Source organism: Cupressus sempervirens, chromosome 2, assembly GCF_028749045.1.
Source record: "Cupressus sempervirens isolate cs-2001-9-10 chromosome 2, ASM2874904v1, whole genome shotgun sequence".
Lineage (NCBI taxonomy): Eukaryota > Viridiplantae > Streptophyta > Pinopsida > Cupressales > Cupressaceae > Cupressus > Cupressus sempervirens.
Window position 1 is genome coordinate 265,055,328 of NC_143119.1, and position 72,089 is coordinate 265,127,416.

A 72,089-nucleotide genomic window follows, 5' to 3' on the forward strand; every position below is an offset into this window, starting at 1 on the left:
CTCTTATACCTATAAGGTGGTAAGAAAGACTACATTGGTTTTCAAAAGGGCTCAGGAAGCTCTCTCCCAATTTCAATGGGGGGAGTATTAGAGGTAGATAAGGATCAACAAAAAAAGAGAAAGACAAATGAGGGAGTTGGAGGAGGTAAATCTTAAGCTTGCCCAAGTACAAAAATTTGAAGTGCAAGAGCCTCCAAGGAGGAGGTTTTCCAATTTTAGACAAGGTAGCACTCCCCAACCCCCTATTTCAAGCTGCCTTGAACCTCAATCTATAATTTATACATCTCTATATGCCAAGGTGGCTAGTGGTCCCCCTTTCCCAAAATATGTCACCTCAATTTTTAGGGGAACCCCTCCATTGGATGAGCCTTCTGTTGTTTCCTCTCTAACTCCCTACAAGAGAAATTTGGGTTAGTCATGAGCCCCTAGACCTATCTCTACTCCTCTATTTCAAGATGGATTTTTTGTATGGACTCCTGATGGTCCAAATAGGGAATTTTGGAAGAGTGAGTCTAAGCCCACAAAGCTATAATGGGAGGAGTTGTAGCCTGCTGAGGAGGCAAAAGAGGTAGTGATTGAGGAGAAGGAAGAGGATCCAATCCTCTTATTTTAAGATCTTCCCTCCTTTGTTGAGGAGGAATAAGAAGAAGAAAAAGATGTTCCTTCTTTTGAGGAACAAGTCATGGTTTTTGAGCCTTTGAAAGAAGATGAGGATCTACTACAAGTTGAGAAAAAAGAGAACCATTTTCAATAGCAAACAATCCTCCATGATTTGGTGGATGGAAAAAAGAGTCTCAAGGATAGCTCTATCCTTGAGGAAGAACATACTGACCTGCATGAGGTTTCCCCTCAACCTATGCATGTTATTCTAACTATAATGGAGTAGATTGATGATGATGATGACCTTGTGGATGAGTTGGATGCTATTTTCTCTTTCATTAATGTTGAATCATCATCCCCTATCTATGAATAGCATGTTCTTCATCAATAGAAAGTGGAAATTCACACCATATCAATAGTTGTTGAGCAGGTGGATCATGAGCATTATGAGAAAGATGTGGAGATTAGTTCTTTAGAGGAGGAGGAGCCATTTCCAAACCAATTAGAGACTACCATTGTAGAGCACAACCAAGTGGTCAAGATGATTCCTTTGGCCCTGCAGAATCAAGAGGATACCCCATAAGGCATCTAGCTTTGCAAAAAATTAGCAAGTTTCCCCTAGTCATGCTTACTCATGAGCATGAGGATGAAGATAAAAAAGAAGAGCAAGCATGTTTTGATCAAGTTTGTAATGTCCTAGTGCTAGAGAGCTTCATTTTTTTCAGCATTGGTAAGGATGTATTTCATGCAACAATATGTTTGTTATGTTTACTGTCATTTTTAGCTACCCTCATATATGGGAGAAGAAATCAACTAGTGAGGAAAGGGAGCTACTTTAGTGAACTAGTCAATGGGTTTATTTAACTTTTCATATATGTAAAATAATGTATATAGTTATAATAGTTTGCTTTCTATTGTTTCCAATTTTCCAAGAAGTGTAGGGTGCATATGGTGTTGTTCCTTTAGAATGACCAATTTTGAAGAGGGTAGATCTTTATGTTTCTTATGACTCTATAGCCCAATGGATGATAAAGGTCATTGTTCATATGCATAGCATGCTTGCATTCCCCCTAATTCACTAGAATTGTTAGCTATTTTTGCCCTCCTGCCAAAGCTAAGAGATTTGAATTTGGACACATATAATGTTCACATATTTGAATTATTCAAATATTAGGGCACGTAAAAATACCTATCTTGAAAACCTTAAGTTTTATCTTATTTCCTAAGTGATCATACGTTGCAATATTCTAGTGGACCCATATCTTGGTCATCATCTAATCTTCCATGATCTACAACTATCACTTTGTCACTTCCTAGAAGTGCATGGACTGTAATGCCCTGCCTAGAGATCATTGGAACAAGGACTCAATACAAGCCAAGATATTTATTTTTACAAGTATGAATGCACATGAAAACATCATAAAGGAATCACAAAGATCGCAAAAAAAGACTTCACCAACAACCCTAACAACCAAAAAATCTCCAAATACCACAACTAAACTGACACAACCAAACTGAAGAATGAAAACTAAAGATGACATCAAAACAAAAAATCTCTAATCTATTGAAGCATGGAACCACTAGCATTCCTTAAGGGTAATCAAAAGTCCAAATTGTGTTCTTTGAAAAATAGTAGAGATGCCCCCTATTTTCACACAAGGAAACACAATTGATAGATTTTCATGTGAAGATGTACTCCTTTGCACAAGAATTTACAACAAGCCATGCGAGGATCTGCCCAATTGTGTGAGGACTTTATTGGACCAATAGCTAAAACACCCCAAACTAGTGTTGGGTTTTGTGTGAGGATGCACTATAAGCCATGTGAGGAAACCCAACACACCACCTGAGGTTTTGCATTCTCACGCGAGAAAGTGTAATTTTGTATGAGGATAAAAACAAAAAAAGTAGAAAACATAAAGATAAAAAAGCTTAAAAATAAATTTCCTCCACACTAGGGAGTACAAGATCCACAAATTGAGGCATAGATAGTCGAATGCCATAATTGCAAGAAGGAACTAAATCCTACCAACTGAAACATAGTAGTAAAAGAACTTACTGAAATCAAAATCATAGTATACAGAACCAACATCACAATGTACAAGAATAAAAAACTCATGTGTGGTTCCTCCCAACCATAATAGCATCATGAGACCTCAAAGGTCCTAGCCATCCTCATGCATAACATCCCAAACTATTGACTAGATCATCAAAGCTGTCTTATGAGGACATCACTACTAAAATGTACTACATCATAAGAATAAGAAAATTTAACATGCTAAAGTAAAGCATTAGATATTCCAATAAATCAAACTCATCATCTAACCATATGATAAACATCATAATATAGGAATGTCTCAAATAAACTAACATCATCTAAACATGATATCCAAGAATTCCAATGAAAGTATAAATCACAAGAAAGCATACTCTGGAACCTGAAGTACCAAGTGAAAATATCTAGCAATCGTCACACTAGAATAATAGACCATCTCCCTACACCGGTCCCTAGTAGTAGTATAAGTAGCTATGCCTCCCAAACATGTGGAACCCATAGGTAAACTCCCACCGTGTTGATGGTGATAATGATCCAACCACAAACACATATAAAGAAAATGTCCATGGCTAACACTCATGCTAAACAATAATGAAGATTGAAACCAAGATCATGAGACAATGTAAGTACTATAGGTCCTGGTCAAACACTCAATGGGTTACTATGTAGGAGCTGACATCATGGAGAGTCACTTGGCATTGAAAAGTCCAAGCTCAGATTGCATAGTTCAAATCCTCAATGGAAGGCTCTTGCATTGTGTCCTCAAACTTAATCCAATGCTCACACATAACAAATGCCCTCAAACTAAATTGGGTGCTCACTTAACATTTTATTATTTTAAGTTTTATTATCATGCATATTTTATTTAGTTATCACTTGATTAAAACTTCTGTATGCAAATGCACTAGACATGGACACCAAGCTATAGAGATAAAAGTCCCCTCCATATTCTACCCTACCCTACCCATGCTCATCCAATGATGAGTTCTTGTAGGCATGCATATTCCCAACCCAACCCTAAATAATCATAACTCCATCAAAGTACAAATGAGGGATTGGGCCTTGTAAGTCACCCAAAAATGTACATGCACATAGTCATGTGTGGCACACCACCATCAAAAAGATCATAACAAAAGGACTGGATGAGAACACAAGAAAAATATCACTCAACCAAAAACAAACTCAAGAGGATGTATTCTACACAAATCCCAAGAACAATAAAACCATACATCATGAACTCACTCAATTGGCCTCAATTCGATAGTATGGATTCTTCAAAAATCCCAATGGTGCAACAAGACCAAACATCATGAACTTACTCAACTGGCCTTAATTCAAGAGTATGGATTCTACACGAATCCTAGTGTCCACAAAATAACAACAAGAGTCCAAAATAAACAATAACACCATGTATAAAATCACTTAACTAAACACAAAGTCAAGAGTACAAATGTAACACACATCCCAATGCAACATAAAAGTGCAACAATGGTCTGAATGACATCTTACTAATAACACAAGTCAACAACCAACATCCTACCAAGAAAAGTACAAAAAATTAGGTGGCACACAAATTGAGGTGAAAATCCTTATAACTCAAAAACTTCAATATTAAAATCCATTTGGTCTTAGGGCACAAAAGCCACGAAATACAATAAAATTTGGGTTTGGAGTTTGTATGCAAAAATGGCCAACATAATGGTACAAAACTCCAAACCCTCATCCCAAAAAATAGGGAAATGCTCATACCCACCCAACCAGATAGAGCTAGCATAGAAAAATGGAGGGGCACAATAGTTCTCAGTCTCCTGAAAAACAACTACAAAAAATGGAAGTAGAAATGAAGCTAAAACAATAAAATGCGAGAGCCCTACCTTATAGCCAAAAGCGAAAAATGGGAATTTGAATCATAAAATAAAAATCATGCAGAAGTAGCTGAAAATTGCAGCAATCCAAGGTCTCCCCAAGTTGGATCCAACGAGATTGATCTTCTGATGATCTCATGCCTATAGCTCCCACAACCAATAGAACAGTAATTCCTCATGAAGAGGATTTTGGGTTTTACTCTCAAACTTTCTAATTCAAAAGTGAGAAGTGAGAAATTAAATTCCTTTTTGGATACTTATTCACTTTTGGAGTGAATAACGGATTAGGGAAAATAACCAGGAGAACTAGTTAAATCTCGAATCAACCCAAACGAAAATAGGTTATTCCAAGTAATTGGAATTCATATATGGAAAAGCTGCCAAAAATTAAAATAAAATAAAATAAAGCCTAGAAACCTCCAAAATCATAAAATTTTCTTAACAAGCTTTGCAGCAATGTGAACCTCTAAATGCATAGACACATTCACATGTCTAGTCACATAAAGAAAATGAGTCTAGATTTATCAAATCACAAGAAGGTTTAATTTAAAAATTTAAATAAGATATGCTGACCATATAGGGATGACATTCGTAAATATGAATAGCTAAATCACTAACTCCATATGCCACTACTAGGGATATAAATCCTACACATTAAAATACATGATCAAGTGCAATTGTATTTAATAACTTAGCCAAAGCAATAAATGCATTAAATCACCAAATTTAACCATTTATTAAGTTATACTAAAATAATCTATTTACATCACTCATGCTCACATAGAGCATAATGAAGCAAGAATAAAGTAAATAACCATAGCATTAAATCCATCACATAACATAATCAGAGATATGCCCAAATACCTGATAACTAGATATCATCATAAAACATACTATCATCTCAAAATGGCATCATCATGCAAATATGATCAATTGAACAACATTGTAGTCTAACATCTATGATACTAAAATCAAAGTTTAACATCTGACCCTGAGGTCATCTCAAACATAAAATATAACATGAGTAACAAGTATCTATTAGATCAAAATATAACAAGGTAAATATCCGCAAGACATAACCAATGAATCCAATATGGACAATCCATTTCTAATTATTTAAGCATTTAATAATGGTTGTATAAACAACATGAAAAGACACTTAAAACACATAAGAAAACATAGTCATAAACATGACTAACCACTACTACAGGAACCTAGTCCAGTGTAGCAGGATAATAATACATAGTGAAATCTCTACACACATCTCAGGGTAATCACAGAACAACATCATGAAACCACATCAATCCTGGTAATCACTAGGAAAAACCTTAGTGAAACCATCTCACACATCATAATCTCTTAAATCAGCCATAAGCATAATCAAAGCAACTAATACAGTAACATAAATCAAACCACCTCATGGGTGTAGACCACTCATGCTCCCAATCATGATCACTCACCAAGTAAGATCATTAAGGTTGCATCCATTAGGATGGCTTACATAAATCAAATGGGAGAGGCACTACATGGACTTTATTTTATGCAACAAAGTGACAATGTGTTACATGTACTAGATGGGCCTCTCTCTTTCTTTATGACTGGTCAAGGTGTTGGATGGGTTAAAACTACCAAGATTTCATTTGTGCCTTACGAGGGTGGGCCAATTTCTTCAGTGTATCTTACTCACTATTAGATTGAAGATCATCCATGGCTATCACTTTGTCACTTTGCAAAGATGCACAAATTTTATTTCATGTGACAAAGTGAGAGGTTGACATGTGTACACAACTGACCCAATTTAGAGGAAAACAACAATAGTTATTGTAGTTAGGGTTGTGGTTTCATGAAGCGGTCATGGTTAAGGTTTAAAAGGTGGAAAAGGTTGGATGACAAGGCTATAAAACTCATAAAGACTTTGTGGGGTGGAAAAAGGAAATAATGTTATTGGTCTACATGATGCATTCTGGTTGTTGGACCCATTTGATTGCTGATTTTGATCTTTTGTTGAGCCATGAAGGAAAGAAGTTAGTTTTCTTTGCACAATCTGATCTCCATGATTGATCTCAACCACTCTTGAATGAATGTAGGGCTAGAAAAAATGCAAATGACATCTCTCCACCATCTAGGTTATCCATTTTCATGATTATGCATTAAATGACACTATTTCTATCATTTCAAGGTTTCTTCTAGGTCAGGGTTTGATGATTTTCATGCCTCTGCAAGTGTACCAAATCAAATCCATTGATCAGATCACCCTTAATTGTTCTCTAAGGATTTAATGACAGTGGTTGGATTAGTAACTTTTAGTTGAATCCATCTCAGTTATGCTTGAACTATAAAAGAAAATTTTGTAACCCTTCTTCGGGTCTGGTTGACTCTTCTTTGTTTCTTTTGCATTGCTCTAGTGTGCTTATTGTAAATCCCCTTTGCCTTTGAACTTCATGAAATTTTTCCTTATCTCTTTTAGCCATTGATGTACTATGTAGGACTCATTTTCCCTTCATCAATGTAGTGTGGTTCTATTTAATTTGCATGATTGTATCTCTTTTGGCCTATGAATGATCTATAGTGAAACTCTCTTTCTTTGTGTCATTTATTTGGTTATCTAATTTGCATGTGATTGCTAAATTAAAACAAGTCTAAATCTGTATATTTTTGGTGTCATGATAGTTTAACTATGCATTTATGGGTAGAGACTGGGTTGAACACTCTATTTTGGTGCATCATCTCCTTGGGATAGATTAAGTAGATGTTTCATGCATGATTTATTCCCCTTTTCCTCTCCAAGTGTAGCTTAGGTGCATCCTAATAGCAAAGGAAGTTGGCCTTCTTTAGAGACTTAACCTCATTGTCAAAGTCTCATAACTTGGAGGTTGACAGGCATGGTGTACATGATGTCCATGTGCATACCTAGTCCCTAACAAAGGATGGAGTGGGATATAAGCTAAACCCATTTAAGGAAATAAAAGAGAAGTTATCTAATAATGCCATAATATTTTTCATTGATGCAAAGAAGTTCCTATAGGGTATGAGACATGAGCATTTGTGCTTTGATATAGTTCCAAAAGCTAGTTAAGAAGAAGTAGAAGATATACTCAAAGTTACAAGTTTTTTGGATGATTTTTAGGATATCATATTCAATAATATACCTAATGGATTACCACTTGGTAAGGAAGATCAATCATCAAGTGGACTTGATTCTAGGAGCCATTTTCCCAAATAAGGCAACACACAGAGTGATACCAATAGAAAGTGGAGAGTTGAACAAGTAAGTACATGAGTTATCATAGAAAGGGTTGATTTGAGAGTTTGAGTCCATGTGCTATACCAACAATATTAGCACCAAATAATAATGGATTATATAGAATTTGTATAGATTATAGGGTTAATAAGATCATAATCAAGTAAAGATTTCCATCTCTGAGAATGGATGATATTATGGATTGTTTAAATGGAGTTGTGTATTTCACAAAGATAGATCTAAATAATGGATATCACCAGATTTAGATTAGAGAAGAAGGTGAATGGAAGAAAATATTCAAGTAAAAAGAAAGATTCTATTAGTAGTTAGTCATGTCTATTGGGCTAACCAATGCACCAAGCACTTTTATGTAACTTATGAATGAGGCACTAAAATTCATGGGCAAGTTTGTCATTGTTTACCTAGATGATATTTTAATCTTTTGTAAGACATTGGAGGAAAATATCATGCATATTTGTAGGGTGTTCATCAAGTTAGGAGAAGAGTTCTTCTAATTAATTTAAAGAAGTGCAATTTCATTCAAAGAAGGATTTAGTGTATTTGGGATTTGTAGTTCCATCAGAAGGTCTAAAATAACATCTAGAGAAAGTATAGGCTATCCTTGAATAACCTACTTTGTGGAGTGCTATAAAGGTAAGATATCTTCATGGTTTGGATACCTTTTACAGAAAGTTTATCAGGAGTTTTAGCAGTGTCTATGGACCCTTGATTGAAATAATGAGAGGGGTTAGGAAGGAGTTTAAGTGAACTATAAGAGAAGATAAGAGTTTTAATTTATTAAAATAAAAAGTTACACAATATCCTATTTTAGTACTTCCATATTTTAATAAGGTGTTTCAGGTAGACTGTGATGCTAGTGGTACTACAAAAGGAGCTATTTTTAGCCAAGAAGGTAGACTTGTTTTATCATTATCATACTTGATCACATACTAAATCAATTACATATACAAAGGTAATTATCTTCTTCATTGTTAGATTGACTTCTACTGCTTGATTGAATTTCCTTTATAATTATCTACATTTCAATTTCAAGGTTGGTTCCTCAATTTAAGGTTGGACCAAGGCAAGTCCTCATCCAATAAAATAAAACCCATTTTTCTTGTGTAGGAACAAATTATTGAAATTATGACTTTAGATCTTAAAACTACTAGTTGAGGGCTTTCAAATTATCTTGGGTCAACTTTTTTATAGTGTCCAGGAAACATGTACATCAACTCACAAACCTATCATTAGATGTCATCCAAATTAACCTATGCCTAAAGATCTAAGATTTTTAGAGTTTTTTGGTCTGATCATGGATCTATAATCAAATTCTTGGTCATTGTTTTAGATCCTTGATTTTCAAAATAGAAAATCACACTCCCTTGCATATTTTAAGGGTAGATTTCTACTTTGCCTTTCATCTCTTGTCATAGACCTATTTTCATATTTTAATTGGGTTGATGACATGTACATATTTCTTCTAGATCTATTTTACCCTTGCTATTTAATTAATTGGTTCAATTTACATTCACTTTGCATGTTTAAAATTAATAAAAAATAAATAAATAAGGACTTTCTTACATTTTTATTTAGTATAATTTAGGTTTAGTATTGGTTTCCCTCCATCTTATTTGGGTTTTGCTAATTTAACTTGAGTTATATTGAGAGTTATGTTAATAAGCCCCTCTTTCTCTTTTGTCAAATGACTTAGGGTGAAATTGTTTACCTAATGAATTCATCTAATCTAGTTTACATTGTTAAATTTATTGATGCCATTTTCTCCCCAAATATTTATAGTATTATTCACTTTGATCTTCTTTTTTCCCTTTAAGTTTTTCATTCTTACACAATTTGTGGCTATTTTTTTGTATTGTAACCAAGACTTACCTAAACTTGGAAGAAATCTAACTATCCATTCCTAAATTTTGATTATTATAACTCTTATAAAATGCACTTGATATAGCAACCCAATTTCATGATTTGCACTCTATTTTTAATCTATATTCTTCTTCTTCAAAAACTATATCTTTATCTCTAAAATATGAATATTTAGTTAGGTGTGAGACAATCTCACTTAATAACTTGCAATTGGTTATTTTCCTACATTTTTTTATACCCAGGAACAATCAATTTAGAGCAATTTCTAACCCATATAAAAACAACTGATTGGGATAATGATTCCAAAACTTGCCAATGTTGAGGTGCAACAAGTATTTTTGATTTCCAAATTCTAATCAAGTCAGAACACTATTCCCAAATTGCACATTTATGTTGATAACTCTTCCAACCAAACAATTATATTATTATCATAATTATCCATAACCCTTTAAAATCATAGATCCTATTGGCTATTCATTGTCCTACAACTATGCTCAACTACTAGTCTATTGATTATTTAAGAAGAATAGATATTTTTTCCACTATCCTTTTGAATTAAACTTATATATAAGAGGTTGAACTTAATTAATTAAATCATTGAGTTCTCAAATTGGAGATAAAAGTTGTGGCTCTTGGTCTTCCATAGTTGGATTCTAATGAAGAGGTGGTTTTTAAATGAGTGGATTTTTAAATTGTAATCCTAGACCCTTGTAATGCCTATCCCAACTTGACTTTTCTGATTGTAGTGTTGGATTCTTTTAGGGTAGTTTTTTTATTATATTTTATGATTATCAATGCTTGGTTACCCGATTAGATTAGTTGTATTTCATATATAGTTTATATACATATACATATACATATACATATATATAAAGATGTTGAGTTACTTAGTGCCAATTATTTCAGTATTGAATGATGTTAGTTAGATGAATGATTTTTATGCAGTTTTTATGGATACTTACCCCATACTTGCATGTGTATGGTGTATGTGTATGTTTTCTTTATGTTTGACATTTCTGATGTGGTTAAGGAAGGGAGTCGTAGTCACCTGCTAGTTGGGATCTACACGATGAATCACTTACGTCCATTATCTATTTAGTTTAGAATATTGTGTTTGTACATGCATGGATTTTATACAGATTGTAGGTATTGGGTATCGACTTCCCTGAATTGCCAGGATGACTGTAACCTATCACAATATTTCAATGGTATAAGGTGGGAAGATAACTCTTGAGTCCAAATTCTAAACCTTGAGCCAATTATCCTAGAAAATATGACAAGTACCCGAGTTAGTTTCACCTTTCCAAATTCATCAAGTGATGTGAATTCGTGATTCTAACCCTTAAGTTTGATTCTATTCTTTGTCTTTAGTTAAGTTGTCATTTTTGGTTTTGTGGGTATGTGATGATTTTTTGTTATAATTAAATCAAATTAAAAGATAATTTAATGATTTAATTTAATGGAAATTTTATAAAGAAATTTGATATCTAATCATATTTAATTAATTGAAGAATTAATTAAATAAAAGAATTAAATTTAAAGATCTTATTAAAGTTCTATTTTGACATATTTATATTTATTAATGATAATTATTTAGGAGTTTCATTTTCATAATAAACTCTAAATAATGTTATTAATTAAGTTAATAAATATATTATTAAAAACATCCCGTGAATTTATTTAAATAAAAGAATTTAATTTAAAGATAAAGTTATAGTTCTAAATTTTTGTGTTTAATATTTATTTAATTTAATAATAATAGGAGTTTTATTTTTATTAGTAAACTCTAAATAATATTGTTAGTTGAATTAATAAATGTATTATTAAAGCGTCATGATTTAATAAGAGAGAGAAAATATAATTTAATAAAATTTATTTTAAATTAAATTGCATAAAGCGTATGCATGAAATCAAAATAATAAATTAAATTAAAGAGAGAAAGCAAATTAATTTAATAAAAATATTTTTAAATTTCTTAAAGCGTGCATGAAAATGTAAAAGATAAGTAAATAATGAGTTAAAGAGTTGTGATCAACAAGTCCTCGGGGCTCGCACAATCAATGCCCCGAATTTAGGGGAGAACTCGTTACCAACAATTTATAGTTCATTTTTTTTATTATCTAGGTTTTGGAGAAGCAATTTTAGGAAAGGAAGTTTTCTGAGGAAAGAGGTTTTCTCACGTTCTTTGTGCCATTGTGTGTTTGTGGGTTAGCATCAAATTCAAGGGTATGTGCAAGATCATGGTCAACCAAACTATGTTCTTAAGTGGCAATAAAAAATTAGAAAATCAGTGTTATGTCAACTTAATGTGCAATTTTCTACCTGATATTAACTTTATATCAAAAAGTTGAGAGAAAATAATCTCTAATAAATTGAATCTAGTTTCTAAACTACTAGGACTTATCACAAAAAAATAAAATTTGATTGGTCAAAATTTTGAATTTTTATGCAATATTACAAAAAATTTAGAGCAAAAATAAGAAGTAGACTTATGTCTGACCACCTTAATCAAAATCAAATGATAATATTTTTTAATAATATTCTATATATAAGTAGTAGACTCATGCCTGGATGTGACACATATTTTTGGGTATTTTTATTCTAGATAAATAATAATTAATTAATTTTTCACTTTAGTATTTTTGGAATAAAAAATCTCTCGTGTCTAACCACCTTAACTAATTCAAAACTCTGCAAAACTCAATTTTTCATTTTTTTCCCTTATAGTAGAAGAAACATAGAATGTGATGCATCTTTTGGATTTAAAAAATGTTCTACCATAATTTGAAAGTTATAGTTGTTTTTTAAGTAGTGTGTTAGTCAACACTTTATATGTGACTCCATTAGAAAATAAGTAATAATTACTCACTAAACTCATAATTTGACAAACCTTACATTTATGGAAAGATAAGAACATTCTTAAGAAACCTTTTTCATTTTATCAAATTTTGGTGAAAAAAAAGTCGTCAGCTACATGTTTGGAGCAAAAATCACATAAAAATAGACCAAAAGCACATTTTTAGGATGTTTTTAAAGTTGACTATATAGGTTTGGTATCAAAAGATATACTAGACCTTATAAAGATATTAATTGTTTTCATTTAGTAACAAGGTGGGTAGGAAAAAAGTTGGAATAGATTTTGAAATGGTTTGAGATATTTCAAAACTATAGATTTTTTAGATCACCACTTTTTGGCACACCATGATCTTGCACATACCTTCAAGTAGAATCTAATGTTTAAATTCACAATAGTTTCAATTTTCCAATCTTCTGTCTAATTTGTATTTGGATAGATCCTTTCTTAGATAATTATTGATTTGCTTGATTTCTTTAATGAAACCTTGTTGTAAATCTAAGTTTGATTTCGTTTCAAAGTTATTAGTGTTTGAGGAATGAATTTTTTTGAAAACCCTCGTGTTGGTAAATTTTAATCAGTTGGATTTTTGTTTAAAATTGAAATTTAGAATGTAAATTTGATTGGTTTATCTGAGTTTCCCTATCAGAGTAGATTTGCACTATATATATATATATATATATATATATATATATATATATATATAGAATTACCATGTAAATATATTATTAAATATATTAAAAATTTGATGGTGGCTATTGTTTTGTTTTTAAAAAATTTATGTAATAAAAAATAAAATAAAAATATATTGTTGGGTGGGTGGGGGCCACCAACCTACCAACCCCCTTTTCTCCTCCCCTTCTTACCTTGATTGCCAGCGGCAATAAGGCCATCGACAGTAGGCCTGCTGACGGTGGTAGCAGGGTTGCCGTGACAATATTGCCTTTAAAGCCAGCAAGCTATAAACGCTAGTTTAAATTTTTTTTTGTTTTTAGAAAAAATAAATTTTATTATTAATTTTTAATATATGTTAAGTTATATTTTATGATATTAAATTTATATTGAATATTATTAATTATGAACTATTAAATATTAATTATATTATTATCATGTTTAATAGTTATTATTTTAGTATTAGATTAATAATTATGTTATTAATAATTTAATATAAGTTATTAATAAATAAATAATTATGATCTTTGATAATTTAATAATTATTATTTATTTTAATAATTTATTTTAAATTAAAAATATAATTGTTAAAATGTATTTGGGAAGAAAATTTGATAATAGTAATTAGGGAATAAGGGTTATTTTAGTAAAACGAGTTTTTCTTGACGAAAATTTTTTATATGAAAATGAGTTTATTTCTGGGGATATTTTATTATTCGGAAACCTATAAACCTTGATACTTTGAAAAGACAAGAGCTAAAAACCTAATTGTATATTGAACCCTATGTTTGTTTGATAACAAATTAAATTATGAAACTATGTTTAAACAACTTTAGATTAAATAGTTGAATTGTCTAGAATTCTAGTGAACTCGAAAAACCTTAGTGAATCTCGGTATTAGAGAAACAAAAATTGAAACCCAGATTGAGCTCAAAAAATATTATGAACTGATATACTTGATAACGAAACTAAAAAACTTGAAAACCTATAAGTGAAAAGGGAACTGGTGAGTGTTCAAAATCTATACATTGTGAAAGTAACTTTTTTATGTACTCTTTTTATGATGTGTGATTTTATTATTGGGTGTTGGGTTGACTTAACTTTGATTAGTTAGGTTGTATTGCCAGAGGCTTGGGAGTTTTGTCTATAATGTCATGATGATGCATTATATACAATCTTTTATACTCAACCATGGTAATGTGTTTGGTATGCTCTATGATGTGTGTTGATCTATTGATTGTTATTGCTTGCCGATGTTCTTTTGTGAAACTGAGGTGAATGGTGTGACCTATCTACTATAAACTTTGAGTCTTCGATCGATGATTTTTGGATTGCTTTCTAGTTGCTTTTATAGGACTGAGGTGTTTGTATGATTTGTTCTTAGTGGTGTCATGTTATGACATGTATTGGTTTATGTATACTTGATTTTGAGATCAATTCTATTGGGATGATCGTATTGGTGGAGCCTATGGTTATGATTAGTGATTTTTGGTACTTGTCAGTTGCTTATTTAAGAATTGATGTATGGTATGTAGTCTTTTGTGATCTTTTTACTTTACTGAGCTTAGGCTAGGTTATCTATATGTCATGTTGGGAAGTGGCTTGCAATGGAGGCCGAAGCCCTAAAGAGGATGACGGGTAACCCATTGTAGGTTATTTAATAAGTGATAACATTTCATTAAACGGGTTTAAAATGAATTAACAAGATATTGGTACCACAGAAAGTCACTAAGGGGCTAAAGGATTAAAAGACTAGCCGGGTAACCTTAGAGCTGACTCATTAGTATGCCTTGTTAGTACGAAAGGATACTAGTGCCACATAGAGTCACTAGGGGGCCGAAGGATTAAAAGATTAGCTAGGTAAGCCTAGGTTGGTTCATGCGATGACACTTGCCCACATGCATAGTAGATTTCCTACATGTCTGTGTTGCCTCTGGGATTAGTTGATACTTGTGTTTTGGTACACTTTGAGATAGTTTTCATTCAGGTGATTCCTTGAACCTAGATGTTGGTTTTTTATTTTTGAGTTTGTTAACCTATTTGGGACTTGAGACTATCTCCTCAATGCGATGGAAGTGGGCCATTTAGGTTCCATGAGGTCGAGTGGTAGTGCTTTTTCTTATACCATTGAGATTTGACTGTCAGATGCCACTATTGGATGTGTTTGTGCAGATGTTATTTTCTATTTGTTCTTGTATTTCTATGATTGATGGTTGTACTATTGTATTGCATTTGATTTCATAAGATCTAAAGAGATGATGTAATTTATTTCATGACGTATATTATTTCAACCTTTCATACCCTATGACCTGTACAGTGGATGATTGTGCATTCTATTTATTGCCAAGTGGCATCATGTATAATTGTATATTATTTAAATGGATTCATACTTATATATTATTATTTGATGTGGATTTATTATATATTAGATTTATTATTAATTAAACTTAAATGTAATTCAACGTCATGGGACCTTTAAGAATTGTTATCTGTTTTATGGTATGTGTTTATGTGAATGTTAATTGCTTCCACTATGTTATAACTGTTGCTGTTAAGTTATTATATTTAACTTTTTAAAAAAAGTTCAACAAACTTAATAAAATTTTAGGTTAACTTCTTTTGGATCACATGGTGGGGTGTTACAACCCCTATAGACGATTGCTAGAGTGGTTGCTAAAAAAGAGTTGATATTAGCCTCATGATTGTGCTAACCAAAACTTGTGTTGGTCTCACATTCAAGTATTTTCTACCTAATTTTTGGATGCAAATGTAAAATAATTGCATTTTAAAAATTGAAGATTCAAATCTAAATAAAAAGAGAACTACTATTTAATCATAGATAAAAAAGCATAAATACATATCATTTTTTCCTTTTAAAATATTAAATGACAACAAAAAATCTTCAGTTTAACCATTTCTAAAAGAGGCACATCAATAAAGAAAATTGAAAAACCATTTGAACCATCCAACTAAAAAAAAAAATTATTTTTTTGGAGATTATTCATTTACAAAGCCATTTGAATGACACAACATAAAATGTGATACAATTATGTTTTGGTGAAGATTATTCACCCGCAAAGTTTTTTTCCCACTACATGATGCATAGCATAAGTATGAAGCCTGGTTAAGAGTAAAAACTGCTGGGTATCTACTATTTTGTTAAATTTGAATAAGGCGTTGTTATGAGCTCATCCTTATAATATAGTAATCTTGTACTCAATAAAACTTGATACAACAAAGATCTACGGACAACAAAGACTTAAATTTTGAACAATCAATTAAGACACCCATGTCAATCAATTCATTGTTCCAGTTGTACCAATCCTCCCACTCGAAAGCCTGAAATAATGAAGCAAAATCAATATTTTTTATTATCATCTACGAAGCCGGGAAATACAATCGTTTCTTAAAATACTGATAAAAACAAATCAGTTAAGAATGCATGGGACCCTGCTAAGGAAGACAGGGGTAGAAATCCACTCATGCAATCTGCTTCAGACAACACATAAACTATTAAAAAATGAGATCTCAAAAGTACTCAACAAGAAATAAAATATGGTAAAAGAGACTGATTCACAAGGCCATCAAAGCTAAATCTGACTTTGCTGTTTCTTCACGCAGATGAGTAACTGTTTGGGAAACTAATATTGTAAGCACTCTCTTACTTTACTTTACTTGCCTCATAATCTCCTCAATCCCAACTTTTTACTTTATCTTCACACTACATTAATAACAATACCCCATTTGCCTTCTCCCCTACATAATGTGGTGGGAAAATCATGTCCTTTCATTGAGCTTCTACATGAATATGTATTGTTATCTCCCTTCATTGGGTGTGCTCTGCAAGCCCATTATTATTATCACTACCTTTATCCTTTCTTGCACCATTTGGTTTTGTAGAGCAGATGCGGGGATATTGAGCATACCTAGGAATAATACAAGTATTTATTCTGCAGAAGAGAAAGTGTGTTTTGTGGATCATGGGGAGATGGTGGCTGTTAATGTTGATAGCTTTGGAGCAATGGGAGATGGGTCCTCTGATGATACTCAGGTTTAATCATTTTCATTTTCATTCTTCTTCTTCTTGCAGCTTCTCTTTTTTAAATGGGTGTCTTTATTCAGTCTTTGTTTTAATGGAATGAATGGGTCAGGCTTTTGTGAGTGCTTGGAAAACAGCTTGCTCTATTTCGAATTCAGTGTTTCTTGTACCTGAAGGAAAGTGTTACCTGGTTAAGCCCACTAAGTTCAGGGGCCCTTGCGAGAATGGTGGCATCATCATCCATGTAAATATTCATTCCCACTCTCTCTCTATTCTTTATAAACTTTAGAAAAGTGTGGAATCAGTATTAAAATTGAAATAGTAGATAGTAGAAGATTGGGAGTTAATAACAAGAGGTAGATTAATAATGGTTGATTTTTATGGAGAATGAATTGAAGTTGTCTTTTTAAAATAGATGGCTGCAGGGTCAAACCTCATTTATTCATCTTTACTGGTTAAAATCAAATATTTTTATTAACTGAACTTTAACAAATTCGATTTTTATCTTGATATAATGTGAGCTGATTGTAGTTTTAATATCTCGTTTTAGGAGATTGTTTTATTGCTGAAAAATTTTGTAGAGTATATTTGAAATCTAAGTTTTGCAAATTATAAGATTAATGAAAATATCAAAATCAAAATAGATGGATATAAGATATTTTATAAATAAATAAACAAACAAACATTTTATATGTTAGATTGAAATAAATATTTTTATACTTATTTTTAAAAAAGATAGTTTTAACTGAAGTGTACTTGTTGTCATCTATATTACTTATGGATATTTTATAAAATTGTGATATAAAAATAATGAAACTCATGTACATATTATATATTCAAATTTAATTGTTCATAAAATTCTTTGTAAATCTATTTTTTAAGTTAAAATTACAATTTTCAGTACAAATAAATGTCATGTGAATGATTCATTTCAATGGTCATATATGAATACTAAAACTATGGGTCAATGTGTTTGAGTGTAAAACTAGACAGTTTATTCTATGATGAAATGAAGTGAATATTGATAAATGATTCATTTTATAGTGCCTCAAACACTGCTCATAAAATATGGATCAATGAATTGGAAACTACAAAACTAAAATGTTCGAGTAGCAATGCAACTAAAGAGAAGACTTCATGAATGACAAATACAATATGTTATCACAAACATAATATTCTATATTTTAACAGAAAGTAGAATAAGTAAACTATTGATTCTACTTAGAAGTTGGCAAAAGTTGTCAAGTTCAACAAGGACATAATGGAAGAATGACCTCCTCTTTTAATACTCTGCAAGAAAAGCTGGAATACAGAAGACCAAAAAAGGAAGTGTGAAGAAACCTAGTTAATTACTACCCAACAGGCAAAAGAGAGACTTGGTATGACTAAAGAGGGATGCGGTTCAATACTCTATACATCAACCCACAAAATCTTCCTTTTTGGACAATCTTAAAGATCTCAATGAGAAATGAAAGGAAGTTGAGCTTGCTTTGATTTAGCTTTCTATTTATTGTTCGTGAACTATGGTTAGCTTAGTTGGACACCCTTAAACATCACATACTAAAGAAAAAATTAAGTTTGAAACAAAGTAAGTCAGCTTTTACTATTTAGCACTTTTAATTTGGAAATCAAATTTTAGTATGTGATATTTAAGTAGTTCCTAATTCAATACCTTAAGAACTGTTATACTATATGATGTATGTTTTTTTCATTAGATTTGTATCCTTTTCGAATCAAACTTAATGAAAACATATATCACATAATTTACTTAAAAAAATACATCGACTTTCTTGGTTGGTCTGAAAATTTGGTATGATTTGAGAAATGTACAGATAGCAGGGACATTGGTAGCTCCAGATGATCCATCAACATGGGATCCACAAAGTCCACGACAATGGCTTCTATTTTCTGATTTAAATGGAGCAACTTTTCAAGGAGGCGGCATTATTGATGGGTCTGGCCATAATTGGTGGGCACAGTCTTGTAAGGTCAATAAATCAAATGTAAGAAATAATTCTAACCAATCTTTATGTAGCTATTTTTTATTATATTTTATATTTTAAAAAAAATCTAATGATTTTTTTTTGAAATTTGCAGCATTTGATCTTCATGATCTCTTGTATATTTTGTGATCGAAAATAACAAGATTTTTGAAAAAAATTCGTGAATCTGAAAAAAATCATATTTGACTTTGTTTTTTTCTTTCTAATGCGAACGCCCCTTATATATTCGCCATGTTATTGTCCAATAATTGCATTGATGGGTGACTGAATCATGTTTCATTTTTCACTTTGTGTTACAGCCATGCCGATCTGCTCCAACGGTATAACCTCTCTCAAGACACAAGCTTGTATTTCATTCAGCAATGAAATTTATGTGATGATGGAAATCTGACTGTCCAATCGAAACAAACAGGCAATGACAATTGATTCAAGCTTGAATGTGAGGATAACGAATTTGAGGTTTCAGAACAGCCAGCAAATGCACATTGTTATCGCTCGTTCTACTGGAGTTGAAGCGTCCAATTTGCAGGTTGTTGCTCCGCAAAATAGTCCAAATACTGATGGAATTCATATCACGGGGTCCCAGAATGTGTTAGTTGAAGGATGTTCTATTGCTACGGGTAAGTAATGAGGGGGGGAAGGAAATTCATTTTATCATGGTTATGGGATATGTCATTCCTCATATTTCATATATCATATATTTTTCTAAATCTGTAAAATATATCATTAACGTTTTCAGATTTCTATCTTTATAAAAATAGAGCAGTCAAAGAACATTTTATCATTTTGTATCAATTATGTAGGCAAGTTTAAATACAGTTTCTAACTTTTAACTTCTGGCTCATATGAATCACATTGACAATTATATCTAATTATTAATATGATATCAAAGGATTAAAGGGTGTATGTTTAATCAAAGTTATCAAGGTGTATGTTTGAATCCTGATCAATAATATATTGTTCATCTTATTCCTTATATTATATATCCGGGAGTTCGAATCTTGGTGAATACCATAATCAAGAAATACACCACCATCTCTCGAATCATAAGGGCAAAGTTAAACACCATGAAGCTTTAACTTGCTTAGGTGGTTCATCCAAAATCACATTGATAGATGGACCCACTTATTAATGTGATATCAAGGTATTAAAGGGGATGAATTTCACCAAACTCATTGGTAACATAATTCTCATCTGAACTCCTATATCATACCTTTGGGACTTTGAATCTTGGCTATTAGAGTTGTGATAACAAGAAACACACCATTTCCCTCACCAATTATAAGGGTATGCTTAAATAACACACTCTAGGCTTTGACTTGCTTGGGTGGCTCATCTAGAATTACATTGATAGATGTATCCACTTATTAATGTGATGCAGAGAAATTGATTGAGACCCATTTCACCAAAGTCAATGGGAACAAGATTCTCATCTTTTATCTTCTATCATACTTTCTTGAGTTTGAGTCTTGGTAAATAACATAATTAAAAACATATCATCAACCTTACCAAGTATAAGGACATGGTTAAACAACCCACTCTAAGCTTTGACTTGGTTAGGTTACTAATCTCTAAGTCATATCGGTATATGAACCTTCTTATCAACGTGATTCAAGAAGAGACACCTCAGGAAACAAATTGCATACACCTAGTAATTTATTTAGCTTGAAGCATGCTTTTTAGATATATCAAAGATTATAGTATGTATTTTATTAAAGGAGGTAGAAAAAGGGTCTTGAACCCGAGAACAACAAGAAAACAAAATGTCTTACCTACTCTAGACCATTACAACCAAGTAGTAGAAAATACGATCTCTAACACAAATTGCTAGAGACCCACCTTAGAACAGAACTTAATAAAAAATCAATAAGGTACTACTAGTAAGAAAGTCTGACTTATCAACCAAAACTTTTCTGATAATCAGAAAAGATATTTGAGTCTTATAGTGTCGACAATTAATATAATCCAGATTAAACATAACAGAGTAAGAAAGTCTAACTTATTAGTCAAAAAATTGCTATAATCAAAAAAGATATCTAAGTCTTATAGTACTGACAATTAATATAATCTAGATTAAACATAACAATATTTAAACTATGTCCCAAAATTACAAGCAAGATCACAGTAATCCATAAAAGCAAGTAAATTAAAGTATTGATCATTAAAAAAAACAAATAAGAAAAGCCAAGGCCTAGAGAAGTTAGGCTTGATTAATGTTCTCCCAATCCTTGACCAGGTACCTAAGATCCTCTTTCCAGTTGTGAACATTGTCTGCACTCTTCCTCATCATTTATTTCTAGACCCTACATATAGTCGAAATGCCCACTCCAAATGTTGTCAAACTTATTGTTCAGAGATGGCACTTTTTTAGTGAGGACCTTGATTTGTTCTTCCAAGTCAGTTTTTACCTTTTTAACATTACTATCCTCAGTAGTAGTTCTATATTGGTCAAAGCTTTAATTTGTTCCTTAGAAGGGTTGTCAACCTTGGGAATATCAACATTAGGCCCAATCACAACTTCAATATAGGCTTCCTAGATCTCTCATTCAACCTCCTATGACTCTTCACCATCCGCTTTTGCTTCAAATTCCTCCTTAGTAGCACAATTCTTAGCTTTCTCCAGAGTTTCTTCAATATCACTTTCATAGGTATTGTCATCATGTTTATCCTGGGCATCATCCCTACTAAATTCCTTGTAATTATTACCATTTTTAAACCTCAACCTTCCTGATCTCCTTTACCCATAGCTAGACTCAATGTGATATCCCTCAGTCCTCACCTTCTTTTCTCCTTCTTCCCCATTAGACCCTTATGTGTCTTGTTTACCCACTTCAAAAATCTCCCTAAGTATTTTTCTTTTCTTTGGTTTGCTAGCTAGGATAGTTTTAGTAGACACATTTTTGTGTTTAGATAAGGCTTCTTCTAGGGTTTGGATTTCCCCCTTAGGTTTTTTTCATTTTTTCTTGGGATTCCTAGTTTCTCTAGTCATAGCAGGAGGAATGCCCAAGAGATTTTCCTGTTCAATTTCTTCAATAACAACTAAGTTCTCAGGAGGCTCTAGAGGGCTCTCTTTACCAGTAAGACACTTACCAAGACTTAGGTGATGAGAGAACACATGGTGGTACAATAAAAATATCAAGCCCTAGTGTATGGGAGAATTATCCTCATTTTTAATACTATTAACTAGAGTAGAATACAATAAAAAAGGGATATCAATCTTTTTACCATGTCTTAGCATATTAAGAAGAGGGAAGTAGTAACCACAGTAAGTGGTAAACTGTCCTTCCAAGATAAAGTAATGCATAACCCATAGGCAAATAATGGAAAAGGGGCTAGGGAGCTCGATCATACCCATTTTTGGATTTAATCTTGATAGGCTTCTCCATGTCCTTGAAAAACTTATGCTTGAATTTGTTGTAGTCAACCATCCCCTTCCTTTTGACCTTCTCCCCTTTGCATTGTAGACCCGTCACCTCGCCAATCAACTAGGGAGTCATGAAAAACTTAATACTACCAATGGTGACCTCACCTCTATACCAGGGGTTGGAAAACTTAGCAAAGAGCATTGAATTATGGGCCTTCATTGTGTCAATGTAATTTCTCATACCCATCCTCACAAACTAATTCCATATTTCCCCATTCTGCAATAGTTTCTCACAACTTCTTGGCTCAACCCTCTTTGAAGGACCCCCCATAATGTAAGCCTTATCAAAAGCCTAATTTTCCTTAAGAATATAAGTATTAAACCTCACTATTCCCTGATTGAAAATGTCTTTTTGCATTATAAATTTCCTCATTAATCCTCATAAGGAAACTAGACAATTTAAGTGTAAGATAATAGAGATTCAATGAGTAGTTTCACAAGTGTTCGTAATGATTTTCTTTCCAAGTGCTTATAATAAAGATAGTACTTGTAACACAAGCTTCCACTTTTATCTAGAAACCCTCAACTTTAAAACTAGAAACTTTCAAGCCCTTGAGATGATAGGGGTTATTATTATAAGTTAAGCCACAATCCCCACTCTATAAATAGGGGATATACTTTTGGTGATTCATTGAGATATTCTTAGCTTTGGAAGTGATAGCAATATTATGTGTCAATATCATAACTTTATAAACCAAAAATTTCATGATTAATATGTGAAAGGTGAATTCTCTAAATTTAGTAAGCCAAACTTTATAGACATAAGTAGTTAGAGAAAAATCTTTATCACCAAATTTTCCACTCAAAACTTTATTGGAATTTCCCATGAATATCCATACACAAAAAAGATTTAGAACCAAAGTCAAGAAAGAGAACCAGTGTTCCTTTTAACTATACTATTGATGGTAGAAGACTACTCTTTTCCATCATAGCTCCTCTTGGAATTAAGCATTCTTTTCTCATTTGAGACAATTGTTTTTAACTCCTCTGGGCATTCAGAATCAGAAATGTTTCTCCAATTTTGAAAATTTAGATGCTAATTAGCCATATAGTCAGCAACTTTATTTCCTTCTTTTAATGTATGGTGGATTCTAACTTGGTGAAAATATTGGAGGCATCTTTAACAGTCACCCATGAGACTCTGAGTGTGTTAAGGGAAAATTTCCTTTAGAAGAATATCAACAATGACTTTTGAGTCCCTTTCCATTTCTATATTAAAAACTCTATAATCCTTTAATAATTTTACTCCATATCAGATAGCAACTCCCTCAACATATTTCTTAGAGTTAATTCCAAGGTTCTTAGCAAATCCCATAAAGGGTAACTTTTATATGTCTTATGATACCACCAATCCTTGATATACTTGGGTTTCCTTTAGAGCATCCAACCACATTACACTTTATCCATTCATCCTCTAGAGGTTTCCATTTACATTACTTTTTTGAACCAGATACTATTCCAATTCAAGTTTATTAAGCTTTGTGTAATATTCCATTTTTGTTTGATTCCTAGGCCCATCAATCCAAGATAGAAAAATCCCTTAGGGAAGCTCGAATTATTGATACTTTTCTTGATTATTCTCTTAGTAAGGGAAAAAATAGGAAGAATTTCCTTCCAAATAACCTAGGCCACAATAGGAAGAATAAGAAGCCAAAGGTTTTTCAGAACTAGGTGGAGCCAAGAGGCTTTAAACTCTATTGAAGAATGAGAAGTTTGATTCAACTAGGCATCACTGTGTTGACCTTGGTCTCCTGCAAAACAAGGGTGGACATAGTTCTATGGTGAATGAGTGGTGAATGAATAACTAGTTAATAGTTTCAACATCTTCTTGCATAAATCATAGCTATTAGCAAAAACAAACTCTCTTTTATTGAGATTATCTAATGTCACGATCTTTTTTATGATAAATCGCCCACCAAAAGAAATTAATCCTAGGGGGGAGGTTAGGGATCCAGACCTCTTTCTAGATTTAGGTATCTTCTTCCACTAGATCAATTGGGGCATGAGGAGACTTGACCAAGAAAAGGCCATTATTGTTATGTTTCCAAATCCAATTTCCCTCCTATATACCATTAAATAGAGAAGGGTCTGGAAGCTAACCTTTTAGAGTGATCACTTCCTCTCTTCTTATACCACCAATCCTCCTTACCCCACTTTGTCTTAACCATTCAATCTTTCCATTTCTCCAAACAATGTAGTTTTCCACTTTAATGCTGATAGTTGTCGTGAGCCAATTCTTAAGGTCTTGGTTGACAAAAAAATCTTAAAGTGAGGTGTTAGTAGCCCAAGAATCAACCTAGAAAAGAGTATTTCTTCCATTACCAATAATTTCCTTGCTTTCTTTCTTGACTATCCCTTTTGATTTTATTAAGTTCTTCCACAAAGCAATGTACCATTAACGAGCAGTCGTTAAGAGGAAGCTTGAGGGACCATTAGCTATGAATTTAGCTCTGATGATCTTCATCCATTCTTTTGAACCTTCTAAAACCGACCAACCCTACTTTGCAATTAAGGCTTTATTCATTTTTCTGAAATTTCTTACCCTCAGCCCCCCTTCCTTCTTAGGTTTACAAACTTGATTTTAGTTAATGCAAACCATTTTTCTTATATCTTCCATTCCAAACCAAAGGAAGATATTTTGGATCATTTCAAGGGCATATTCCACCTTAGTAGACATCCAAGATAATTTCATAAAGTAAATTGGGATACTTTGGAGACATGCTTTAAGTGGAAGAAGTTTCTCTCCTAGACTTAGAAGTTTACCCTTCCACCCAACTAACTTCTTTGGAATTTCTCAATGATGTTATTCTAATAAGAATGACAAGGTTTAAATGTTGAAAGAGGAAGACCAAGATAAGTATTAGGCATAGCAACAATTCTATAGGCAAATAGTCTTGAAATTCTTGACTGGACCTCTCTACTAGTGTTAAAGAAGAATAGTTTACGTTTTTGAGAATTTATATATTGTTTCAAAGTAGTAGCATAATTATTGACCAAGGTTTTCCAAGCCTTAGCTTCTAAGATCAAAGCTTCTCTAAAAAGCATCGTGTCATCCACAAAGTGTTGATGGGTGGAGTGGGGAAGTCTAGAGGCCACTTTGACGCTCAAGATATCATTAGCATGGAAAATTTTAGAAAGGTCTTTTCCAAGAACTTCATATACCTGGATAAAAAGATAAGGAGAAAGGGGGTCTCCTTGCTGCAACCCCTTCCCTCTAGAAAAGAACCCAGTGGGTTTTCCACTAACCTAGACAACATATTTAGTATAGGTCACACAACTCATGATCATTTTATGAAACTTTCCTCTAAACCCAAATTTAGTCAGAACCTTGTCTAAGAAGGACTATTTAACTCTGTCATAAACTTTAGAGATGTCTGATTTGAGTGCCATCATTGCCTTATTATTACCATTCATTGAATGTATAAGTTCATGATTAGTTATAACTGTATCCATAATGTTTTTGCCTCCAACAAACCCTTTATGGTTTTTAGATACCAATTCATCCAACACAGGTTTCGTTCTATTCACCATGACTTCAGCAATAATCTTGTAAGTAGTTTTGCACAGGCTTATAGGCTAGTGGTCATTCACTGAGGACAACTCTCTTGATTTAAGAATTAGGGAAATATAAGTCTTATTGGATAACTCTACCATAACCCCTATTCTAAAGAAATGGAAAACAGCCTTTAAAACATCTTCTCCAACAATATCACAATATTCTTGGAACAAAAAAGGAGGAAACCTATCTGGACCCAGGGACTTGAAAGCATGGAAAGAAAAAGAAGCATCTCTAACTTCTTCTTTATTAACCCAAGTAGTCAACAAACCATTATCTTTATCAGTCAGAGATAGGGGGGTACACCTAAGGAGATAGTTGTGGTCATCCATTCCTTGATCATTAGGCCCATTCTGAAAGAAGAAGTTTTATAACTTTAGTAATGATTTCCTCGTCCTTTTCCTCCTCCCTATTGGAGAAAATTAGGGATCTGAAATTATTTCTACTTCTATGTGTCAAATTAGTTTATGAAAGATTACAATATGTTGTTTAAGCCAATCATGCTTAAACAATTGAACTAGTAGAGGATCTTTGGTGGATGATGTAACAAAGCAACATATCATTAATCTCCCAATCATACTAAATCAATTACATTGCAATCTTTTGATATCTTATACTAATATAAAATTAATATGGTTTAAAGAGCGACTTAATTAAGTCAAAACTTACCTACCTATTAATGGGATTTTAAGTTCAAAGTATGTTATTTAAAACCAAAAATCTAATTATCCCAAATCGATTGACCTAATAAAGGAACTTTAGTGGACAACCCAATAAAATAACACATCATCAATCATCACTAATACTCAATCAACCACACTACAATATGCCTTTGTCTATAAAAACCCTTCAATCCTTCTATAATTTTTTCTATAGAAAAAACAATCACTAACTAAAACTAGAAGAATATCATCAACCAAATATCAACTTTAAACGATTTTATATACATTCTAATCTTTTTTTTTAATATTATTTTTATTATTAAATGTTACCACTTTGATTTATAAATAATTATAAAGTTTAAAATAGAAATTTAAAAATATGTTCAAAGTTCCAAACCATTGTCCTACCTCTTAGTGCCAAAATAAAAGTAAAAGACAATTCAACATAAATTTCTGAAGTATACCAACCAAGAAAAAAAACTTCTAAACTTTTGGAATTTACAATTATCTATTTTTCATTTCACTTGATTGCTTTGTTCAGGAGATGACTGCATTTCAATCGTCTCAGGAAGTGGCAACATCAAAATCAAAGAAGTTATGTGTGGACCAGGGCATGGCATTAGGTATTTATTTAAATTCAAAGAACCCATAATATTATCTTATCCCAAAAAAAAAAAACCGTCTTTAATAGATTTTTTTGTGAAGCAGCATAGGAAGCATTGGAAAGGATAACAGTGCAGGATATGTATCAGGAGTATTGGTGGAGGATACAACACTTACAGGCACCACCAATGGCCTCCGCATTAAAACATGGCAGGTTATAATATGTCATCTTCCATTGTTATATCTTAATGCTTCTAATCAACAAATATATATTTTTTTCTACTTATTCTCACTTCTTATATGATGTGCAATTTCTTCTCAACTTCATATGTGAATGATTTTATTGCTTTGTACAGGGCGGTTCAGGATTCGTACATGGAATTCGCTTCCGAAATATTCTGATGAACAGTGTTGCCAATCCCATTATCATCAATCAATTTTACTGCGACTCATCAACCCCATGTAAAAATCAGGTATAGAAATCACAATCTATAAAAAGTTTCTCTATTTTAAAGTATTTTTTTGATTAAATATTATATAGAAATCATATTTTATAATCTTTATATTGGTTCTTATGAAGCCAAAATGTATTAAACACCTAAAAATGATTTTTTTCAAATTGTTTTGTTATTTTCGATTACAAAATATGTAAATCATAAAGATCAAATGTTGAATTTCAGTAAAATTTATCATAGTGTTTTCAATTTTTTGAGTTTTGATGAGGGTGCATTTTGTCTTGAACTTAGCCGCATCCCCTTATGAAATATGGGTTCTTGTAAACTTTTATTTATGAAACATGAGTCTGTTTTATTCATTCTTATGAAAGATGAGTTCCCTCATGTAATATGGGTCTGCTCTATTCATTCTGATAAGAAATGGGTTCTTGTGAAGGGCTACTCACTAAACATAGGTCAACGAGTTTGACTTGTAAACTACACAGTTGAATATTGACAGTAATATCACAATTTGATTTGATCATGAAATTATTTATCTTTTTTAGCTCTTTCTGATCTTAAGTATAAATTATAGTAATTGTTCCTTCTCAACTCTTTTTCATGATAAGTAACATAATGTAATCTTGATCATTTTTTCTTTTAGCTCTTTCTTATTATGATGATGGATTATGTACGCATTATAATCATGATAATAGATTATAAAATATGATCCTAAACATTAATAAAATATTCTCCCACCTTCAATCAATAAATTTGAAATTTCTATCATCTTTTACTTTATTATATTAAATTATATCCTTTTGTCTTTTAACTCTTTCTTATCTTAAGATCACAGTCTGTAATGTTGATGATAGAATACACAGTGAGATCTTAACATTCCAGTGGAAAAAATAATTTTATAGATATCATGACAATAAATATGGGTTATAATCTTCACTATAAATCATAAAAGTGATTCTAAACGTTCTAATCTAAAGATGATAATAATGAATATTATAGGTTGTGGCAAATCTCATATTATTATTAATTGATATGGAATTGGCAGACATTTGCTGTACGAGTGAGTGAAGTGATGTACGAGAACGTGAAAGGCACGTCGACGACTCAGCATGCAATGCAATTTGCATGCAGTGATAGCATTGCATGTGATAATATCTTTCTGTCCAACGTTGACATTCGAAGAGATAGCGGAGATAGTGCAGATTTATACTGCAACAATGCCATTGGCTATGGAATTGGCTCCGTTAATCCCTCTGCAGATTGCTTGTTCTCTCAAACCCAAGATGACCAACACATCCATTCCATCTTAGATTGCTCTGCACTCTCTTGTTTCCTCTGATTCAAGAATGTATATGATAGAATAAATAATACTTGCACCAGCCCAAACTAATCCAAAGTCTGCTCTGTTGATGCATTGAAAGGAGGGGCTTTGTTTATTTGTTTTAAATTGTAACTAATGAGCCTTACAACTTGATCCAGTTGTTATGTTTGTGAGTGAAATGGTTTTGGAAAAATTGTGTATAGAAGATTTTTGAATTTATTTATTTTTTATTTGGCAATGTAAAAGGATTTGGAAGATTAGGAATTTTAAGGTTTGAAAAGAATAGGTTGAATTTAAATTGTTTATTGTTTTTTTTTTTTTTTTAAGTTTGGGGATTCAAATATTATAAATAGCTTTTTTTCTTTGTTTTTAGAAAAAAAAAAAGTGTGATTTGATGTTGGAATCAATTTTGTTTAAGTTTAAAATTTAAAGGGAGTACAATCTTTTGATGGTGATGTAAAAAGAAAAACACTTATTGTCATGATGGCCTTTTCAAATTTGTGGTACGTGGGTGACAGGGTTGAGTGGGCCTTCTATGGTGCATGGATATATAATGATGATTTTAAAATGGGTTATCTTTTCAATATGTATGTTAATCCTACTTCATTATGATAAGGGCATGTTTGAAACCCATAACAAGATATGGAGTGATTTTTTACAATCTCAAGGATGAGACATTCCAATTTTTGAAGTTCTTTTAAATATCATTTATTTCACACCTATGGAAGGGATATGAAGTGGCAAGTGGGGAATATAACTTACTCCTTTTTCACTCACGATAAAACCAAGTGTTACCACAATATTAAAGCTCTTAACATCATTGTGATTTACTCTCATTTGAGAAGTCAAAAATTTTGAAAGATTTGATGGTTGATCTTGGAGATGACAGGGCCATTAGAAAGGATAAACTGCCTAAACTTATTTGTGTGAAGGAGGTTTGATTCCTTTTATGGAATGCATAGAGGGTCATGATGAAAGGGTCTCTAGTCAATTTGTCAATTCTTGGAAGGACCGATGGGTAACTATTAATGGAATCTCGTTTGAAGTTGGTGAGGAATTCATTGTGAATGTCATTGGTATTTCCCTAGAAGGAAAGAATTAAAGGAAATAGGCAAAGGTTGTAAATGAAGCAAGTTTGAGGAATTTTTTTAATCACATGAGGTACTTAAATTCTTTCATGGTGGGTTTCTGAGTGAGCAACTTCTACAACCTTGGGACATGGCTTTGCTATTCCCTCTGCAAAGTGCTTTCTCTCTCATGAAATCCAGGATGACCAATACATCCATTTCGTCTTAGATTTCTATAAACTCTCTTGTTTCCTCAAATTTCACCATGATCAACATGGAGGAAATGCCCATGCAAACATGTATATGATAGAAAAAATAATACTTCTACCAGCCCCCAACTAATTTGGAAAGCCTTCTCTATTGATGCATTGAAAGGAGAGGCTTGGTTTATTTGTTTAAAATATAACTAATGAGAGCTACAACTTGATCCTAAGCAAAATGATTTTGGAAAAATTGGGTATAGAAGATTTTTGAAAAAAAATTTGGGTAATGGTAAAGGATTTGGGAAGATTGCAGATCTTAACATTTGGAAAGAATAGGTTGAAATTTAAATAGATTTTATTTGAAATTTGGAGATTTAGATAAAAAAATCATTATAAATAGATTTTTGTAAGATCTTAGGAGAAGAATAGTATGGTTTGATAAAGGGATCAATTTTATTTAAGTTTAGAATTTAAGTAGAAAATTGTGTGTTTTGATTTGTGAACAATTTTATTTTTATAAATTTATTTGAGTAAAATTTAGTCAATGGGCCTCTTATATGAGAGGTCTTGGGTTCAAATCTACTTAATCTTAATAAATTTACAAATAATTAATGACAAAAAATAATAATAATTAATGTTAGCTTTGGCCTATTACCCATCAAAAAAGTTAAAAATTAGTCAATGGGCCCTTGGTCTACTGTTGAAGTTGAATGGTTGAAAAAGAGCTTGCCAAGGATCAAGTTTTTCTGAGTGCAAGACTTTGACACCATAAGGAATGGGGTTGGGATCATGCCTTGGGTGATTTTGATGACATGAATGCCCCTCAGCCCTAAGCCAAAGAACTTTCAGGCACAAGTGGGCCCGTATTGAGTTCCTAAATCATTTAAGTGGTGGCACTAGTTGGTAGCTTACAGGCCTTGCGTCTTCCCTGGGCTATCTCATAGGTCTGAACCCTCCATTAAAAACAAAAGTGTAAAATTTAATGATCACTTTATAAAAAGTTTATAAGGGTTTTTTTTATTTAAATTTATCTTTTATTCAAGATGTTTTAATTTTTTTAATCTAAAATCATTTAATTTTTTGAAGAATAGTATATAGAAGTATTATGTACTAAATTATTTAGCTGCAAGATTAATGTTAATAATCATATTTTTCTCACCGTTTGATATCTATCTATCAATCAATATGTTCGTCTAACTTTGCATCGTCTATTTCAGTGTCAACTTTAGAACTATATAAAGGGAAATTAGAATATGATTAAATCTATATATAAAGTACCTCAAAATGATTGCAAATTGTTTGTAGCTTAATGCATAACCCATTTTTAGATTGAGACAAACATTTAACAATAAGTCTATTCTTGCTAGTTCAAATCTAGATGTGTTATATATTCAAACATATGTAGAGCCTCTATGCTTTTGGCATCTAATCTTGGTCTCTAACTATCAATTTTATCTATAGAATAAGATTTAATTTTATGTATATATTATTTTAAAATAGGTTACAAATTTGCAATGAAAATATTATGATAATTTTATACTGCCAAATAAGCAATAAACTAGATGGAAATGGGTTATAAAATAAACATGAAAGTTCCATCAATAAAGAATTAACTAATGAGAATCGTCTCAACAAATAATCAATGAACTAGACTTACTATCCTTCATCTTAGGCACTAGATATATAGGCATGAGAGAAAATACAAGTACACATATTTACAAAATATGAAACTTCTACTTTCAACCTATAATAATATCTACCTTTTAAAAGATCTTCTCTATCTTATAAAAGATTTCACTTAATTTTTTCCTTTAACATTTTTTTATATGTTGAAAATCAAATAATAACTTACAAATTATCATAATTATATTCAAAACTTTCAGCAACGCTAGATTGATAATTACAAATTTTCAATAAATAATTAAATATGATGAATGAAGAATCAAAATATGGACTCAACGATTATAATAAGCATGTAAAATGACTTCACAATATTTAAGATGCTACAAAATCAATAAATCTAAATTGCAAGAGATATAGTTAGTGCACAATCAACAAAGATTCAAGTGGCTTTTTTAAATGTGACATGGTAGAATTTAGAAATACAATGACTCTAGGTAGGTTAAGGATCTATTGAATAATATGATTGAAATTCAATATGAAATTGATAAACCACATAAATATTCTAAGCATAATAGAAAACAACTATGATAAATAAATTGAATGAATAATAATATTTAATCAATAAATAGAAAAATTGAGATTATATAAGAATATTTTTTATGTGTCTAATTTTTTCAAAAAGATTTGATGATTGATATTGCTCAAGTACGACTTGCTGAGATGTACATTTAATGATAATGCACAATAGATAAACATAATTGAATAATTGAAAAAAAAAGGAAAGGAAGAAGATGGATGAGAGAAATGGAATGAAAAAGGAAACTAAAAAGAAATAAATGAGATGAGTGGGGAAAATTAATGGAAGAGAAATGTGATGATAAGAAAAAAAACATGCAAATGATAAGATTTTATATGTTTTTAACTACTTGTACTATCGAATTGAGCCTATTATGGAAATGATATGAACTCATTTAGACATGGACGAGCCAAATGAATCAACATGCCAGTTGTAAAGAGCCCTAATTCACATGAAACTCAATGTCCTTGATGATATTAGACAATCATGTCCTATGATGAGTAATCATACGAATAAGAAATAATCCACAACTAGAAAAAAGTCCACATATCTCATACTTACATTTGTAATCAAAGACATTCCAGAGATAAAATCTCTTATTAGAGAGATCAAGTAAAAAGATAAAAGACATGTCACCAAAACATTTATAACTTTACAATTTTAGGAATCGTAAGTACACAATAATATGGATCATGTTCACCAAAATTATATTTAGAGTTAAAATAGTTTTCAGACAATAAGAAATAGATTATTTGACCTTCATTTCTTGCTTGTTCACCATGAAGATGTGTGACTACTTCTTTGATGAAATCAATAGTTGTATTATTTCCTATTCTTAGAACACACAAATTATGCCCATCATACATATCAACTAATTTTGAAAAGATTAATTATTTAGATAATGTTTGATCTTCATTCTAAATTGGATATATAGAATGAAGATTACTATCAATAACTACATCTACTTTAACACTTGCATCAAGTAGTGAAAAATGCATTTGATCAAGTCATTTCCTAGAAGCTATGAAGAATTAACAACTACAACTTCTTCAACAATTTCATATTATTTAGTGCAAAAAATATCTTATCTTAATTTCCTAGATGTAATGATTAAAAAATACTATTACCTAAATTATCAAAGCTTCTTCAACCCTTGTATTTTTTAGTGCATTTGGAATAAAGATCAAATGTTGTAGATACCAAGTCAATATCTCAAAAATTGGTTGAGATGTGTGATGGGCATAATCTGTGTGTTCCAAGAATGGACAATAATACAATTTTTGGCCAAATGAAAAAAGTAGTTGCAGATCTTCGTGGCCAAGATGTAAAGAATAAAGATTAAATAATCTATGTCAAGTGCCTAAGAATTATTAGTCCCTGCTTATTTATAGGCAGGGTACTAATGTTTTTTTTTTTACCCCCCCTCCCTATTCATTTTTTACAACAATTACTCTATTTCTAAAGTTATTCTTAAAGTTCAACAAACTTTCTATTTTAAAATTAATTTATGTTGATTTATTACCTTTTTCTAATTGGTCCATTACATTTTTGGTGGGGTTTATTTTATTTTTACATTTCAAAAAATACAATATTTTCTAACATGCATTAATGAATTCATTAATTGCGCTCTATCTTTTACATATTTGTGACAACTTCATTATTAATTACAACTTTATCTTTTGTATATTTGTCACAAGTTCATTAGAGTCATAAAATAATTAAAACTTTATCTTTTAAATATTTGTCACAAGTTGATTAGATTTATTAATAAAAAATCATGTTTTTATCTTTCACAACAAAAATAATGTCTTATCAATATTAATATCAAAATTTTTAGTTTTGAATATAGTATTTAAAAATGTTAATTTATTTTGTATTATTTTAAATTTTGGTTTTATATAAATCAATAATTACTAAATTTGATTTTTTATTAAAATATATTATTGCTATTAAGAATTGTATTGCTTTATATATATAAACTTTACTAAAAATCTTAAATTTCTTAGTTAAAACTCTATTCATTCAAATCTCGCAATTTTACAATACATTACATTATGTTGTATATTTGTAGACAATGTGTAGTCGCCACATTATTCTATAAAATTAAAATTTAAAATATTAACTAAAAATCTAAAGTAAATTTGCTAAAATTTATAAATTCTCTTTTCAAAACCATAATTTTAACAAATATTACGTCCAATTTGCTTCCCTAGATGCAGGGACTCCAGCTCTCAAAGAGCTCTTGTTTCATATATAAATATAATTTTGGAGGACATGATATGACCCACATTATTGTACTTACAATTCCTACTACTGTAAAATCATAAACCCACATTACCACAAAACATATTCTTGGTATCTCTAAAAAAAGCTTAAAATACTTTTGTATAGAAACATGAACATCAATTTCAGTGCAAAATAAATATTTAATGAGAATTTCAAGTCATTTACCTGTCTATGCCCCATAGTCTGATTTTTATCAACAAGAGAATAAGTAGGTCGTCAATCAACAAGATATAACGAGAAAGGCACATACTTTAACCCAAAGCCAATTTTCAAGCTTTGCACTACTCAACATTTATAGTCTTTCCATGAAAGTCTCACTCATCCTCTCTACCACTCAATTTGTTTTGTGGAGTATATGGAATTGCTTTCTCCTAGAAAATTTTCCACATGCTTATAATAGTCATCAATTACCATTGACAAACACTTACCACCATTATCCACACTTTAAAACTTTACTTTTCTATCTATTTGTTTCTCAACAAGAATTTTAGATTATTTTAAAATAGAAAAATAACATGTTTTTCTTTTGAAAATTAAATCTATAAACTTATAAATAATCATCAACAAAGAAAAAAAAGTGGGGAGATTTTCCAATAGATGGTATATCTACAGGAGCAAAGACACCAATATGAATTATCTCAAAAACTTGATTAGCTTTAGTACTTATAGATTTAAATGATATTCTATGTTGCTTAAATATCACAAAGATCAAAATAAATAGACTAACTAAACAACCACCAACCATATTTTTATTTGTCAATATTTTGAAACCCTTCCACCAATATGATTGATTGTTTTGGTGCCACAACTTACATGATGCATAGTTATTACCTACATTAATAGAGTTACAAAACCTATATAAGTATCAAGTCTAAGTAGGGTACTACACCTATCATTCCTATAGCTATAGAACCAAAATATGTCTAATTTAATTGCAACCACTCTTTTCAAAAGTAATGTATGCACCCTCAAATTTTAGATTAAAAAATAAATTTCTAACTAAACTATGGAAATGCAACACATTTTTTTAGGGTTCTAAGTCTTTCATCATCAAAAATCATTGTTATCTCTCATGGGCTTACAATTTTTTTATTATTTTTGAGGAAAAATTCACCACCATGATGAGAAAAATATACTCAAAATCAATCCTTATGAGGAGTTGTGGTAGGATGCACCTTTATTCTATTTACCAATAGTGAGATCATAAGTCGCATTCTAAAAAATAATAAAAGCATTAGTAACTTCATCACCATAGGATTTGTCCATAGAGGAAGCATAATCATTTTACACTCCCATTTAAGATGCCTCGTGCTTTTGTCTACAATTCCAATACCTTAATCTACTCTTACTAGGTGTATTAGACAATACCTTGGACTTACCACAATATAAGTAGATTTGTCCTTTTCACCCTTTCTCTACAATGTACACTAATTTAAATGATAAAAGAAATGTTATTTTTATTACTTATTAACCAACCCATTCAATAGCTTGGAATCTCTTTTTTTTTTTTAATTAGAGTACATTTTGTTAATTAAATTAGTATCAAACTTCTAAGAATTATGTTTTCTATGAAGTTAATAAAATCTAAAAAAATGCATATATATATATATATATATATATATATATATATATAATACACACACACGCACACACATTCTATTTCCCTTATCTTCTTTTCAACTCCTATCTTCCTATGGCACTTTCTATCTCTTAACAAATACTCTCTCTCTCTCTCTCTCTCTCTCTCTCTCTCTCTCTCTCTCTCTCTCTATTGTCTCTATTCACTCTATATATTTGTCTCTTCCATGTTTCTATATATCCCTTTTTTTTGCCTCTCTTTATTTGGCTCCCTCCTTTTTCACCTTCTTCCTCATCTTCCTCTTGATCACTATCCTTATCTTCATCTCAATCTTGTAGGATATATAATAGGAAGAAGAATAGAGAAAAATAAAGCACAGATACTAATATACAAAAGACAATAATTTTACACATTAACACATCTTTATTCATATTGCAGATCACAAATTAAATTTGTGCAAGCTACATGCATATTTTCTATTTTGGAACTTGCAATCTTGAAAGGAATTACAATATTTTAAATCCAATAGATTTTCTTATGATAAAACACATTTTAGAAAAGCTACATATAATGGAAATCTAGAGTTCACTTCTACTTTAAAAAGTTTGAGGAATATACTAACTGTTCTATATTGCATGCAATTACAGTGGGAATGAATAGTTTTATTTTCTAAATGGGTGGTGGAAACCAAACAACTAAACCATAGAATTTATTGATTGTAGAGGTAAATAATCAACTACATGTTGTCAAGGAGAGATTGAAGTTGGTAAAATTGAAGTTTCATGATTGATGGGAAGAATCAATCTTTGTACTCCCCCTTGATGCCAAGACTCACAATTCAGTCTAAGAAGTCTCAATCATACCCATGCACCTCATAGTGAAAATCTTATGTCACTAGTCTCATAGAAATTGTTTATTAATTTCTCTCTTTCATGAGAGATCGTGAGTGATGCAGTGAGAATCTGAGAGTACCCCTACCAGAGGTAATCTAGATCCATGGAAATAACCACACGGTGGAAACACAACAACAATGTAAGATCTGATACCAAATTCTCATGACTTTATTCATAAAATAATTGTTTACATGCAATATGCCTAACTATAAGGCCTTCCAAGTTAGGTCCAAATATAATAGCAATTACAAAATAGTTCTGCAAGATCCCTCAAGATCCAACTTAACATTAGCTAGTCCAAATCCATGCTCTAGCAAAAACCTCTAAGGAATATCTCAACTTGTGCTCGCAAGCCCGCCAAGAAATCTCCTTATTTCCTAAGCCTTAGCAACTAGCCCCTCTCAAAATTTTCTCTTCTTCCACATCCTCTTCTCCAAGCTAAATGATTCTCTTAAGACTTCACAAGACACCCCTACTTATACCCAACTAAGTGATAGGTCAGCAGCCCAATACAAATTAAACTAAACTATTACATTAAATGCCCATGTAAACCACAAGTCAGCTGTAGCACAAATTAAATACATATAACAAAAATATATTCCAAAGTTGGCTCACACTATAGAAAACTCAGGCACCACAGAGACCTAGACATGACCAGGTGTCAAAAACCTCCAACGAGTATCAACAACTCTCTCAAGCATAATTGAGCCCTTCATCAACCAAGCCAACTCAGGCAACACTACTGCCAATTTCCCAATGCAAATGAAGCCACAGTATACATTGAGCTCCACCTTTGGTGATCAAGTCCCTTCAATGACTGAGCTACTCACTACAACTAGCATCACTGAGCTCCCAGTGCATGCAAAGTGCCTTCAATAATTGAGTACCCCCTCCTTCTTTGACCGAGTCACATATCTTTCTTTGAAAAAGTTCCCCAACTCTAAAGCCAAACCACACCATCCTGTAGGATTGCCAACAAGCCTAGGATGCTCCTACATTAGACACCCCAGGTTCAAAATGATGTTCTTAATAATTGGGTGAACATCTTCTAGGATTCAATAGATAAATCCCAAATTGGTTCTTTGCATACATATCTCCAAGCCCTCAACTTGTACACTCTTTCCCTTGATCTTCTTCTACTTCTTCACATCTATCCTCAATGTTCCATAGGTATGCCTTCCAAACTGATCTCTAACCCTCTCATAATCCTTCAATTCAACTTGACTGCCAATACTCAAGTTCCTTCTACCGAGCTCTTCATTCTACAAAGGAATCAGGGAATGCTTCCTGCCACCTTTCACAATTGAAAACTCTTTCTTGACACAATCATGCATATCCCTGCCATCAAACTGCCAAGGTCTACCAAGAAAAAAATGACAACTATTCATGTCTATAGTATCACATAACACTTGATCCTTATATTGCCCAATCTAGAAATCAAAAAGGCATTGCTCCCTCACTTCCAAAGCATGCTCACCTTGCAACTAGCCAATCTGGATGTCTCGTTCTTTTCAAACCAAGTTTTTGAACCATCTCCTCAGCAAAAAGGTTGTTAGTACTACCATCATCCATAATCACCTTGCAGACTTTACCACTAGATTTACAAAAAGTCCTGAACAAACTAGTCCTCTAACAAGATTTTGTTGTCCCCTAACTAATTGGTACTTGTCAAACTAGTAAACTCTCTCCTTTCTCAAGTTCACTGGTAGAGTTTTCAGCCTCATTCACAATAGTACTTCTTCTATCACCAACCTTAGTAAATTCATAAGATTTGTGTCTTGCTTCACCAAATCTATAGCAAGTACCCTTAAACTCGCCTCTACCTATCCTTCTCTTATGATCAAAAAGTTTTGGTTCATCTTTTGCACTTGGTTTAGCCTTTGTTGAGTAGTCCTACTTCTCCTTCCCTCTAGAATTAACTTGAGTTTTCCTCTTCAACTGATCTTTTTCCTTTAGGCCACACTGATAAGCATCCTCAACCAAATCAATCTTCAACATGCCAACCACTATAGAAGAATATTGATGAAACCTATCATGGAACAATCATTATATTGTCACTGATGTTGAACCTACTACTTACTAGTGAGACAATTGCTAATTTGGTATGAATGCTATCATTTGATTGATCATTGAAGAGGATTTGAAAAGAAAGGATAACAAGAGTACCTAGAGAAAGGTTGAGCTATACAATATATAAAAGGAGTACTAAGACCATGTAAGACTTTGACGATATAGTGTATTGTATATCTACTTCAAGATATAATGAAAGGATAATCAAGCAAAGAAAAAAAAAAGACTAAGAAAAGAAATGTGTCTGCCAAGCCTAATCGAGACAATAATGGAAGCTGAGCAAGTTAGTGTAGGCTGAGCAGAAAGTTAGTTAAAGTCAAGCAAAGGAAATTCAGTATGTGCCAAGAAAAGAAAAATCTAGTAGGTGTCGAGAAAAGGAAGTTTAGTGTGTGCTAAGAACTAGTAAGACTTAGTATATGCTAAGCAACCTCGTGTTGACTAAGCATCATAAGATAGTTATTGTTGTGCAAACAACATATTATTGCCGAGTGCTAGTAAAATGATTTTGATTGAAGATTTGACAAATCTGAGCTAACAAAGTTGATTTCTTGAATTTTATGAAGAGTGTGGAAGATAAGTATGATGAGCTAGTGGCATAGAATTCAAGATAAACCATTTGAAGATGAATTTGAAGAGGATTGTAAGAGAATTTTTTAGAGGGAACAAAGTGGAAAAGAGGGTAGATTTGATGAATTTGACCTAACCCTAAGATGGAAAATTTTGGTTAAGCAAAAAAAAGATCTAAATTATCTATTTATGGAGATATCAGTCTTGAAGCAAAGTGTCATAGTGAAAATCAAAGAGAGACAAGGATTCTTGTGGTGATGCTGCATTTGGTGGCCAAAGGAATGAACTTGCAGTTGGCATAGTAAGCAAGAAGGATTAAGGAGGTGAAGGCTTGAAGGGTGAAAAAGTTGTAAGAGACAAAAGATATTGAATGCCAAGTAGAATGGAGAACTGAATAAGAGATCTGTAATCTACAAGTGAGTTGTTTTGTTATCAGATCTATTCCTATTATAACTTTCTAATAGCTATATTAGTACAGATAAATCCTTTGGATCAAGGTTGACCTAACAGTCATGAGTAAATACTTTAACAGGGTGACATTCTAATGGAATATTCTAAATTCCTCTAACAAGGCTTACTTCTAATAGGGTGATTGAAATCCTTTAATCAAGGTTGCATTTAATAGTGTGCATTGTAACCTTTAATGGGGTTGGCTCCTCACAAAGTTCACTTTAGAAGAGTGAAAATTGGTAGCATATTATTGATGGTTTTTCCCAAATTGGGTTTCCACATAAAATCCTTGTGTCAAATTGTGTGAATAATTTTGTGGTATTTCATGTTTACATTTATGTACAGTTTATTTGACCTAAGACAATAATATAATATGGTTTGAGATATTAGATGATCAATGCATGCACATGTATTTGTTATGTACTAAAAAGTTTTATCTATACATTTGGACCTTAGATAACTAATTCACCCCCTCTCAATTATTCTAAAGTACTCCAACAATTGGTATCAGAGCATTTGGTGCTTGTGAATGATTTTTTTTGAAGGTACTTAAAGCTAAAGATCAAGATGTATAGAAAGGAGGTGCCCAAGTTAAGCAAGGAAAACTTTCCTACATGGAAAACTTTGATGAAGCTGCATGTAGGAGGTCTTGGAGATTATGTGTAGGGAACTATCACCACTAAATATGTTGCAGTAGTTAGAGCCCCACATGTTGAACAACTCAAGAAAAAGAAAGAACACAATCAAGAAATGTTTGAGATTGCATCTTCCCTGAGCTATTCAAAGTTTGAAGAAATCAAAACATGTACCACTTCTAAAGGAATGTGGGATACCTTACAAAAGATCTATGGAGGAGACAAGAAGTTGAGAGCCAAACAAGAAACTCAAAGAGGAAAATTTTATGAAATGAGAATGCAAGAAGGTGATACTATAGTCTAGTATTGTGCAAGAATCAAAGATGTTGTAAATACAATCAGAGATGTTGTAAATACAATCAGAGGAGCAAATGGAGTTATTGAAGATGAGACTATGATCAACAAATTGTTAAGAACCTTGTTGCCTATCTATGCTATTAGAATTTTTTCTATACAAGAACTGAGGTGTACTCCTGGTAGTGATCTGACCCTTGAAGGATTGGTTGGTAGACTCACTACATTTGAACTTTCAAATTTTGAAAATTTCAAATATAAGAATATTGATTTTTCTTTCAAAACTAAGATAACACTGAAAGAACATAAAGGAAAGAAAAAGGTCAAGCATGTTGGTAGTGATAGTACACAAATGAGGAAGATCTCAAAGAATTGGAAGCACTCTTGGCTAGGAGAGTTCACAGAAGCAAAGGAAAATACAAAGTTAAGTTACCCATCATATGTTTTAATTATAATGAAATTGGTCATATTTCAGCAAGGTGTCCTGAGAAGAAAAACAATAGAAATGAACACAAATTCAAAGGTAGAAAATGAGGGTAACAAAGGCTATAAAGGCAAGGGAAAGAAAGCTTGTAACCTTGCTAAAGAAGAATTAGATGGCCATAATGATGAAATTGTGTATGTTTCTAGAAAGATCATTCAGATGAAGATGAGGCAACTACATTAGTATCTTATGTACCAAAGGTGAAAGATGGATCATTGACAATGGATGTTCTCATCACATGACTGGTGGCAAAAGTAAGCTCATAACCCTTGAACATTATAATAGAAATAGTTTTAGATTTGGTAATGATGCACCCTATATAGTGAAAGGTAAAGGATCAAGAAGATTGACAAACAAGATCATGTGTGACAATGCTTACTATGTAGAAGGACTTAACTATAATTTGTTGAGTGTGTCATAATTGAATAGTTCAAGATACAAAGTTGAATTTGAACATAGGAAAGATAAGATCTATGATGTTGATGGAGAACTCATTAGAGTGGATATTAGACTAGAGGTAATCTATTTTATCTTGATAGGAATGAAGCTACTTGTCTTGTTGTACAATTTGATGATGTGTGGCTATGGAACAAAATATATATCATGTAAATTTTTACAACTTGGTTAGTATCAATGAGATGAAAAGAGTTAGAGGTTTTCCAAAAATCAAGAAACCCAATAATGTGATTTCCAAACAATGTCAATTAGGCAAGATGACAAAGTCTAGTTTTGAGAGTAAGACTCATACTTTAAAATAAATTTTGGAATTAGTTCATATTGATCTATGTGGATCAATTGATGTGCAAAGATACAAAGGTGAGAGGTATTTTTGTCTATTTGTTGATGATTACTCAAGAATGATGACAATTATGTTTTTGAGAGAAAAATCTGACGCCTTTCAAATGTTTAAGTGGTATCTAGCAAAAGTTGAAAAGGAAACCGGTAAAAGCTTGAAATGCCTGAGATCTGACAGAGGTGGAGAGTTTACATCAAATTAATTCAATAACTTCTACAATGATAGAGGAACCAAGAGACAAACTTTTGCATCTAGGACCCCTCCACAAAATGGGGTAGCTAAAAGGAAGAACATATATGTGATGGATTGTGCTAGAACACTGATAATGGAGAAGAATGTTGCTTTAAAATACTGGAGAAAAGCTATCAACACAACTATCTATACCTTGAACTAAGTACAAGTCAAGAAAGGTACAAATTTCACACTTTATGAATTATAGTATGGATACTCACCCAATGTCAAATATTTTAAGGTATTTGGAAGCAAGTGTTACATTCTTAAGGACAACAAAAATGGTATACTTGATGCAAAAAGTCAAGAAGGTATATTCCTAGGTTATTCCACAAGAAATAAAGCTTATAAGTGTTTAAATCCTAACACTAACAAAGTTGTGGAAAGTGCAAATGTAAAATTTGATGAATATGCATAAATACATGAAGAAGAACAAAATAAGGAACCTGAGAATCAAAAAAAAATTGTGTACTACTATGAAGGCATGTTTGTTGATGCTGATGATATTGTAGCTACTGATCAACAAGAGTTAGTGACTATTGAGTCACATACAATGGATGTCAAGTTGCATTTAGGAGTTGAGATACAATCAAAAGTTGAGCTGCATTCTAATGCTGAGATCAGATTGCATGAGTGTATTGCCGAGTTACCTAATAGAGAAGTACATAGTGAACTTGAGATTGAACTTCATGAACGACCTATTGTTGAAAGAAGAAAAAATTCAAGATTATTAAAATATGTCAAAAGAAATCATCCTACAAAATAGGTTGGGCTAGTGACAAGGAATAGATTAAGGAATGAGAAATGTTTTTTAAGCATACATGAACCTAAATCAGTGAAGGATGCATTAGAGAATGAAGACTAGAGTCAAGTCATGAAAGAAGAAATTGATTAGATTAAGGAGAGAAAAATTTGGACACTAGTACCTAGACCAGAGAAAAAGAATGTTATTGGAACCAAGTGGGTGTATACAAATAAATTGGATGAGAATGGTGAAGTAACAAGGAATAAGGCAAAGTCTAATAAGAAGGGTTCTAAAGGAAAAGTCTGATACCTGGATTTTGGCCAATTGTCACTATACTATCTCTTGGCCTTTAGTTCTTTGTAGTGTGTCTCTTCATGGGGTTTCAGGATCCCAGTCAAAACCTATTTTGTGGTTGTAGTGTTCTATTTTATTTGTATTGCCACAAAGGTCACATTTTTTTTGGTGACTTGTTTCACCTTCAATGGTTGTTTCATATAGGGTTTTAGGTACCCTTCAAAACCTATTTGGGGTTTGAGGTGCCTGCTCAAAACCTATTTGTGTGGCTGAAGAGTATTGTGTTATCTATGATGCCACCTTGGTCATTGTGTCTTGTTCGGTAACTTGTTTCACCTTAGGTTTGATGTTTTGTTTGGTTTGGGATTTCTTGAAATTTGTTTGATTTGTAAAGGGTTTTAGGCTCCCTTCAAAACCTATTTTTCTTATCAAAAAAAACAAATAAGGCAAGATTAGTCTGCAAAGGTTATGCACAAGAAGAGGGAATTAACTATGGAGAGACATTTTCCCCAGATACATTAGAAGAAGTAAGAACTTTATTTGCTTATTATTCTTATAAAGGATTCAAATTTTATCAAATGGATGTTAAGTCAGCATTTCTGAATGGTATACTAGAAGAGGAAGTTTATTTTGAACAACTTGAAGGATTTTTTGATCCAAACAATAAGAACATGGTGTTTAAACTGCACAAAGTTTTATATGGCTCAAAGCAAGCTCCTAGAGCATGGTATGAAAGATTACATAACTATCTTGTGAAGATTGGTTTTGAGAAGATTGATGACAAAAAAAAATATGTACTTGAAGATAGAAGGAGGTAAAGGAATTTTACTAGTTGAAATATTTGTTGATGAAATCAGATTTGGAGGACAAAATGCATTTTGTAAGACATTTGCAAATGAAATGATGAAAGAATTTGAGATGTCTATGTTTGGAGAAATAAAGTTCTTTGTTGGATTACAAGTTTATCAGATGAAATATGGTATTTACATTACTTAGTCCAAGTATGTAAAGGAAATCTTGAAATTTTTTGGTATGGAGGATTCAAAACTAGTTAGTACTCCTATGATGACATGATATAAACTATCCAAAACCAATGATTCTACTTAAGTAAATCAAACATTGTACATGTTTATGATTGCAAAGTTGTAATATGTAGTTCACAAAAGACCTGGCATTGCACTACCTGTTGGGATTGTTGTAAGATTTTTTGAAAATACTAAGGAGAATCACTTAATGGTTTTTAAAAAGATTATGAGATACTTAAAAGGTACATAAGACTATGGTCTATACTACAAGAAAATGACAAATTTGAATTTAGAGCCTATACAAATGTTGATTGGGCTAGAAACATTGATGAAATAAAAAGTACAAGTGGTGGAGCATTTTTCTTAGGAAAAATATTGGTTACCTGGACTATTAAGAAACAAAATTGCATTTCATAATCTATTGTTGAAGCTGAATATGTGGTTGCTACAATGAATTGCACAAATATGGTGTGGATCAAATAGTTACTCAAAGGAATGAAGGAAGAAATCACTAAACCTATGGTAATTTACTATGACAATACAAGTTTTATAAACATAATTAAACACCATGTGGTACATACAAAGACAAAGCACATTGCAATCAAGCATTATAACTTGAGAGAGATTGTTCAAGACAAATAAGTGAGAATGGAATATGTGAATACAAAGGAACAAATAGTTGATATATTCACAAAGGCTTTACCTAAGGAAGAAGGAAGAGTATTGCCCTACATGAACTGAGTTGAACGGCCTACTTTACAACTTGATGCAGTGGATCTTACTTTAGGAACTGCCTAAAGTAAGGAAGCAACTGAAATAAAAGATTTATGGTCACATGCAAGGTAACAGAGAGATTTGCATTACCAAGTATGAGGGTGAATTAGTACCAAATTAGAGAAAGATGTGAAAGATAAAGAGGAAAAGTTACATTAAATATCTAAAGAAGAAGAGAGATTGTAGCCCATAGAGAAGAAGGAAAGATACTGACAGAGTGAGAGATTTCAATGCACGATATTGAGTTTCTTTTTGGTATTGTTGATTGTATTGGTTTGCAAGGGAGATTATTGAAGAAGATTGTTGAAGTATAGAAATAAGGAATATTGATGAAACCTATAATGGAACAACCATTATTTTGTCACTAATGTCAAACCTACTACTTGCTAATGAGGCAATTGCTAATTTGTTCTGAATAGTATCATTTGATTTATTGATGAAGAGGACTTGAAAAGAAAGGATAACAAGAGTACCTAGAGAAAGGTTGAGTTATATGGTGTATAAAAGGAGCACTAAGGCCAAGTAAGACTTTGATGATATAGTGTATTGTTCATCTAATTAAGGCTACAATGAAGTATACTTGAAAAAAGATAAGAAGAAGACTAAGAAAAGAAATGTGTCTACCAAGCTTGACCAAGAGAAAATAGTGGAAGCTAAGCAAGTTAGTACAAGCCAAGCAGAAGGTTAGTTGAAGCTGAGTGAAGGAAATTTAGTATGTGTTGAGTGAAGGAAGTTTAGTTTGTGTTGAGCACTAGTAATACTTATTGTATGTAGAGTAACCTAGGGTTGACCAAGAATCAAAAGATAATTATTGCAAAGCAAAAAACATGTTATTATCGAGTGCTAGTAAAATGAGTGTGATCGATGATTTGACGAATCTGAGCCTACAAAGTTGATTTCTTGAATTGTGTGAACTATGTGGAAGATAAGTGTGATGAGATAGTGGCACAAAATTCAAGTTAAACCATTTGAAGATGAATTTGAAGAGGATTGTAAGAGATGTTTCTAGAGGGAACAAAATGGAAAAGAGGGTAGATTTGATGAATCTGACCTAATCCTCAGATGGACAAATGTGGTTAAGAAAAAAAGATCTAAATTCTCTATTTGAGGAGATAATAGGCCAAAAGAAAAGTGTCATAGTGCAAACCAGAGAAAGAATATGAGCCTTGTGGTGGTGCTTCATTTGGTAGCCAAAGGAATGAACCTATAGTTGGCATACTAAGAAAGAAGGCTTAATGAGGTGAAGGCTTGAAGGGTGAACAAGCTATTAGAGACGAAGGAGATTGAATGAAAAGTAGAATGGAGAATTGAATAAGAGATCTATAATCTGCAATTGAATTGTTTTGTTATCAAATCAAGTCTTACTATTACTTTCTAACAACTATATTAGCCTAGATAAATCCTTTGGATTAAGGTTGACCTAACAGTCATGAGGAAATCCTTTAATAGGGTGACATTCTAATGGAATTTTCTAAATTCCTCTAACAAGGCTCACTCATAACATGTTGATTGAAATCCTTTAGTCAAGGTCACATTTAATAGTGTGCATCATAACCTTTAATAGGGTTGGCTCCTTCCAAACCTCACTTTAGAAGAGTGAAAATTAGTAGCATGTTATTGGTGGTTTTTCCCAAATTGGATTTCCACATAAAATCTTTGTGTAAAATTGTGTGAATAACTTTTTGGTATTTCATGTTTACATTTATGCAAAGTTCATTTGACTTAGGACACTAATATACTATGGTTGAGATATTGGATGATCAATGCATGCACATGTATTTGTTAAGTACTGAAAAGTTTTATCTATACATTTGGACCTTGGAAAATCGATTTGCCCCCTCTCAATTATTCTAAATCATTCCAACAACCTCATCTTTGATATTGAATCTCAAACCATTAATGTACCAAGCTACCTTCTCCTTTGACAATTCTCTATGTCCAAACCAAATAGTCATCTTGTAGAACTCCTCGGTATAATCATTCACACTTATATCTTTCTATTTCAAATTATGCAACCTCTTGAAGAACTCAAGTTCATAATCAGCGGGAATGAACTTAGCCTTCAACTTAGTTACCATAAACCTCCATCTAGTGATCTTCATTTCACCTTCCTCATCTTTGTCTCTTTGTAGATCTTCCCACCAAAGAGCACTATATCCTTTTAACTTAGTTTATGCCAACCTTACTCTGAGTGGATCCTCAATATCCTCAAGCTCAAAGTAGTCTTCTAATTCACCAATATTATCAATCAAATCTTCTTGATTCAAAGTACCTAAAGAATTAGAAACCTCCATCTTATACTTCAACTTCAACTGAGATCCAAGTCTAGAAAACTGACCAACCCTATTTCCCATAAGCATCTTCAAACGATTAGTTCTATCCTCACCACTCAATCTAGTAGCTTCAAAGTCTTCAACAACCTCCTCATAGCCATCTTCAATACCCACAAGTTGAGGTACACCACCCATAGCACTTATGATCTCAACTATCATATCACTCTTCATTAGTGTCATCTTAGATCTGAATTTTGCTTTAATCTTCTCCATGATCCTTTCTTCTACAACATCACTAAGATCATCAATCACCATAGGGTCCAATCTTGTTGGAGGCATCTTACAAGATCCTTGAAAAACCAAGCAATAAATCCTCAATTCTAGAAGATCAATCAACTCCACAAGATCAACATTCTCTTCTAGCCTTCACCCAAGTCCTAGTGCAAACTGCCTCAACTTTGATGCTTAGTCTACACACTCAAGAACAACTAAGCTTTGATACCACTTGATGTAGAAAGAATCTAAGAGTATCACTACTGGAGGTAATTTAGATCCCTACAAATAACCACACAATGAGAACTCAACAACAATGCCAGATCTTATACCAATTCTAAAGACATTATTCATAAAATAATTGTTTACATGAAATATGTCTAGCTATAAGGCCTTCTGGGTTAAGGCCAAATACAATAGCAATTATAAAATAGTTCTAAAAGATACCTCAAGATCCAACTCAACACTAACTAGTCCAAATCCACACTTTGGTAGAAACCTCCAAGGAAGATCTCAACATGTGCTTGCAAGCCCACTAAGAAATCTCCTTACTTCTCAAGCCTTGGCTACTAGCCCTTCTCAAAATTTTCTCTTCTGCCACATCCTCTTCTCCAAGATGGATGATTCTCTTTAGACTCCACAAGACACCCCTAATCATACCCAACTAAGCCACAGGTCAGCCTAGCCCAATAAAAATTAAAATAAACCTTTACACATATAATAAAATTAAATTGCAAGGTTGGCTCACACTATAGACAACTCAAGCACCACAAAAACCAAGACATGACCGAGTGTTAGAAACCACCACCGAGCATCAAAAACTCTCTCGAGAATAACCAAGCTCTTCATCAACTGAGCTAACTTGGGGAAATTTATTGTTGAGTTCTCAATGAAAACTAAACCATAGTATATGTTGAGTCCCTTCAATGTCCAAGCTACTCATTGCAACCAGCATCACTGAGCTCCTAGTGTATGTTGAGTGCCTTCAATAACCTAGTACCTCCTTCTTTGACCAAGTCACACATGTTTCTTTGACTGAGCTCCCCAACTCCAAATCCAAACCACACCATCCTACAGGATTGCCAACAAGCCTAGGATGCTCCTACATCAACGAGGCCCAATATTGTTCACCACAATCTCTTTTTCATCATTTATTTTCACTATGGCTCTTCAACACACAAATTCTAGAAGGATGAAGATCCCAACATTTATCCTCAAAATATCCTTCCCTCTAAAAATGAAAATAGTGCACTCATTCAAATGATTTCACTGAACTTTTCATACTAGCAACATCAGATTTATCACTAGAAACATTAGATCTCTTTCTTTTTCCAAATCCCAGGCCTTCAAATTTTGGCCTCTGAATAGGTTGGATGGGCTCCTTCATGCCTTTCCTATTCTTTTAAAATCCACTTCCTTTAATTCATATTTTCTTCATAATCTTCAAACCAATGTTAATTTTAAAACATTCATTGTTATCATCATAACAATTTTCATCTATACTTGCAAATGTCTACTTAACTTCATCTATACATGCCTAAACAAGAGAACAAACAAAATATTTTTTGCTACAAGAGACATCAAAAATTGATTCCTTTAATTTCAACATTTCTTTATCTTTCTCCAAAACTTTTATTTTTTGACATGAATTGCCATTCTTCTTCTTTACTTCATCAAAGAAGATTAATTTTTGTTTCAACTCATATTTTTTCTTTCTATATATCTCTAATTCTTTCCAAAGACTTTCTATTTTACACAACAATCCATCTCTCCTTTCTAAACTTTTTGAAATATTCTAATAATTTAGAGTTGCACTTCTCTAATATTTTAAATCCATCTTTGAAACAATATTTCTCACAAATCAAAAATTTTCATTATCTTTCTTTACTTTCTTTCCTATCCTCCCCATTGAAATTAATAGAAAGCTTACCCAGATAAATTACCTCTGTCGATTGTTCTTGAACTTCACATAATAGAAGTCCTTTAATCTCTATAAATCATCTACCTTCCTTTGACAAATCAATCTTTCCAATCATTAGATATGAATTCACTTTCACACCATCCTATAAACCCCTCTATGATCTAAAAAATCTAGCCCAAGCTTGGTCTTCTTAACAAATAATTTTTGGATCCTCGATAATTTCCTAATAACATTTACATAATCTTTATCTTCTTGTTCCAATGATTGCCCAAAATTCGCTTCAATTCTGATGGCTTGTTCTTCTTTCGACATCTTGTTCAACTTATTTCTACAAATACACTAATTTCAATGCCAAAGATCATGTTGACACTCTGATACCAATTGTAGGATCTAGAAAAGGAAAAAGAATAGAGAAAAATAGAACATACATAGTAATATACAAAAGACAATAATTTACACATAACACATCTTTATTCAAATTGTAGATCACAAATTACATTTGTGCATGATGCATACATATTTTCTATTATGTAGCTTTCATTCTTGAAAGGAATTACAACAATTTAAATTCAACATAATCTCCTATGATAAAGCACATTTGTGAAAATCTACAATGGAAATCTAGAGTTCACTTCTATTAACCTCAATTTGAGGAATATACTAACTATTCTTTATTGCATGCAATTATAATGGGAGTGAGTAGTTTAATTTTCTAAATGGATGGTGGAAACTAAACAACTAAACTACAAAACTAATTAATTATAGGAGATAATTAATGAATTGCATGTTCTCAAGGAGAGATTGAAGGTGATGAAATTGAAGTTTCATGATGTATCAATCGTCATACTCTCCCTTGATGCTAAGAATCAAAATTCAATATAAAAAGAGTCAATTGGATCCATGCACCTCATAGTACAACTCTTCTATCACTAATCTTCTAGACTCGCATGGTACTTCTACTAAAATTCAACAATTTATTTATTAATCTCTCTTTCATGAGAGATCAAAAGGCTTGGTCCTCCCCTCCTTTCTCTAAAATAGAGAAGATGCATGACACGTCCATATGCTAATTAGAACAACTAGTCATCAACTAATTTACTCAAAAATTAGAACCTTGATCAAGTGCTCTCGCTTCTAGAATACAAACTTTGAAGTTTATACAACCTTGCCAACATCTTTGTGACCTTTTACCAATGGGATCTAGCAATCAATCCATAATCAACCTGCATACATTTTTTCTTAGATTGTTCATCAAAATATCTATTCTAGCATCTCATTATGACTCTTCAACCCACAAAGTCTAAAAGGGTGAAGATACCAAAATTTATCCTCAAAATTCCCTTCCATGTGATAATGAAAACAATGCACTCTTTCAACTAATTTCTCTAAACTTTTCATACTAGCAACACCAGAGCTATCAGTAGCAACATTAGATCTCTCTCTCTCTCTCTCTTTTCCCAAATCCTAGGCCTTTAGATTTTCACCTCCAAATGAACTGGATGGGCTCCTTTATGCTTTTCCCATTCTTTCCAAACTCACTTCCTATAAATCAAATTTTTTGCATAATCTTTAGACCAATATTATTTATAAAACATCCACTATTATCATCATAATAATTTCCATCTATACTTGCAATGTCTTCTTACCTTTATCTTTACCTATCTGAGCAAGAGAACAAACCAAATCTTTTGTGCAACAAGAGATATCACAAACTAATTCCTATTATTTCAACACTTCTCTCTTTTTCCAAAACTTTTTTTTTTCTTCCCAAATCGGCATTCTCATTCTTGACTTCATCAAACGAGATTAAGATTTCTCTCAACTCATCATTTTCCTTTCTAAATTTTTGTAAGCTTTTCTCAAGAGTTCCTATTTTACTCAAATATCCATATCTCTCCCTTTCTAAACTTTTTTGAAATCTTCTAATAATTTGGAGTAGCACTTCTCTAATTTTTAAAATTTCTCTCAAACAATCTTTCTCACAAATCAAAATTTCATTATCTTTCTTTACTTTCTTGCCTATCTTCCCCATTGAAATACATAGAAATCTTACATAGATAAATTACCTCAATTATTTGTTCTTGAACTTCACAAAATATAATTCCTTTGATCTCTATAAATCATCAACCATCCTTGTACAAATCAATCTTTCCAATCGTTAAATATGAATTCACTTTCACACTATTGGTGTTTTGAAACACTACAATTTCAAATTATCCGAATGAGAAAAAGATACATCTAGGGGTAGTTATTTCCCATCTTCAACATACCCTTTTAGACATCAGGCCAACTATAGGGCTAGACCCTTCTTCTACTTTAGGCTCTACAAAACCTAGGTGGGTGAACCTCATATTCACTTATATGGTACTAGTGTTAAAACACACACTTGAATCTAACCAAGTAGATAAAACCCTTAATCTTCTAACACTTATGCAGAGATCTTAGACATGGAATAGCTAATAATATGGCCAAATAAATTGCTAAGCTTTAAAGTGAGGGTATCACATTTCAGTTCTCCAACATTTAAAGGAAAAATATTTGATTAATGATGTTGATTTTAGCAAAACATGACATGAACAACATAACACACTAATCCTATACTTGATCAGTGCCTTATCTATTGGAAAATCTCACAAAATACTAACAAACATCTCTAAAATTCATTGACATATCCCATACATCGGGACTCCCTGATCTATCTATTCACCTTGTAAATCAAACATCTGCATCTTTCTAAACCTCATACTCAACCTATCCCTTCATGAGATCTACAATCCTATGATGATGAATCATGCATTTACATAACTCCTTGAGACATAAGCAAAATAAATCAACATATACAACCAACAGATTGCAACTAAGTTTCATATCCTTTGTTTACAAAACACAAAAGATCACAACAACATGAATGGGAGACAAGATATCATAATGTAGATTAACTTGCTTCTACATTTTCATTCATTTCTTTGAAACAAATACAATAAGATGCATGAAAACGAAATGTAAAACTACCTAACAGATCAGAACTATTTGTATTTTTATTTCTTTCTATTCCTTACAAGAGAAATTGTCGAAGAATGTGGTATTACAGTGATGAAAACACATCAAAACTGGAACCCATGGTCTCAAAGTGAAAACTGTCAACCCTTTAAATGGATGACAAAGAGAAAGATATAGAAGAAGAATGGAATCTTGGATTTGATCTAGAAGTGACATGTGTCCACTTGAAATTCCATTCTTTGTTGTTGTAGAGCATGTCTCATCTTTCTACCCATAAAATCTAATTTGATTTTCATCATTATTTTGTAACAAACCCAAAATATCTCTTCCTCAATGATGAAAACCCTTCTAATACTAAAATATCTAAAATGCATCATAAAATTCTAATGATACCTCAATTCAACTAATTTGGATGTGACAAAACTTGCCCATAACTAAATTCTTATTACCTTTTACATTCACTCAGCTCACCATTTCACTAGAAGTCAAACATATACTGCTCCAACTAAATGAAACTAAAAATTGGGCACCTAAGACAAATCCTTGCATAACTCGAACTAGTGGCCTTTTATGCAAAAGAAACTCCAGAAATAGAAAGTTCATTCTCTCCCAATTCTGTTGATATATAGTAGTGCCATACTTTCTTACTGGAAACAGTTAGAATCTTAATTTGAAAATTGAGCTCCTATCAAGGCTTTGAAATTGCATTTTCGCATATATTTGACTTTTTATAAGTCTAAACTATAGAATATTAAAAAAATTATTTTAAACTGACCCTACACATTTAGAAAAAGGAAGACAATAAAAAATATTATTTCTTAACCCTATTTGATTTTTCCCTCCCTTTTCATTTGGGTCAAACATGTTTGACTAAGCTATGATACATGCAATGTCTCTAATTTTCCTATTTCCTACGTAGTCACTTGACACCCACCACCTAGGTGCTACGTGTCACTGCCTCATTATTCCTTTATTCTGCCATGTGGCTGCCAGATTATCCTACCATGTCATTGGTCACTATGTCGCATGACGAGTTAGCAATGTGCCACATCATCGTGACATAGCAATGTTGCTACATGTGACCCCTCAATCTACATTAGCATCTACTTAGTAGTGCCACATCACTACCCTATCATCGTGCCACATTAGCTTGCCACATCATTGGTTGCTATGTCGCATGATGAGTCAGCACTTTTCTATTTCATCGTGACATAGTGACATCATGACACGTGGCATTGTCTGCCACCTTAACACCTCAGGAAGCATGCCAAGTCTAGAAGCCTCTGCCACATATCAGTCGCCATACTGCCACTTGTCATCATTTAGGTGTCTTGTGTCATGATTCAGCTGGTTACTAGATGTCATGTCATTGCCACATCATTACACATGTTATTCAAAAATTTCTTTGTCATCTGCCAAATTGGCTAGGGTCCCACTGCACTTACACTTCAATGTCTAAAAGCACATTACTTTTGACACTACACCTTTGAGCCTCCACATATAAAATGGGTATAAAATAAAATTACCCCATCAATGGGGGATAACTGTTTTAGGTGCCATTTTACCCTTGGACCTCTTTGTCTGGCTATTCATCATAGATTGAACCAAGATGGAGGTCAAATGATGATCATTCCATATACCAATGTCACTATTGGGAGGAAATCTATAGGCCATAATCATAAGAAAGCTTGTGGAAGTTTAGGCTTATTACAAAATAAAATGTCAAACTTTTGCATATGGCTGAGGGCAGTAAGAAACTAGTTGTAAGGTGCCTCCTTGCATGTAATTATTAAATATAAATTTCTCTGTTAAATCTGTTGTAGGAGATTAGAACAGATATGAAGTAATATTTTATGTTGTGAATGTCCTAATGAAATTGAGAGTAGTTGATAAATCCATGTTTTAATACTCAGTGATTTGAGAACTACTACATTATCCTGACTATTTAAACATTAAAATTTCACTAATGATGATATGAGGCATTTTCACCTGATGATAAGGGTGTTGATTTTGATACCTCGATGATTAAGTTTTATGCTTTAGATAATTTAGTATTCTTTAATTGGTGATGTTATGATGTTTAGGTATATGCATGCCTAACGATGATTATACTAGTACTTAATCTAAATTAATGAATAATTTATATGTTATATTGACTATGTGATTACTAATGATTAAATGTGAGTAGAAACAAATTAAATAGTTAATTATATAAAAAATTCATATTTTGATTTATGTAACTATCCAGATAAGTTTTGAATATATATATATATATACATGCATGTGATTTTCTTGAGCTATTGATGTGTGCAATGAGTGTGCAGGATATTTTAGCCAAAAAATTTAACGGAGAAATGGAACTGAACCCTATGTACCTATTGTGGAAACCAGGGTTGAGTCTAACAAAAGATACAAACCTTGTCGTTCGTATTTTTATTTGTATTCTGAGATGTATGAATGTATCATTTTGTAATCAATAAGTGTTAATGTGTTTGTAACAATGATTTTTTAGTGTCACTTGACACTTGTAAATTGTACATGCATTCTAGCATGATAGTTAGGGTTAATCGAGTAACCTAAAGATCTAAGTTAGACTAGGTTAGTGACCTTTTTGCTAATCAATTAGTAATCAAGGTTAATTACCCTAATTAGGATTAGTGGGTAATCTACATTTTTGAAGGTTATTAAAAAGTCCTAAAATTTTCTAGCTTTTGATAGGTCCGAAATTAATCCTAAAGGCCAAAAATCATGAAATCTAAGTACCTAAGGGGTATGGGTATGGGTTGGGGGCATTTTTCACCCTCATAGCCCCTTTTGTTGACTTTTATGGTCACTCAAAAACCCCATTTTTGCTTTACTGCGAAAATTGAATGTTTACATCATGAGTTGGGTAACTTTAACTCCACCTTGAGGTTAGCCTTATGTCTAGTTGAGTTAGACGACTCTAGAACTTTTAGGCAAGTGGGGGAGTTATTTCTTTTAGACGTGGTTGAGTTTAGAATCTTATTTAGAGGCAGATTTGAGAGGGTTTGAGTGTTCACCCAACCTCTAGTTTTAGAGTGGAATTCAGGATTGAAGGAGAAGAAGAAGGAAGGGAATGCTCATCTTAGATTGTTCAATTGTCATAACCCAATTTTGAAGGTAGGAATCCCTCCGCTCATGTTGTTCATGTTTTGTTGCATGCTTAAGTTATTCTATTTACATATGTATGTTTGTGTGTGTGTTGAATATGTTGGGAGGGATTGCAATAGGTTTTCTTAAATGTTTTCCTTTGTATTTTGCTTTGAATTTCAAAGGGATTGTATGAGTTCTATTGGCATTACTCACCCTTAGATAGGGCAGAAGTGGCCATGTACAGGGGGAGGTCTTTAGTTGGACTCCGACAATGTAGAGTCTCTTCTCAAGACGAGAAGAGGGAGAGAGGGTAGGGTGTTATGGGCCCCTACATTTGAGTTTTGGAATGTAAGAATGGAAGAACAAAATTTCTTGAGTTGTTAGCCCCAAAAGCACACCTATTATAGTGTTGTGTCTGACATCTCCTATTGGAAGAATCCACCTTCTCCCTAGTCTGGTTCAATTTTGAACCTATTGTGCAAACCCATAATGGGAGTGAATGTTTGATTTTTTATTCATGCTATGATTGGTTGTCTCCCAGTCAATTTTCATTCTCTCCATGATCACCATGATGTATTGCAATATTTATAATGGATCCCTTGTTAAGGGCCAAGAAGGAAATTCAAAATGGTTAATGGATTTTAGTTATGTTGGATGATTTCTCATCGGGATTGAAATCCTATGTAAAAACATTATTATAAACTTATTGTTTCTGATTAGATAAATAGGTTTTACAAGGACCCTAAAACCCAAGAGTTAAAACATTAATAAGGCTGAAAATAAGCGTGAAAAGCCCAGCCAAAAGAGTTCAAGTTCAAAGGCTGATAATAAGCACAAGGCCTAGCTGAAAACCAAAGAACATAGAAAAGACTAGGAACAAAAACAACAAGAACCAACAAAGGCAAAAGCCCTGAAAAAAATCCAAAAAAGGCACAAATAAAAACAAAAGAATAGGCAGTGGATTAGTCCTCATTCTATCTCTCCAGCTCTTGCATGACCTGAGCAACCTCATAGGCCATTTGGTTCTCCTCAGCCTCATGTTGGTGCGCCCTTTGATCCTCCTAGTCCTGACCATTGTTGATGTTGTCCTTTGCAGGGTCGACCACCAGTCTAGCTTTTTCCTTGTCTTTTCCTTCCTCATCTTCCTTCATAACTCTGTCTTTGATCCAACCAGTTAAAGATATGATGTTGTTGTTAATGGAGCTTACTAGTGAAATCATTTGGTTTGAGAGATTATGATTGTAGATCTTGAGTTTGTCAATCCTTCTCTCTGCCAGACTAAGCCTCTCACCGTGGCCATCTCTATTATTAGAATCCGCTCCATTGCTGTATTCCTCCATATGACCCACTTGCTCTTTGACCTCCTCCAGCTCATGGAAAAGCCACTTGATTGATTTGAAGTTATCAATCATACTGTTGCGGGCATTGTTCAAGAGGTTCATCCCAATTTCCCTTGCTTTATCTAAAATAGCCACAATTGTCGAGTCTATGAGTTCTTCAAGCTGCGACCCTTCTTGGTTTTCCACAAGGACCTGTGGGTTCATGGCCTCTCTAAAAATGCCCATTTTTGAGGTCCTAACATTAAATTTTTTCCAAGCTTTCCTCCCATATTTAACCTGCACCTCCCCTCCCTCGGTCTTAGAATCCATTTTTTGCTCCTCGGGTTGGGCTTGAATATGGATAGAAGAAAGAGGCAGCAAAGACATATCTAGTTCTTACTGCATTCTCTCATCCTCCAGACCCTCCCTCTTGCATTTCTTCCCTCCCCGATCTTCCTTATTTTCCTCTTGCATCTCCTTTTCCTCCTCTTTTGTCTCCACATCCTCCTCATCATCACTATCAACCTTCTCATCCTTCACAGGTTGCTTCTGCCCATAAACCCTAGGGCTTTTCCTATAAGGGGTTATGGAAGAAGGTGAATTCTTGACTTGATGGGTGACTTTTTTACCAGTAGAAGAAATCCTGCCATCCTCAGAGCTTAAGCTTTGAATATCATCTGAGTCTAAAGAGAAGTTGGAACTTCTAGAGCTCAAATTCTCAGTCTGAGGGGGGGCATTGCTTATTGTCTGAGCCTTAAAGTGCTCATAAATAAGCAGCAAGAGCCCCTCATGCAGAGTAGGTTTATCATTGGGCTTCTTTTTGAAGCTATCCATTGCCTTGCTCATGGAAGTTAACAAGTAAAAAGGAAAAGAAATTTTATAGCTGTGCCAAAAATGATTCAAAAGAACAAAGTGGTGGGTATGAGCTCGATCAAACCTAGGGTCCAGAGTAATATACTTGATTACAGCTCTTAGAACATACCTCCATAGTTTGTTCATAGTATCAGGAACATAGTACATGTCAATCTTCTTCAAGGCTTTCAGTTCCTTCGCATCCTTCACAAAATCCCACACAACGTTACCCAAGAGCTTCTTGTCCCTAAAGAACTTAAAACCCTCAATTAAGATTTCAAAAATGGTCAATATCACCTCCTCGGCGATCATGAAAGAAACCTCGTTCACCTTTACTCTGCCATTCTTCCATGATCCAACCATACTATTGGTCACCTCTTGATAAAATCCATGCAATTTTGTAATGTATCTGGTAATCTCGCCCTGATCCAACTGCTCCCAAATTTTTTCCCTGCTCCTCCATTTCTCTATTTCACCCACTAGCTCCTTTTTGCACCTTTTACCTACCATATCTGCACTCTGCACACCCTCAATTCTCATATGCACCTTGCACTATAACTGATAGAAACCTTTGTGTATGAGCAGAATGCAGAAAGAATTAACCTTTCTATTGCTCCTATGACAAATGCAAAAAATGACCCACAAAGCATGTCGAATAGTCTGTAATAAATTACAACAATTACAATTTCCCATGCTACCTTTTTGGGAAATACCCTTTCCCCTTAATCCATTCATGCTCATAATTACACATTGATCTTCTTCGTACTTCCTTGGATCTTGTCTAGTTCAATCATGCTTTTGACATCTACCAGCAAAAAATTTCTCGGATGCCATGCCATTATTTGGTTTGTGTTGACCCCTATATTAGCAAACCTGTCGGCTATCGGGTTAGCTTCCCAAAATATATGAGTGGCGTGGACTCTACTGAATTTAGTAAGAATCTCACGAGTCTCATCAATAAGATTTGCAATCAACCATCATGGCTAAGAGTTGCCTTTAATACATTTTATAATGTTGTTTGAATCCCCTTCAAGCCAAAGGCTAGTAACTCTGATTTCAAAAGCCAGTTTGACAACATTACACATAGCATTTGCTTCCACAAAGTGGTTGGTTTGAAATCCCAGTGGGAGGGAAAAAGCTGCAATACCATCTTCATTTTCGTTCCTTATTATGCCTCCACTTCCCAAGGAGCCAAGATTTCCCTTGGAAGCTCCGTTTAAGTTGGCTTTATGCCATCCTTCCAGGGGGAGAAGCCATTTGGCTTCCTGCCTTTTCGTCTTATTGTCTATTGCCTTCTCCTTTTTTCTACCACCTAATTATATATCTCCCCCTTTCCTCACTAAATAGTTTTCCTTAATGTTAGAAAATATTTTCTTCCCTATCACTATAGTCGACTCCTCTTCATTTGTGAAAATTCTATTGTTTCTCTCCTTCCAAATGCTCCAACAGAAATAAGGCAAGATCCAGGAGCTTAATTCCTAAAGATCAGACCTATTGAACATGCATTTACATTGATAGAAGAGATCTAGAAGGTTAAAAGGCACACACCAGCTAAAGCCCAAGTCCTGGGTAAGGAAAACCCAAACCTCCTTGGAGAAGGAGCAATGAATGAATAAATGATTACCAGTCTCTATTTGATCTTTACATAACACACATCTGCTGAGCATAATATGACCTCTTTTAATGAGGTTATCCTAGGTGAGGATTTTTTCTTGTAGAGCCAGCCAATAGAACATATTAATTTTTGGAGTGACGCTAGGGAGCCAAGCCCTCGACCAAGGAGGAACCTCATTTAATCTCCAAAGGGATGAATACCCAGAGGTAGCAGTATATAGCCCATTGGCATTATCTCCCCAGACTAATTCATCCCTACTGTTATTTAGGGCCATAGAGTTTAGCATTATCATAATAGGATTAAGATCTTCAGATATGACAAAAAGGTCTATCCATCCCTAGTTGTTCCTATAGTTACTAACTTTCTGCCCAAAATGGTTGATGCAGTCATTCATCCAGACCTCATAGCTGGGGATGTTCATAAGAGGGCCCTGAATAAGCTAGCTATTAGCCCAGAACTAGATATCCTCCTCATTTCCCAATTTCCAAGAGACTCTAGAATTTGCTAGGTCCATGGCTTTTAAAAAACCATTCCAAACAGCGGATCCTCTTGGGATATCTTCACTAAAGAGGGTAAATTGTTTAGAGGGCCTCTTTATGTACTTGTTTACCAAAATATCTCTCCATTCCCCTGTGCTGCTGAAGATACGCCATATTTCTTAGCCAAAAGAGCCTTGTTGAGGTGAGTTAGCTTCATGATGCCAAGACCTCCATTTTTCTTTGGGAGGTAGACCTTTTCCCAAGCAACTAGGGGATACCTTTTATTCCTTTCAACCCCCATCCATAAGAAGTCTCTCTAAATTTTTTCCATCCTCTCAAAAAATTTCACAGGGATCACAAAAAGGCTCAAAGCATAAATAGGCAAGTTCTGAAGGGTGGATTTAACTAGTTGGCATTTTCCAGCTTGGCTTAGAGAGGCCACTTTCCAACCAACTAGCTTCTTATTGAATATGTCCATAATGTTGTTCCAGAAAGAATCAGGAGGATTCATGCCCAAAGGGAGCCCAAGATAGGCAGAGGGAAGCTTCCCCACACTACATCCTAGAATTTTGGAGATTTTCTTCTATCTATCCTTAGGAGTGTTGATAAACAAAACAGAACTCTTGTCCCAGTTGATGAGCTATCCCGACCCTCTGGAGTAGGTATCCAAGATGTCTTTCATTGCTTTTGCCTCCTTAACAGAAGCCTCCCCTCCCATTATAGTATCATCAACAAATTTCTGATGCGTAAAAGGGGCACTTTTAGAAGAAGGTTTAATACCTTTGATTAAATCCCTTCATTCTTATTCATCTCAATAAGTCTACCTATGCATTCTGCCAAGATTATGAAGAGAATAGGTAAAAGAGGATCCCCCTAATGAAGACCACGAGAAGGTTTGAAAAAATTAGAGGGGGATCCATTAACTAAAATAGCAAGTGAGGAAGTAGTTACTAGCTGGAAAATTAGCTTGCATGTTTTGTCATCAAACCCAAAAGCCTTAAGCACCATATCCAGGAAAGACCAGTCAACCCGGTCATAGGCTTTTGATAGATCTAGTTTAAGTAACATCCCTTCCCTTTTTCCAACTTCCATAGAGTGAATCACTTCATGCACCATCATTATCAAGTCTAAAATTTGTCTACTCAGGACAAAACTAGTCTGCTACTAAGATATTATCAAAGGGAGGAGCTTGAGAAACTTGGAAGTAAGTACCTTCGAAATGATCTCGTAAAAAGAATTGCATAGGCTAATTGGTCTAAACTTGTCCAAGGAATTGGCTCCAAGAACTTTAGGAATGAGAACTAAAAAAGTAGATTTAATCTCCTTTGAAATGCTTTTGGCCCCAAAGAATTCCTGAATAGCCTTCACCACATCCTTCATCAAAATTGGCCAAAACAATTGGAAAATGAAAGTAGGGAAACCATCAGGGCTAGGAGATTTATCAGCCGATAGAGAGAAGAGAGCTTCTCTAACTTCCAAATCAGAGGGAATGGCCTAAAGCAGTTTATTATGTTGAGGATGGATGATCTGAGGGGTACAAGAAACAATGTCATCCTGATCCACTTTGGAAAGCATAGGATCCCAAGACAACAAGGAGGAGAAGAAAGAAACAGTTTCAATTGAGATTTCATCATCCTTGGTCAGCATACCATGTCCTTTCTTTAAGCCTGTGATTCTATTATTAGCGTGATGTTTTAGAGTAGTAAGATAAAAAAAACTTTGTAGTCTGGTCTCCCTCTTTGAGCTAGTTAACCCTTGATCTTTGTCTCCGGAGCTTCTCCTCTTTACTGATAATAATGTGTAATTCTGAAAGGATAGATAGCTCAACCTCCCTGTTTAACTTGGCATACCCATCCTCTTGAATAGAGGCTTGGATAGAAGAAATATTGTCAGATAGGACTTCCTTCTCAAAGAATATGTGGCCAAAATCAAACTTGTTCCAAGCTTTAACCATTCTTTTAGCATTGCTAAGTTTTCTAGCTACCCTGTACATAGTTGTGCCTTCCACATCAGTACTCAACCAGAGCTTTATCTTTTCTAAAAGATCAGGGTGGGAAGTCCACATTTTTTTCAAAACAAAAAGGGGGAGGCCTTTTGGCGCCTATAGGAACAACCGAAAGGGTAATAGGGGAGTGGTCAGAACCCACTCTGGGCAAAAGAGCTAATTTGCAAGAGGAAGACTACATCCAGTTGGGAGCGATAAGAACTCTATCTAGTCTAACCTAAATACAGTCCTGACCAATGTGTTTATTTGACCAAGGCACCTCCCATGAGGTCCAAATCTAGAAAAGCTAGACCATTAATGAAGTTTGATAGGTCATGTTTACTTTCCCAATCTGGAGGTAGACCTCCCTTCTTCTCCTCATCAAACAAAGGTGTTTTAAAGTCACCCATGATAATTCCTTTCTTTAAATTGCTACTCTACACTAGACTTCAAGCTCTAGTCCAGTAATTCTTTCTTTCTCTCTTATTGTTGGGAGCATATAAATTCAGCAAGAACCAGCAATCATTAGAAGGCATATGAAAAAATTTACACAAAAGAATATTACCTTCATTGTAAGAAAATTCCATTCTAAAATTTTTGGTATTAAAAAGGGTCAGTAGACCCCTAGAGGCACCATCAGAGTTTGAAGCCTCCCTACTCATCAAGTTGCTAAACTTAATCTTCCCCAAAAAGTCCTTTTTCATCTTAGTTTCCTGGATCATCAAGATTTCTGGTCTCTAATCTCTAATCAGGTTCATGATAATTTCTTGTTTATGGGCTCCATTAAGGCCCCTAATATTCCATGATATGATCTTCACATTTAATTCTTGGAACACTCTTGAAGAGTTCTCTAGAGCCCATTCACCAAGCTTATTCTAGTCTCCTCCTCTCTAGCTTCCTTCTCTGATTTTCTACCTCTTTTGGCCATTGAGCCCACATCTGGTTTGCAGCTACTCCTAGTCTCCACCAGAGAGGCCATAGAAGGTTCTCTAACATTTTTCTTCCTGGGCTTTGGGGATAGAAGAACTTCACTCTCCATGCCAAAATTGAATGACCTAGAAGCCTTGAGAACAAACTTTGGGTTTCTTGGAAGATCCTCCCACTGGTCCAGATCCTTCACCAAAACATCCATCTTTCTTGTACGGGTCCCTCCAGCTTTAGAGGAAACAAGATTTTCCTCTAGGTCTTGATAGATTATAATATCCCTATTAACTCTATCCTTCTCCTCCTCAATGGAAGCTAGGTCAAGCCCTCCACAAAAAGTGGAGAACTTAACATCACAGCCTCTTGAATAGCCTGTTGTGGAGCATCCTTGCCTTCTACATCTCCTAAAATCACTTGAGGATCCAACCTTTCCTCAACTAGAGCACCCTCAGTCAGTTGGGGTTGGAAATTAATCATTTGCCACTCCCTAATGACTAGAGAGGAATTCGGGGTTGTCTTCAATAGCACATCCTGAGGAATAGTCTTTCCATTCGTGCCCAGAGGCAAAGTGGAATTAGAAGGTTGCATTTGATTTACCTTCTTTGAACCTTCTTCAACCTTCTCATTTGTTGAAAGAGGACCCTTCTGGCCCTGGTTGGTGGTCTTTTTTTTCCATACTTTCTTGACCCTGAAGAGAGAAGCAGCAGAAGGATTCTTCTTCTGAACTAACTTTGCTTTTGAGCATTGAAAAGCCTTATGGCCTGTCTTAAAACAATGATAACATCCAAAAGGGACACTCTCATAATCTAACTACTGAATATGAGTGCCAGGTTTTGACTAAAAGCACACCACTTCAAGCATATCAACCCCTTCCCTAACACCTATACAGATCCTTGCATAGGTCAGCCTACTCTTAGAAGTAGTAGTTGGGTCTATGGAGAGAAGCTCTCCAAAAGAACTGGCCACACCCATAAAAACATCCTCATTCCAGAATTCCAAGGGTAGCTTAGGGAGTCTAACCCATATTTGAGCTTGCTGAAAGAAAGATATGTTTAAATCCAATTTTGAAGACCATTTTTGCAACATCAAGGTAGCCCTTCCAATGATCCAAGGTCCTTTAAACAAAGATGTCAGCCATATCCTCTTTATAGGTGAATTCAAAAGAAAGAAATCCCTTTGTCATAGCAGTAACACTGACCTGCCCTTTCAAACTCCATTTCTTCTTTGTGAAGGACCGGACTACATCGATGTTTGGTCTCTGACCCATAAACTTCCCCACAAGTGTGGATACCATCATAGCAATGTTATGGTCAACAATTTCATCTGGAATGGCTATCATGCACGATCCCTTTTCCAGTCCTAACACAACCTTAACCAGAGGGAAAGAGGACTTACCAGAAGGCTTAACACCAAAGAGTGAGGCCCATTTCACTGGGAGATTCCCTGGCCTATCCACCTTGGATTGCATTTCTAGCTTATCCTAGGTTCCACCAGCTGCATGTGGGTCCCTATCCCCAGACTCTGCCTCTCCATAGCCAGCCTGGATCCCATCTTGCGTACCTAGTTTCCAAGATCCACTTCCCTGAGATTTCTCGCTTGGCACAAGGTTTAAAATTTGAACATGCGCTTCCTGATCTCTCCCCTGCCCACTCCCCTTCCCGCTGGCCATCATAAAATTAACTTAACATAACATTACTATTACAACTTAGACAATCTAGAAAAATTTTGAGGACGTGAGAACACAACTAGAGTACTACTCAATAGACTAAAATAAACCAACATTTATTAACTTATTTTTGAAATGGCAATGATGTTAGATTTTCTTCCTAGTTCTTTCCTGACAGAGCCTTTGAATTAGGTGGTCAATTAAAAAAAATGATTGAGTAATATCCTTGCTTATGATATTTCTAGTTTGTTTCATTTTTTGCATATGTACTTATAAATCAGTTGTGATGATGTTTACCTTACTGTGACATTCGTGTGTCTCATAATCATATTCGTTTGATTTGGATTAATTTGTTTAAATCATGGTATATAATTAAGCAGTTTAAATTTGAATTATATCAAGTAAATTTGAAGTTACATAAATGAAAAAATCACACCTCGCAATTTTGTATTTGATTGGTACTTCAATTTCATAAGTTATTCATAAGTTTGATGAAGTTAAATAATGCTATTCGAATTCTATGTTTTTACATTAAACCCTATGTTATAAATCTAATTAGAAAAAAAAAATACACCCCCCTTGACAAAAACCAATTTGCATAAAAAATAATAGCACTTAAAAAAATGGACTTGGCAAAAAAAATATACCCCTTAAGAGTAAAACTCTCTGTAATTTGTATGGGGAAAATTAAATCATCCCCTTTTGAAATAGAGAATCTCAAAGAATCTTTAAATATCTTTTTAGACTCATTAAATATCATATACTTAAAATAAAATAAAAATGAAGAAATATAATTTAAAACAAATATCCTAAAAAAATTCTCATATTCTACTTACTTATCTTTGTATCTTAACTTCTTACCTATATCTTCTTTTTTTTACCAAGAAATCTTTTAACATTAATGCTCACCCTTCTGCCAAGTGAATTACCCCATGTCAAGTCTGGCAATGTCTATACAGCAGAGGATTTGCACCGGACGTGACAGTTTTTGGAATTAATTAATTAATTTATAAATCACATAACAATCGTTATGTGATTTATAAATTAATTAATTAATTCCAAAAACTGTCATTTCAGGTGCAAATCCTCTGTTGTTTAACCACGGGCGTCAAGTCTGACTTGCCTTTTGAAAATGAATTAAAATATGGGTTAAACATAATAAAGTTTGACAAGTTTAAAAAGGACGCTCCTTACATCCTTTCTGGAGGCCTGCGAATGTCAGATCTCGGGCGGTGTGAGGGGGGTGGGGGGCGGCAAATTTGAAAAGGCATGTTTGTTGAGTTTTTTTTTTAATAACTTTATACAACTCCTTTCAACTTGGTGTGCTTTCCACTCATACCTTGGGCTGCATTTTTTTTAAAGTCCTTGTGCCATGTGGGGTGAGTGGATAGTTTAGTGTAGGTTTAGTAAAGTTAGTAGTTAGGTTAGTTTGTAGTTTTTAATAAAGTTTCTTTTTTAATTTAAGTTAGATTAAGATATTAAATTGTATGCAATTTAATATTAGTTAGTTTTTAAATATGTTAGTAATTTATTGTTTTATTAAGTTAGCATTATTTTGTTTTAAGTTTTTTTTTTTAAATTAGTATTATTTAATGTTAAATTTTTAGATAGTGCTAGTTAAGGAAGTTTATTTAGGAAAATTTAATTATAATTTAAGAGTGGCTTTTGTAATGTTTTTTTAAAAATTTAGTTAGTTTGCAAGTTAGTTTAAGTTTAGGTGGAAGTTTGGGGGTTAGGATTGTAAAGAGATTAAGTGTTCAAGTAAGTTAGCATGTTTAGTAATAAAGTTTGTGTTATTAGTATGTATAAAGTGTTAGTTTAAATAGTATTAACTTTAGTAGTTAATGTTAGTTTAGTTTAGTTATATTTTAATTAAAGTTTTAAAGTTTTAGATAGTTATGTTGTAAGATAATTTAATTTTTATGTTTAAAATTTTAGTTAATTAATATATTTCTAATGTTGGTAATTATAAATTAGTTTTAATTAAATTTAGTTGTAGTTTAGTGTTAGCTTTTTAATTAAGTGGTAATTAGTATAAGTTATTTTTTGGAAATTATTTTAAGTGTTATTTAGGATAGTATTTGACTTATAATTGTTTTTTTAATGATTGAATAATTTAGTGTTAGAATTGATTTAATATTGAATTGCAATTAGAAAAGTTAGTTTCTATTATTGGTATAACATGTTGTTTAAGTTAAGTTAGTTGATTTATTTAATTCGTTTAGAGAAATAATTTAGAATCATTATGTTAGTAATTAGTGTTTGTTAAGTTGAATTTTAATATTAATTAAAGTTAATTGTAGAGATTAGAAAATTAGTTTATTTTAATGTTCACAGTTATATAGTTCTTAAATTGAAAGTTAGTGTTTTTATGATTTCAATTAGTATAGGTTATAAAATTGAGTTAGGTTTTTAGATTAAACCTTAAGTGTTGAATATAAAACTAGATAGTTGTTTAGTATTATGAGTTTAAGGTAATTTGTTTTATTTATTTTATTAATAATATATTACTTTAAAAATTAAAGTAATAACAAAGCAAATGTTGAAATCAATTTAATAACGAATGTTCAATATATTGATCTTCTCCTACACATTGACTTTAAACTTAAATGGAATCTCAAGTTATCCATAGGAGAACCTATTCTGTCTTACATTATACATGTACTTAAACTTGTGAAAATGAACATATTGAACTTAGTGAATTTGAGTATTATCATTTTATTTTATTTTAATTGTGTGTTTTGCCCCTTGTATTTTGGGCATGACATTTTGGTATCAGAGAAAGGTTTTGTGACACTTGGGAAATAATGGGTCCATGTTAAGTGTGGACATTTAAATATTACCATACCAAGCCGGGATTTTCCCCTTGCAAAAATTTAATGAGCAAATGTATTCTTCTAAACTGTAACACTAATAATTAGACATAAGTAAAATTTTCAATCGGTATTAATGATTGAAAATAGTCAACCATATTTGATAAATTAGTCGTAAGGACTTGAAAACAACTGGCTCAATGCAAGAATGTTATATGTACATAAAGTATATTATGATCTCATTAAGAATTTGAAATTTTATCGAATGGGAGCACCTTGAGGGAAAACTAAATTAAGAACCTTAAAACATCTTTAAATCATGTGAGCAGAAACAATCAAATAACCTAGAGGTCAAAGAGAAAGTGTTTCTCAACATCTTTAGTAGAAGTCAGATATTGTTTGACCCGATCACTCATGGGAGAAATTAATATATATTGTTCTAGTAATCCTTGGAAAGCAAACAAGAGCTAATTTGGAATCTACAAGTAACATTTGGAAACCTTGAATGATAGGACTACTAATGCGAGAAGTTGTTCAACAAGAGAGAGTTAGTTAGAAACGTACAAAGACTATGGATATCTTAGGTTACTATAGGGAATGGAACCCTAATCAAGGAATGAATCTATCTAAAATATATGGTGCTAAGAATGAAATTAAAAGGTGATAAGTATGTAACATATAGTATTGAATCGGAAAGATAGAAAAATGCAAACTTTTGAGTTAAGGGTTATGTGAGTCTAATTATGTTAGCAAGTGTATTGTATAAGCATGAGTAACACTAAGTTTTAACTATCTTGTGAATACTTGTAGACTCTGGTATGGAAATTATTAGATCAATTATAACCCTACAATTTAGAGAAAGTAAAGTCGCGATGAGGTCATCAACCTAGTACGAACTAAAGGTTTAGGTATCAGAGTTAAGTAATAAGCAGATTATAAGCCACGAGGCATGTTAAGAACGATGATGATGACTTATATCTACAACAAGGAGATAGTTGTAAGAATGAATAAGTAAACATTGATGACATCCTAATGATGGTTTTATACCTAAGTAGTTGCAAACCTACAACCTAAGGGTGAATTCATAAGTCACTTATGACTAGGAAAATGTGAAATATGGAATTATTGATAAGAACAGAAGTATCCAGTGTATTCTCAGATGATAATTAGAACTTGCATAAACAATGAAATAAATAGAATAGTGATATATGTATATGTATACAAGATCATACCAATTTGGTGAGATTGATAACACAACTTCAGTCGATATATTATGGTGAATTTGACCTAAGAAATATTATGGGCATGTGCCCTAATATGTAATTATGGTGAATTGAGGATGAGAGATCTGGTTTTGTAATTTCTAACTTAAAGTACAACTCTACTAACACTAAACTTTCCCTCATGTTTTGATCTTTCAAAAAGAAACCAATGTAGAGACTTATATCAGTATCCTCGCATTTGCACTTTTGAGTGAGTTCTGATTAGGGAAAACCCCTTAGTACAACAAACCCTAATCGTAGGGCGATGTCGGTGAAACAAGTTAGGTAGTTAGTATGTGGGACCAATCATAGGTTGAGCAACATGGTCTTTAGACCACCATCCTATTTCAATTTAAGATCCCTACAATGTATTTGGAAGATCTAAGATTCTTCATTTTCCTCAGTGACCCTAGTATGGCCGCATTATGTCAAAAATTTAAATTTTGTGAGTAATTGGATTTATTTCCTTATTTGTCTAATTTCATATTTTGATATTTTAATGTTCGTTCCTTTTTGCCAACAATGTAATGTGGGGTTGTTTAGCCAACTATATTATTGATGATTCTATTTTGCCTCTAGGACATGTCTTTATTTCTTGATTAAAATTTTACTATTGTGGCCACTCTTTATTTTTTTTATTTCAAAACTTTTTTTTTTGGATGTTTCATCTTTGATGTTGAATTTTAATTTTTGAGGCACTTTCTTTTGAATTTTGTTGGAAAAGTGACATATGATGGGCCTACCACAGGGATTCTTAACAGTTAAGTGGATGCATAACACTAGGGTATGGGGTCATTAGTGAGAGTATTCATGCCCCACCCTCTCCCAAGACTTTGGGAATAGGACTAGTATTATTCGTTGACTGTTATGAGTAATGAAATTTTGCACCCCAACATAAATGTGGTTAAGGTTATGAGTTAACCAAATGGACTTCTAGATAAAAAGGTGCAGGTGTAGTGATGGATTGTTTAGTATCCTATCAAGAAATTAGTACGTCATGGAAACTCTAAAGTAAAAGTGTTTAACCTTAATAAAGAGCCAAGTTGTTGATTATGAAAACCTCATTTGAGGGAGTCTTGTACAAATGTTACCCAAATGAGTGGGTGCGTGGAATATGGGATATCTATGGTATTATTATTATTAGAGACTGTATAAGTATGTTATACTATATTTGGAATGTTGTTTATGTGTCACCAATATGTTTTGAGGAGTATTTGACCCTAGAATATGTAACCATGTTAGAAGTTTTGGATTGAACTTTGCTTTTAGTAAGCATAATTAGGTAAATATGTTATCTCTCCTGAGTATTGATATGAATTATTGATCATTATTTTTTTTACTAGAGTAAATTTTGGTATAAATCTAGACAAGGTCTACCATAAGATGAAACATTTTAGTTGTGCGACTTCCAGGAGGAAGTCAAAAGCTAGTGGGGGAGGATGTAAGGTCCCTCCTTGCATGTACTTATTAAATATAAATTTCTCTATTAAATTTGTTGTAGGATATTAGAATAGATATGAAGTAATGTTTTATGTTGTGAATGTCCTAATAAAATTGAGAGTAGTTGATACATCCATGTTTAAATACTCAGTGATTCGAAAACTACTAGATTATCTTGATTGTTTAAACATTAAAATTTCACTAATGATGATATGAGGCATTTTCACCTAATGATAAGGGTGTTGATTTTGGTACCTCAATGATTAATTTTTATGCTTCAAATAGTTTAGTATTCTTTAATTGGTGATGCTATGATATTTAGGTATATGCATGCCTAACATTGATTATACTAGTACTTAATCTGAATTAATGAATAAGTTATATTTTATATTGATTATATGATTACTAATGATTAAATCTGAGTAGAAATGAATTAAACAGTTAATTATATGATAGTAAACACTCCCAAAGCAGCAAGTCATGAAACATTATTGGGTGCGAGATATTCAAATGCAAACAAGGCCTCCTGTCGTTGTTTGACACTTAGGCAAAAATGCAGATTGGGACATTGCTTGAAACATAACTTCATAAAATGACTCGGAATGGAAATTTATCTTCATGGGATGAGTGGATATATTAAATGCAAGGTGTTAGAAACATTAAACACCTCTTAGGCCTCAAAATGATAGTTGGGTACACATGCATTAAAAAGTGCTTATAGGGCTTGATTTCTAGGATGGTACTCAAAATCAGGGCTTCAATTTTGAGTTCCAACATATAACATCCTATAAATCCCTCTATTATTAAAATAGTTCAACTTAGCATTCTTTAGTGGGAAACTCATGAATGCAATAGGTCTCTCATCCTCTTTGTCTTTCTTTTGAGTAAGAATCCCAGTGTATGAATGTTCAAAAGCAAATGAGTAGATTTTGAATGGTAAATCATAATCTAGACTTACAAGAATTGGGGTTGTGAAGATTTCTACTTTGATGTCTTCAAAATATTTCTTTATTTTAGAAACCAACTTTGAGGGATTCAAAACTTAGTCAAAACATATCAAAATGACTCAAAATTTGATACATAGGTTCTTTGATATGGACATTAAACACTCCCAAAGTGGTGAGTCATGAAACATTACTGGGTGCAAGATATTCAAATGCAAAAAAGGCCTCGCATTGTTGTTTGACACTTAGGCAAAAATACAGATTGGGACATTGCTCAAAATGAAACTTCATAGAATGACTTAGAATGGTAGTTTATCTTCATGGGATGAGTGGATATACTAAATGCAAGGTTTTGGAAACATTAAACACCTCTTAGGTCTCAAAA

At 33.0% G+C, this 72,089-nt stretch overlaps 1 protein-coding gene across 1 annotated transcript; it reads left to right on the forward strand.

The window, feature by feature from the left end:
- The first annotated feature begins 16,944 nt into the window (after positions 1-16,944).
- LOC149572066 (putative polygalacturonase At1g80170) lies at positions 16,945-29,389 on the forward strand. Its single transcript, XM_089810476.1, has 9 exons — positions 16,945-17,220; positions 17,321-17,452; positions 19,041-19,211; positions 19,511-19,531; positions 19,624-19,831; positions 27,395-27,476; positions 27,562-27,670; positions 27,813-27,929; positions 28,957-29,389. The coding sequence occupies exons 1-9, from the start codon at positions 16,972-16,974 to the stop codon at positions 29,248-29,250; spliced, it is 1,383 nt and encodes a 460-aa protein (XP_089666602.1). The 5' UTR covers positions 16,945-16,971; the 3' UTR covers positions 29,251-29,389.
- The last annotated feature ends 42,700 nt before the right edge of the window (positions 29,390-72,089 follow it).

Bases quoted from the DNA above. Each gene is read 5' to 3' on its own strand.
- LOC149572066 (XM_089810476.1), top strand. From the start codon at position 16,972: ATGAATATGTATTGTTATCTCCCTTCATTGGGTGTGCTCTGCAAGCCC. The intron at 17,453-19,040 runs GTAAATATTCAT...AGAAATGTACAG, and splicing joins ATGGTGGCATCATCATCCAT to ATAGCAGGGACATTGGTAGC. The intron at 19,532-19,623 runs GTATAACCTCTC...CGAAACAAACAG, and splicing joins CATGCCGATCTGCTCCAACG to GCAATGACAATTGATTCAAG.